The sequence below is a fragment of the Monodelphis domestica genome, chromosome 2, assembly GCF_027887165.1.
Source record: "Monodelphis domestica isolate mMonDom1 chromosome 2, mMonDom1.pri, whole genome shotgun sequence".
Taxonomy (NCBI): Eukaryota; Metazoa; Chordata; class Mammalia; order Didelphimorphia; family Didelphidae; genus Monodelphis; species Monodelphis domestica.
Window position 1 is genome coordinate 262,186,539 of NC_077228.1, and position 72,089 is coordinate 262,258,627.

At 36.8% G+C, this 72,089-nt stretch overlaps 1 protein-coding gene across 1 annotated transcript; it reads left to right on the top strand.

The window, feature by feature from the left end:
- Positions 1-966: 966 nt before the first annotated feature.
- Positions 967-34,268, top strand: BTNL9 (butyrophilin like 9). The gene is made up of 11 exons (XM_007483342.3): positions 967-1,185; positions 7,802-7,919; positions 19,923-20,270; positions 21,079-21,360; positions 23,227-23,355; positions 23,992-24,024; positions 24,538-24,558; positions 29,421-29,441; positions 29,615-29,641; positions 31,237-31,263; positions 33,013-34,268. The coding sequence occupies exons 2-11, from the start codon at positions 7,826-7,828 to the stop codon at positions 33,654-33,656; spliced, it is 1,626 nt and encodes a 541-aa protein (XP_007483404.1). The 5' UTR covers positions 967-1,185; positions 7,802-7,825; the 3' UTR covers positions 33,657-34,268.
- Positions 34,269-72,089: the final 37,821 nt, after the last annotated feature.

Sequence of the window (72,089 nt, forward strand, 5' to 3'; positions counted from 1 at the left end):
AACTTGCCTAACCCTTTTAGGTACCTAGCATCCCATTGTATCAATTCTAAAAACAGGCCTGGCTCAAAGAACTCCTTGCTTTATTATAAGCATGGGTCCAAGTACTTTCATTGTTTAGCAAGGAGTTTTCTCTCCTAAAGCAGTCTTAAGTACAGTTGGAGTAGAGGTCCTCCCATTTCTGATCCTGGTGAGTTCTCACTCATCAAATCTCATCAAAATGGGGAATGTTTCTCAGTAGAGAATTTGTTCCAATTAAGAATTCCCCGATGGGGAAATTTTTAACATTCACAAGTCTGAGAGATTTCAAGATTTACACTTATTTATGTACTGCCATAAGGATATTTTATCTCAAGACCTCAGGTTTCAGTGGCCTGACCTAGGTCACTAGCCAGACCATATATTAAAAGGAAACATCTGGGTATCAGGGACTAAGATTGATGTGTCTTACGACCCCCACCCCTAGCCCCTCTATATAAGCCAGACCTAGGTAATGCTTGGCATCTTCCACTTCTTGTGGAGGCCCAAGCTATAGCTTGCATAAAGTACCTCTTCTGTATTCCCTTACTGTGTGTGTCCCCTCCTTGGAATCTGAACCAGAACCGGACTGAACATTCTCACTTTCTCTAAGAACAGGAGATAATCTACTCTATCCCTTTCTCCAGTTCTGCCTTTATCCTACCAGGATCAGGTTTGGGTAAGAAATTGGGCGTTGAAATTTATATATTCAACTTTGCCCATTTTTATGTTCTTTTTTTATTTTAAAGGCAAGACTAGCCCTGGGCAAGGCAGACCAATCAAAAAATCTTGAACTTTTGCCATAACCATCTTCCTTGTGTCCTGTGACTCCAGGAAGCTTCTAGATACCTTTTTCCTCTAAGGCCCCTGATGGAATAATTTATATGGTAATTCAATGTATTTTTTTTTCCATGGGGACAGGATATGATGGGGACATTTCCTTTTTTTTTGTTCCTTATGATCTGAGGTTTTGTTGGACATAGGGAGAACAGTTTATTTTTTAGGATTAGGACCTCTAGTCTTTTGCACTATCTATTTATTTCAGACGAGTCCATCATTCTAAAGTCTCGGACTGAGAAAATTCCTCAAAATTAGCTTCCTTGTTGAGCAAGTAGAGGAAGGGGAGACCTAAGAGTCCACTATCATTTTGGATATCTCTCTGCCTGCCAGGTAAGATATTTGTTTTCAAATCCTTTCAGAAATGACAACAGGAGAGTAAATAAGCCCAATTTCTGACAGTTGGGCTCAGTGAGGGAGAACTAACAGCACTGGGTAGAAGTTCCTGAGAGGCAGATTTAAATTTAATATAAGAACAATATTAGTTGTCCCCAAATGCATGGTGCTACTTTAGGAAATTATTGGAAATCTTCAAGAAGAGACTAGATAACCACTTGTTAGATATGTCTTATATGATTTCTCTCAGCCTCAGTTTCCTTTTCTGCAAGATGAAGATAACAAAACCTTTCTCATGGGATGGTGTTGAGAGCAAACAAGAGTATATTGAATGAGCTTTGCAAAACTTAAAGTTATATGCAAATGTTAGCTGTTATTTCTCAGCCCAAATGGGAGTTTTTGCAATGCTGGGTAACTTTGGTAGCTCCTAAAAACAAGTATACACAGGAATGTCCAGACTTGTAAGAGCAGATTGTTATATTTTCAGTGTGAGCATTCATACCGAAAAAATCGACAATAACTGCAAATCAAGGCTTGGTTGTCTTGGTTTAAGAAAGTGCTAATATACACAGATTAAACTTGAAAGTATGTGCATCTATTCCCATTCCCTTCCTCCACCAGAACCCTGTTGTTAAACATTTACCTGGATACCCCTGTATTTATTCAATAAACATTGCTTGAGCTCAACAGAAGTAGAGTAGAAGGCTCAGGGTAAGAAGTTATCTCCAGACAGGAGGCCTGGTTACTGCAGGGTAACAACAACAACAACAGCAATAATAACCAGCATTTATATATTGCTTTAAGGTTTACAAAGTGTTTTGCATATATTATCTCATTTGAACCTCACTATACCACTAGAGATTCCAACAACAAAATATTTGGATGTGAGATAGGATCTAGGGAGGAAAGGGAAGACTAGCATGAGAAAGGGTCTAAAGAATGAGGCTTCTGTTCCTACTTTTTTTCTCTGACTCACATCCCAGAAAATTACCATATGTCTGCTGTTTGTCAGAGGGAGGGATATATTCTAGTTAATCACTCTGGGTCAGTCAATTAATTAATAAACTTTTTTTTTAAGCTCCAACTATGTGTCAGATATTGTGCTAGAGGCAGCTGTGTACCACTTTGTATTTCTTGTATTGAGATCCAGTCTTAGACACTTAGTAGCTATGTGATCCTGGGCAAGTCACTTAATCTCTGTATACCTCAGTTTCCTCAACTATAAAATGGGAATATAATCTCCCTTAACCACCTAGATAAATGTCTTCTCTCTTCTTTATAAACAAGATGGAGATGCTGATGCTGGTGAATATGTTGCATTAGAAAGATCTGGGTTTTGACTTGTGCTTACAGTCATGGGCACGATTCAAAGAGGAAAACAAAAAACAGTATTTCCATATTGTTTTAAGGTTACAAAGTGCTTTGCTAGCAACAACTTTGCAAGATAAGTAATATTAACATTATTCCATCTTACAGATAGAAATAAATGAGACTGAGAGACTGTAAGAGAGACAGAAAGAGAGAGAGACTTATAGCAAGGAAGTGTCACACCCTGGACCAGTTAGAGTGTGACCTTAAGCAAGTCATTGGATTTTGAGCATATACACCTTTCTGACAAGAGAAGAATTGAATAACAAAAAGCAATTATAGAGCAACTTTGTTTGGATAGTCCCTCCCCAAAATCATCCTTTTCATTCTACTCCCTCTAGGGATACTATTACTTCTAGCCAATGCCAATGGGATATTCAGGGTGGAATAATAGAAACACTGTTGGACTTAGAGACAGGAAAACTTGGGTTAAATCCTATTTATGACTGCTTGCCATAGGACCATGGGCAAGTCATTTAACCAACTTAGTGTTAGTTTTCTTATCTCTAAAATCTGTAATAACAACACCCCTAGTACCTACTTCAAAGGGTTGTTTCAAGACTACAGGGAGAAAATGTATCTCTCTAAAACACTTCGAAACTTTTAAAGCACTATACAAGTTGTCCCCTAAAGTCTTAGAATAACTAAGCTACTAAAGCTTCAAACTATGCTAAGACTTGGGACAACCTGTATATTTGTGTGTGTGTGTGTGTGTGTGTGTGTGTGTGTGTGTGTGTGTGTGTGTGAGAGAGAGAGAGAGAGAGAGAGAGAGAGACAGAACAAGAGAGGGGAAAAGAGAGAAAAGGAGTGTGAGTGTATATATATAGAAACAGAGAAAAAAATGACAAAATAGGGTATGTTAGAGAGGTGTAGAGAGCTTACACTCCTTTTTTCAACAATATTTTCCTATGTTTCATGCTGCAATCTCGTATTTTTTTTTCCTTTTAAACCCTTACCTTCGGTCTTAGAATTAATATTGTTATTAAGGCAGAAGAGTAGTATTGGGGTTGAGTGACTTGTCCAGGGTTACATAGCTAGGAAGCATCTGAGGCCACATTTGAACAGAGGCTCTCCTGTCTCTAGGTGTGGCTTTCAATCCACTGAGCCACCCTAGCTGCCCCCTCTTATTTCTTAGATAGACACTAAATTGCATAATGCTGAACAATTTATTAAGGAGAGTTGACCTAGATAATTTTTTATCTTAACTTTTCTAACTTTAATACTCTACAATTCTCTATGGCCTATGGGAGTTTGAGATAGAAAAGTGAAGTAAATTGTGCAAAGTGATCCAGATGGCTTGTAACCTGGCCTAGGATTAGAAGCCCAGGTCTCCTGAAGCCATAATATCCTTTCTCTTTTGGCAGGACCTAGGTTACATCTCCAAGTTAAAAGATTTTACTTAACACTTACAGGATTCTCCAAATATCTTATTTCTTCTCTCCCTGATGTGACCATGTTTCACTATTTTGGCAGAAAGGTATAGAAAAGAGAGGAAGGCAAGTAAAGAAAGACAATTTAAGAATAGTGGTTAATTATCAAGACTGTCTGGGACTGGCCAAAAAAAAGGAATTAGTAGAACAAGCTAGACATACCACAAACAGTTGTAAAAATTTATATTAACCTCATGTTAACAAAAATAAAATTCCAAGTTTGGAAGATAAGAATTCACTCTTTGGTAAAAAAAATTTGGGAAAACTGGAAAGGAGTCTAGCAGAAACTAGATATAAACCATTCTACCATTTTCAAGATAAGATCAAAATAAACACATGTCCTAGGCATAAAGGAAGATATCATAAGCAAGTTAAGACAGGAAATATATTACCTATCAAGTTTATGGATAGGAGAAAAATTTGTAAATAAATAAGATACAAGAAGAAGGCATTGTGAGATGTAATATAATTTTGAATACATTAAATTAAAAAGGTTTTATATAAATAAAACTAATGTAGTCAAGATTAGAAGGAAAGGAGTAAGTTGGGAATATTTATAGACAGTTTCTTGGATAGAAGTCTCATATCTAAAATATATAGAGGGGGCAGCTGGGTAGCTCAGTGGATTGAGAGCCAAGCCTAGAGACGGGAGGTCCTAGGTTCAAATTTGGCCTCAGACACTTCCCAGCTGTGTGACCCTGGGCAAGTCACTTGACCCCCATTGCCAAGCCCTTACCACTCTTCTGCCTTGGAGCCAATACACACAGTATTGACTCCAAGAAGGAAGGTGAGGGTTGTAAAAAAATAAAAAATATAATATAATATAATATAATATAATATAATATAATATAATATAATATAATATAATATAATATAATATGATATATAGAGAATGGTATTAAATTTATAAGGCTCTGAGCTGCCATTCTCCAATTGATAAATGGTTAAAAGATATGAATAGTTTTTGGATAAAGAAATCAAAGCTATATATAACTATATGAAAAGATGCTCTAAGTCATTCTGGATTAGAGAAATGTAAATCAAAACTACTTTAAGGTATCGATCTTGCACCTATTAGGCTGGTTAAAATGACAAAAGCAGAAAATGACAAATGTTGGAGGGTATGTAGAAAAATGGGAACACTGATACACTGTTGGTGGAACAGTGAACTGATGCAGTCATTTTGGAAAGCAATCTGGAGTTATGCCCAAACAGTTATAAAACTAAAGGTAATCAGGGGAAATGGAAAAGAATCCATATTTTCTAAAATATTTATAGAAGCTCACTTTGTGGTGGCAAAGACCTGGAAATTGAAGAGCTGTCCGTCAATAGGAGAATGGTTAAAAAGTTGTGGCATACAATTGTGATGGCATACTACTGTACTATATGAAATGATGAACAGGTTAATTTTAAAAAATGTGGAAAGACCTACAGGAAGTTATGAAGAGTGAAACAAGAAGAATCAAGAGAACATTATATACAACAAAAGAAATATTGTTTATCTCCAGAGAAAGAACTGATAAATAGAAATCAGCAAGACGTAGTGTTATATATACATATATCTTATTGACAAATAATGCCTTCTCTAATGAGGGAAGGGGATATTTTAATGTAATAAACAAATACATTTAAGTTAAAATAGAAATAATGGTAAAATAGGGACTTAGAATACCCTGAGCCCCAACAATGTCATTTATGATTTATGATATGTCATTTATGATAAAGATTGTAGCCTTACGATTTTTAGCAAGTTACTTGCTACCTATCTGAGTCCTGGTGTCTTCATCTGTTAAATGAAAGCAATAATATTTATATTACCTTTATCCCAGAAAATGTTATAATGAAAGTACTCTGTGAACCACAAAGTGTCAATATGAATTGTTGTTGTCATTGTTGCTCTGGAGTTCTTTCCAGGTCTTCTTCCTGAGGCAGACGCTGAGAGGACCATAATTAATATATAAGCAGGAAAAGAGGTCAACATATCAAGTTCTTTATTGCTAAAAGGTCCCATCTACCTCTAAATTTTATGATCCTTTTAATCATCCTGTGAAGTCTTGACCTTCTTTTAGTCATTAATCTCCCAGCTAGGAATTCTGCAAGTTACAATGTTAGAAAGCTTTGTGTTTAGGCAGCCTGTCAAGATGGCAGGATACAAATGGAAGAAACCCAGAGGTACACAGGGAACTCTCAGTTATCCATGTTCATAACATCCAGTTTCTGGATCATCCAAGCCATCCATTCATTTCCTCTGCTTTTCTTCACTACAGGGACATTGTGCTTCTTAACTAAGAGTGGGGCAGAGCTGGATAGCAAACTTAAATCCTGCCATTTGCCTATTGGGAACTACTAACTTATGTCTTACTGAATAAAAAAAAGGATTTATTAAATGCTCCTTTTCTGCATTGAGCTGTGCTTAGTACTAGAGATACAAAGAGAAAAGTATGGCAGCCCCTACTTTCAAGGAGACTCTATTTTACTAGGGAAACATTACAAATATGGAAGGTTTCAAAAGAAAAGAGCATTGGAAAGGCCCTTGGGATACAGTTGGCAAGGTAGAAGGTAATGCTTCTTTTTTTAGTCTCTTTTCTATAAATAAAAACATATATTTCTGATACTGTGCCATTTGATGATGCCAAGGATTCTGATTGTGAGTACTTTATTTTCCAAGTTTTCAATAATTGTGACTGCTGAAGGGGTGGGGCTATAGTACCTGCAGAGGCAGTAGCCAAGGCTGCATGCCAATATGGTTGCTTGGGGGGAGGGGTAGGGCGCAAATAATCTCAAACTTCACTGTTCTTCCCAGGGTTACTTGCCTGTGGGCATGTCAAGCACTTAGTAAAAAGGAGATATAAATTGATGTTTGGCAAAAGGCTTATTGATTATTTATGAATTTGCTATTCCATTCAGTAATAAATACTAAATTATTAAGGCTACCAATGTCCCTCTTGGATTATAACATTTAGATTAATTTAAATAAAACATTAACAGCTCTTTATTACACAAAATCCAGTTTATAAAATTCTCCGTATTCCAGAGTATATATGCAAATAATATTAAATAAATAGTTTTTCTTTATCAGTGGATAATATATAATACTAGAAAGAACCTCAAAGTCCAGTCCAGTTTTATAAATGAGGAAATTGAGACTCAGGGTCACATATTATCTGGGCAGCAGAATTGAGTCTATTATTCTTTCTGCTATATCACATTGCCTCCCCTGTCAGTAGCTGTTTTTATTAAGAAATTTTCCCACAATTCTCCAGATATAAGCTCTTTAGGAGAAAGTCAGTTCAAGAGATCAGCACTGTTGCATAGTTTTGTTTTGTTGATTTTATGTTCCAGGCTAAAGGGAAGTAGGCAAGAAGTTGGCTTGAGGCAGGGATGGGGGGTGGGGGTGGGGAGACATTAAATTTCAGCAGTTTCCCCTTAATCTGAAGAAATTTACTAAACCTTGAAATCTGGACACTCTGGCTCACTCACATTGTATTCTATTCTTGGCTGGAACAATGAGAGCTTCCTGTGGGAGTTTTCAATTCACCTTAATCCCAGGGCTGTTTCTGATATTCGCAATGATAATAATAACTCACATTTTGATAATAGTGTTGTAAAGTTTGTAAAGTTTCCTGAAGGTACCCTTGAACAAACAAAGGCTAGGGAAATGAGGAACTATGATCAACCTTCAGGGCCATAGGTGTTTATAAGGAACTTCAGAACAAGAGAAATTCAAGTAGTGAGTTTAAAGAAATTCAGATAGCAGGTCTAAAATGAAATATATACACACAGCATACGTTCTTATTCTTTATTATATGTTCCAGGTATCCTATCACTTTTGATCTGAGATGGTGGATATCCCAGATTTTCCTCATTGGTCCCAGAGTTCATCTTTATCCAGTTGTCTCCTCCTCCTTCTCTATTTTATGGAGCTGAATGCAGGTAAAATGAGTTTGGGGCACAAAAACAACCTAAATACACCTTCCTTCACCATCTTGTCATAGTTTCACAATTCAGTCTTCTTCCATTCCCTTGTCCAACAACCCAAAGTTAGGAGAAGGATAGTGGGAAGTTATTTGATGGTCTTCAGAACTGAAGTTTAAAGACTGTTTCATTCCTTGAATGAGTGAGAACAATTCATGACCATCCTCAATTAGCCATTATCAGGCAAAGGGTCTGACCTTGATTAAATCATAAATTTATTCTAGCCCTTTTCATTGCCCCCAATCAGTGCCTGAACACATACACATGTATACATATACAAAGTTAGAAAGACAAAAGGTCATTGAATCCAAACCTGGTACAGACCTCAGATATCATCTAGTCCAGGGTATAACAAATACTGATCCCCTCCCTGATTTTATCCCACTCAATGACCTAAAAATAATTTTTACATTAATGAAAAAAAATTTACATGAATATAAGCATAGAGTTGGCCCTTGGGCCAGAGTTTATTTGTTCCCAATATAATTCAATGTCTCTCCTGAGGAATCTGAGACCCAGAGAGATAAATTGATTTTTCCAAGGATAGGAAAGAAGTAATAGAGTTGGGATTTGAACTGAGGTCTTTGGACTCCTGAAACTACTTGCTCTTTTGCTATGCCACATTGCCTTAATGTTGCCCAACCTTCCCCTACTGTTAGATTAACAAATTCACACTAAAATAACATGTCATGAAACAATAGATTATAGATGATTTTGATCCCAACAACTCATGCTACATCAATGAGAAAGTGTCCACATGGATGAAATTATGAAACTTTTTCAAATTATTGAATTATGCTACTTGTAACAAGAGGAATGGCATTATAAAAGAGGTCAAAGTTTAAGGATAGTACCCTTAAAATAATACCATGAAAATAACTTTTTTTTCCTTTTACTTTAATTAACCTAACTATATATCATTTTTACTTGGAATTTTGCAAAATAAATTGCCTTCTGAAGACTTCCTAGGTGCTAAGTGAAGGAACACAATAACACAGAGAGATATATGGGATACCTACCAATGGTTAAATAGGTACCACCTGGGGACTTGCCAGATAAGCTACTCCAAGTTCAAAGTACTCTGAGTGTCCACATCCTCTCAAAATCCATGTTCACAACCTTCCAGTTATGTGTTCACTTTAACTAGTTAGCCAAAAGGCGCAATTAGTTTTTTTTTAAATAGCATAGTAAGAAACTAGGAAAAAAACACATCCCACCCTCTGAAATATCCCCCACTGAATCCCTTTCAGAATCTCCTGTTTTAAGGATTTTCCATTCAATAATCCACTAAGGTTATCTGAGTTTTTAAAATTCTCCCATTTTTTAAAAAAATCCAAAGATATTTTATTTTCCCAATTACATATAATAATAATTTCCAGCATATATTTTCCAAAATGACAAAATTCAAATCATCTCCCTCACTCTCTTCCCTCCTCCCACTCAGAGATGGTAAGCAATTTGATCTGGGCAAAAAAACCTAAAAACTAAAACCCCCAAATAAACTGTAAAAAAAAAACTGATGTGAAAGATAGTTTGCTTTGATTTGCATCCATCCAACTCCAACTGTTCTTTCTGTGGATGTGGATAGCATTCCCCATCATGTTCTTCAAAATTGTCCCAGATCATTGCAGTGCTGAGAGTAGGCAAGTTTTTACAGTTGATCATCATACAATATTGCTCTTACCATGTACAATGTTCTGGTTCTTCTCATTTTGCTCTATATCACTTCATGTAGATCTTTCCAGCTTTTTCTGAAATCATCTTGCTTATCATTCCTTATAGCACAATAGTATTCCATCACCAACATATACCACAATTTGCTCAGCCATTCCTCAATTGAAGGGCATCCCCTCATTTTCCAATTTTTTTTGCAACCACAAAAAGAACTGCTATAAATATTTTTGTACAAGTAGATCCTTTCCCCCTTTTTAATTATCTCTTTGGGAGAAACTTCTATTTTCCTCAATCATGAGAAATTATTTTTGGTCAGACAAGCAAATGAAGAGGAGAAAAGCAAAAGAAGACACTAAGTTAAGAAGTTCATGGCATGACTATCCATCTCAAATCTATGTTATAAAATGTTGCTTTTATTATGTATACAGCATGACATGAGAAGGGCCAAGTACTGTGCTAAATGCTCTATAAATATCTCATTTGATCCTCACAACTACCCTGTGAATAAGATGCTATTATTATCCCCCTTTTACAATTGAGAAATGAGAAAACTGAGGTAGAGTTTAAGTATCATATATATATCAGCTGTTAAGTATCTGAGGCCAAATTTGAACTCAAATCCTCTTGACTCCAGGTCCATCATTCTAACCATCATACCACCTACCTAGTCATAGATCATAGTCATAAAAGAGACCTCAGAGACTACCTAACCCTCCCTCCTCATTTTACAGATAAAATAATTAAGGCTTAGGAATTTGCCCAATATCACAGAGTTAGTGTCAGAAGGGGATTTGAACCTAAACTCTGAACCCAGAGCCAATACTTTTTCAGTGATATTGGGAATCTAGGTATTAGTTTGCTAGGTACTAGCAACAAATTTTGAGCCATGTAATAATAACTAGTATGAAAACAATATTTGTATGATTATGAGATTCTGTTGGTTTTGGACAAAGAAGAATGAAGGGAAATCATCAAGTCTCTTCTAGTAGTTCTGGGAAGGTTTCTTGAAGGAATAGAATATCATGAAATATAACATCTACTGAACATTTCTGGCATGTTGAATGATGACCTAAGCACAATTGGAGAATAGGAGAGAAATAGAAGACATGATCCTTGTGTTCATGGGACCTATGCACTCCAAAATTCACACTGTGGTTCTCTACACCTGATATGAAAAAAAAGTATATTAATTGTGCAGCAGATTAGGATCGGGTCTAATTTAGGCCAGTCCTCTGGTCATTTTTGCTTGATATTAAAGAGAACTGAGATTCTTGTAATTCATTCAACAGTGAACAAAAAGAGATTTACTTAGTCTTAATTGGAGAAGAGAAAGGGAATGGAAGAAACAGATACATAGCACCTTCTTTGCACCAGGCTCTGTGCTAAGCATTTTTATTTTTTTATTTTAAAATTTTACTTAATTAGTCAATTTAGAACATTTTCCCTTGGTTACAAGAATCATATTCTTTCCCTCCCCTTCCCTTCCCCCTTCCCCTAGCTGATGTGCAATTCCATTGGGTTTTACATGTGTCCTTGATCAAAACCTATTTTCATGTTGTTGATCTTTGCACTAGGGTGATCAATTAGAGTCTACATCCCCAATCATATCCCACTCGACCCATGTAATCAAGCAGTTTTTTCCCTCTGTGTTTCTTTCGATTCCCACAGTTTTTCATTTGAATGTGGGTAGTGTTCTTTCTTGTAAATCCCTCTGAGTTGTTCTGGATCAGTGCATTGCCACTAATGGAGAAGAGCATTACATTCAATTGTACCACAGTGTATCAGTCTCTGTATATAATGTTCTCCTGGTTCTGCTTCTCTCATTCTGCATCAATTTCTGGAGGTCATTCCAGTTCACATAGAATTCCTCCAATTCATTACTCCTTTGAGCACAATAGTATTCCATCACCAACATATACTACAATTTGTTCAGCCATTCCCCAATTGGAGGGCATCCTCTCATTTTCCAATTTTTTGCCACCACAAAGAGTGTAGCTATGAATATTCTTGTACAAGTCTTTTTCCTCATAATCTCTTTGGGGTACAAACCCAGCATGCTATAGCTGGATCAAAGGGCAGACAGTCTTTTATCACCCTTTGGGCATAGTTCCAAATTGCCCTCCAGAATGGTTGGATCAATTCACAACTCCACCAGCAATGCATTAATGTCCCGACTTTGCCACATCCCCTCCAGTATTCATTACTTTCTGATGCTGCCATGTTAGCCAATCTGCTAGGTGTGAGGTGAGTTGCTTTTATTTGCATCTCTCTGATTATAAGAGACTTAGAACACTTTTTCATGTGCTTATTAAATCAAGTTTTTATTTCTTTATCTGAAAATTGCCTATTGATGTCCCTTATCCATATATCAATTGGGGAATGGCTTGATTTTTTTGTATAACCTATTTAGCTCCTTTTATTTTTGAGTAATTAGATTCTTATCAAAGGATTTTGTTTTAAAGATTTTTTCCCCAATTTGTTGCTTCCCTTCTGGTTTTGGTTGCATTGGTTTTGTTTGTACAAAGCCTTTTTAATTTAATGTAATCAAAATTATTTCTTTTACATTTTGTAATTTTTTTCTAACTCTTGCTTGGTCTTAAATTCTTTCCTTTCTCAAAGATCTGACATGTATACTATTCTGTGTTCACCTAATTTACTTAGTTTCCTTCTTTATATTCAAGTCATTCACCCATTCTGAGTTTATCTTGGTATATGGTGTGAGATGTTGATCCAAACCCAATCTCTCCCATACTTTTCTTCCAATTTTCCCAGCAGCTTTCATCAAATAGTGGATCTTTGTCCCCAAAGCTGGCATCTTTGGGCTTATCATAGACTGTCTTGCTGAGGTTACTTACCCCAAGTGTATTCCAGTGATCCTTTCTGTCTTTGAGCCAGTACCATATTGTTTTGATGACCACTGCTTTATAGTATAGTATAGTTTGAGATCTGATACTGCAAGGCCACCTTCCTTCACATTTTTTTTCATTATCTCCCTGGATATCCTTGATATTTTGTTCTTCCAAATGAACTTTGCTATGGTTTTTTCTAATTCATTAAAAAAGTTTTTTTGGTACTTTGATGGGTATGGCACTAAATAAGTAAATTATTTTGGGTAGGATTGTCATTTTTATTATGTTAGCTCATCCTATCCATGAGGAATTAATGTTTTTCCAATTATTTAGATCTAGTTTTAATTGTGTGGAGAGTGTGTATAGTTGTGTTCATATAGTTCCTGTGTTTGTATTTTATACTGTCTAGGGTGATTTTAAATGGAATTTCTCTTTCTAATTCTTGCTGCTGAGATGTGCTGGAAATATATAGAAATGCTGATGGCCTATGTGGGTTTATTTTGTATCCTGCAACCTTGATAAAGTTGTTGATTATTTCAAATAGCTTTTTAGTTGAGTCTCTAGGATTCTTTAAGTAGACCATTATATCATCTGCAAAGAGTGATAGCTTGGTCTCCTCATTGCCTATTTTAATACCTTCAATTTCTTTTTCTTCTCTAATTGCTACTGCTAGTGTTTATAGCACAACATTAAATAATAGAGGTGATAATGGGCATCCTTGTTTCACTCCTGATCTTATTGGGAAGGCTTCTAGTTTATTCTCATTACAGATGATGTTTGCTGATGGTTTTAGATATACACTGTTTATTATTTTTAGGAAAAAGCCCTTCTATTCCTATACTTTCTAGTGTTTTCAATAGAAATGAGTTGTATTTTGTCAAAGGCTTTTTCTGCATTTATTGAGATAATCATGTGCTTTTTGTTGGTTTGCTTATTGATATGGTCAATTATGTGGATGGTTTTCCTCATATTGAACCATTCTTGCATTCCTGGTATAAATCCCACCTGATCATAATGAATAACCCTCCTGATGACTTGCCAGGAGTCTTTTTGCTAATATTCTATTTAAAATTTTTGCATCTATGTTCATTAAGGCGATTGGTCTATAGTTTTCTTTCTCTGTTTTTGACCTGCCTAGTTTTGGAATCAGTACAATATTTGCGCCATAAAAGGAATTTGGTAGAACTCCTTCTTTGCTTATTCTGTCAAATAGTTTGTATAATATTGGGATTGGTTGTTCTTTGAATGTTTGATAGGATTCATTTGTGAATCTATTAGTTTCTGGGAATTTTTTTCATAGGGAGTTCTTTGATGGCTTGTTCAATTTCTTTTTCTGATATGGGGTTAAGTATTCTATTTCTTCTTCTGTTAACCTAGGCAATTTATATTTTTGTAAATAGTCATCCATTCCACCTAGATTGCCATATTTGTTGCCATATAATTGGGCCTAATAGTTATTTTTTTAAGCCCTTACCTTCCTTCTTGGAGTCAATACTGTGTATTGGCTCCAAGGGAGAGGAGTGGTAAGGGCTAGTGTGACAAGGAAATCACTTTAAAAGACTGATATATATTAATTTAAGGTCGCCAAGGAATTCAGCTATGTAATTCCTAAATGAAAACTCAAGTCAGCCGTCAACCTTTTATAGAGTTTAATTTCAAACGGGAGGAAGAAAGGAATTAGAGATAGAGATAGAGAGAGAGAGAGAAAGGGGAGAGAAGGGAATAGGGCTTAAATACCCCTTCTTTTTAGGCTGGGCCAAAAGGCCCAAGCCCTTAGATAGCTGGGGCAAAGAAAGGAGATCAGTCCCTATTACTCACGTGACCAAAATGGAGAAACAGTCTCAGAGGCCCCCACCTCCAGCTTCCTTCAGAGCAAGCTTCTCAGAGAACCTCTCCAACCACTCAGAGCCAAAACTCTCCAACCCCCCACCAGTCCTCAGACCCCTCTATCTTTAAGGAAACCATCCAAGTTCCCTCCCCTCAGTTCTCACATCTACCAATCACTGTCCATCATTTTCCCTGTGCCAATGGTGGCTCTAGCTTAACCTAGGACCGCCCAGAGGTCTGTGGCTTTGCACATGTCTGTTGGAGGTCATATTCTCAAATAATTAAATCTTGATCTTTTGCTACAGCCCTTCCTAAATCCTGTTACCCTGAGTAGGGTAGAGATTGGAATAATTAAATTTTTATCTATGCTGCAGTCCTTCCTAAATCCTGTTAGGACTGAGTAGGGTGGAAATTTTATTTTCCAAGACTTGGTTCTGTCATTCCAAGTATCTCCATTGTATCAATTCTAAAATCAATCATGACTCAAAGAAATTCCTGTTCTATGCTTAAGCATAGGTCAAAGCCCTTTCCATTGTTCAGCAAAAGGTTTCTGTCCTAAAGTAATCTTAAGAAGGGAGGAGGAGGAACCTCCCATGCCAATGGGGTTCACATTCCAATAGACTATCACTAAGAAATTTTCCAAGTATGAAATTTCCCAATGGTGAAATTTCCAACATTTATAAGTCTAAGAAATTTTAAGGTTTACAATCCCCCCTGATGATCATTGGGAGACTAGTCTCCCCATTGATCATTTAACATAATCATTTTGTAGTTCTAAATTCACTTCTAACTAAAGATATACACAATATTCAATTTTCTAAGAGAAATTAGAATAGTGAGAGAGGAAATAGAAAAGAAAAGAAAGCAAAACCAATGTTTTGCTAGGCGCATTGACAGAAAGCCAAATTAGGGACAGTCCCTTTTGGCATAAATGTGTACAGTTACAATAAATGTTCAATCAAAAGTTCAGTCCAATCAATCACATCCAAAGTTCATTCTTGATCTTCTTGATTAAGTGTAGGTTTTCGGCATCTTTCTGCAATAGTTCATTCTCTGGATATAAAAGTTTCAAGCTTCTTTCTTGAAGATCTTTTCTCAAACAGAATCAAAATCTTTGAATTTTTTTATAAAAGTAAAATCTTAAATAAAATTCTTGGATTTTTATAAAAATACAATCTCAAACAAAAAAAAATTCAAAAATTCTTAGATTTTAAATTAAAATACAATCCCCCCTGAAGTAAGTATTTAAAAAAATATCAAGTTTAGCTCAGAATGCAATGTTCAGTTATGGGGGTGTATGTGTCAATTATCAAAAGAATAGAAAAATAAGAAAAAACATAAGAAAAATTCAAAATAGGCCTTGTATAGGTCCAGCTTAAAGTAATTTCTATCCCACAAGTATGTAGGACAGGATGCAGTAATATTTCACTTAGCCATTTGTAGCCAAGACTACAGGAAGTTGCCATAATATAAGAAGAAAAGAATTAGAATTCTATTTTGATGGGGAAATGTCATTCCCTTGTCTGATTTTTTTTTCTTTCAGAGATATAGGGAGCCAGCATGATAGTCAAGCTTTGTACTTGTTTGAGTACTTCGAAAAGAGTGTAGATACAAGGAAGTCCTACGACTTAAACATAAGTTAAGTGTTGCAACCTCGAGTCTCACTTTAATATTTCTTGTGTGCTCTATTGGCACTATTCAGGTTTAGTCTGTGCTCCTTGTTTTTATCCCTTTTCCTGGAATCAGACACAAACATTAATCACAGTCTTATAATATTTTATCAATAAATGGCAGGTTCCCATAGTTTAAAGCTTTTAGGCATATATTGATATTATAGCAAGAGTATATATATTAACTTGTATTACTGCAGGGAAAAATAATATTAATATTAATTATGTGTATCTTCAGTACAAAAAATGAGAAAAAAATCAAATATTCTGATCAAAAAAGAAATAAGAAAAATAAGAAAAAAAATCAGTAATTCAATATATTCTCGAAAAAAAAACCAGCATCCATTTGTCTATGGATTATTATCTCCAATTCATATGATAAGATAGAGTCACAATTCATATGATAGGATAGAGTCAATCAGTCTCAGCAGAAGATGCTTTCTTCACATGTGAGCAGTGAATCCAAGAGTCTCTTTCTCCAATCTTTATAGATGTTGGAGTAGTTAATAATATTTGGAATGGTCCTTCCCATGAAGGTTGAGTTGCTCCAGTTCGCTTGAAATTCTTGATATAAACTTTATCTCCTGGGTTCAGGTCATGCAGAGAAAAGTCTAATGGTCCAGCTTGTACTGCAGCTCCAGATTCATGAAGTTCACGTAGTTTGTGCTGTAACTCCTGTATATAGGAAGCAATAGTAATATCTCCCCCTAATAGCAATGTATAAGCCGGGGAGAAAGGCTTAGCCTGTATAGGCGGATGTCCAAAAAGCATCTCAAATGGTGAAATATGTAAGTCTCCTCTAGGCCTGCTTCTAAGATAAAATAGGGCCAGAGGGAGAATTTCAGGCCATTTTAAATGGGTCTCAGTGCATAATTTGCCAATCATAGTCTTAAATTCTTTATTCATCCTCTCCACTTGGCCTGAGCTCTGGGGGTGATATGGAACATGGAATTTTGGAGTTATCCCCAAGCAAGAATATATTTGGTTTAAGACAGAATCGGTAAAATGACTCCCTCTATTGGAGTCAATACGTGCTGGCAGGCCAAAACGAGGAATAATTTCCTTTAAAAGTATCTTTGCAACAAAATCTGCTGTGGCTCGGGTCGTAGGAAATGCTTCCGGCCATCTGGTTAGTTGATCTACAATTACTAGACAAAATTTATAACGTCCAGCCTTTGGCATCGTTATGAAATCTATCTGTAGATGTTCAAAAGGTGTGTAAGCCAGAGGACATCCCCCAAAGGCTTTTCCACGATATGCATGTTGGTTATATGCCTGGCAGATAGGGCAGGCTGAACATACTTTAGAGGCTATAGTAGTTATACCAGGGGCTATCCATACTCTCTTGACAGAGTCCACGATGCCCTGGGTGCCAAAATGACCATTTTTATGAATAGATTGGCAAATTTGGTTATAGAAACTTCTAGGGAGCAGGGGTTTTCCTTCAGATGACACCCATACTCCATTAATTTGTTTTGCTTTAAATTTTTGTTTCCATTTTTCCACTTCCTTTTCATTATAGGAAAGTGATAAATTTAAATTATCAGTAGTTGTTAATGTTAAAATTAATCCAGGTCCTTCTATGGCTGCTAGTTTTGCAGCTGCATCTGCTCGGTCATTTCCTCTAGAGACAGGGTCAGAGCCATCTGTATGGGCAGAGCAGTGAACTACAGCTAGGGCTTTAGGCAGTTTGAGAGCAGAAAGAACTTCATTAATAATTTCTGCATTAGCTATGGATTTTCCAGCTGAGGTTAAAAATCCTCTTTGGAGCCATAGCATCCAGTAACTTGCCCAGGGTCACACAGCTGGGAAGTGTCTGAGATCAGATTTGAACCTAGGACCTACCATTTCTAGACCTGGCTCTCAATCCACTGAGCTACCCAGCTGTCCCCCCAATTAATGTTTTATTTGCCTCCCTATGTACCCTTACTAATTATTATTTTTATTGCATTGTGATCTGAAAAGGTTGCATTTATTATTTCTGCCCTTTTGCACTTGTTTGCAATTCTTTTATGCCCTAGTACATGGTTAATTTTTGTGAATGTACCATGTGCTGCTGAAAAGATGGTGTATTCCTTTTTGTTCATATTTATTTTTCTCCACATATCTACTAACTCTAATTTTTCTAAGATTTTTATTCACTTCTCTTACCTCTTTCTTATTTATTTTTTGGTTTGATTTATCTAGTTCTTATAGAGGAAGGTTCAGGTCTCTAGTATAATTTTTCTCTCTATTTCATCCTTGAGCTCCACTAGTTTCTCCTTTAGAAATTTGGATGCTATGCTGTTTGATGCATACATATTGAGTACTGCTATTTCCTCATCATCTATATTGCCTTTTTTCAGGATGTAATTACCTTCCCTATCTCTTTTAACTAGATCTGTTTTTACTTTGGCTTTGTCAGATATCATGATTGAGACTCCTGCCTTCTTTTTCTCAGTTGATGCCCAGTAGATTTTGCTCCATTTGCTTCCCTTTACCCTATGTGTGTCTACCTTCCTCATGTGTGTTTCTTGTAGACAACATATAGTAGGATTTTGGTTTCTAATCCACTCTGCTATTTGCTTGCATTCTATGGGCGAGTTCATTCCATTCACATTCAGAGTTATAATTACCAGCTGTGTATTTCCCAACATTTTGATTTCCACTCCCAGTCCTGCCCTTTCTTCTTTCACTGTTTCCTTCTACACCAGTGTTTTGCTTTTAATCTGTCCCCCTAATTCCCACCCTTATATTACTTCCCTTTCTAACCCCTACCTTCTTATTCCCCTCTTATTTTCTTTACAGTCTTTTTAAACTACTCCCCCACCCTCTCCCTCCCTTGTATTGATCCCCCCGCACCAGTCTATTTGTTACCCTTCTACTTCTCTATAGGGCATGAATCAATTCTCTGCCCCAATGGATGTGATTGTTCTTCCCTCCTTGAGTCAATTTCAATGCACATAAGAATTAAGTATTTCCTGTCTCCAACTTCTGTACTTTTCTGGTGTATTGTTGTTCTCCCCCACTCCCTCCATGTGCTTCTTTATGACATATAAATCTACCCCATTTTGCTTCTTTTCCTATTTTTTTAGTATTAACCTCTTTTTTTACCTCTAGTTTATATATATATGTGTGTGTCTGTACACATACACACACATATGTATATAAAGCAGTTTTTAAAGTCATTATCTCATTTGGGGGGCAACCCTGAGGGGAGGTCCCATTATTATCCTAATTTTTTTACAGGTGGGGAAACTGAAGCAAAATTTAAGTGACTAGGATATTCAACAAGGAATACATTGAGAACATCATAAATTGGTTCAGATTAGTAAAGCAAATATGTATAGAGTTCCTTGTGGCTGTTTTCTACTTAGTAACAAAGAGGTGATGTCAATGATCTGAGGCATTAGTCCTTCAAACCAATTAAGTCTCAAAAATGGTTTCAATACCTTTTAATGAAAAACTAGTCCAACTTGTAGGAGGGAGGGAGGTTGAATATTGCTTCCACTAGAAGATTCCAAATGAACACAAATTCAATAAATGATATTTACAATTCATAGAGATACCTTCTTAGAGGTGGGATTCTAGTTGAGGTTTTTAAAAAAAAACTAAAAGAAACAAATTGGTGGAGAGATGAAGAGGCACATATTCTAGGCAACAAGATGACCTGTGGAAAAACATGGAGGCAAGAATAGGCATTTTATGTTCCAGGGACTTGAAAAGCAAGTTAGTCTGACTGGGGGTTATCTGTGGGCCTCTTACCCAATAAATCAAGGAAGAAAACTTTGTAGAGAGTTTGAGAAGGCCAGACTAAAGTATTTGGATTAGATATGATAAGAAACAGGGACAGCTTGTAGGTTCTTGGGCAGAGGAGAGACATAAGGAAACAATATTTGACAATTTGTTATTTCAAGCACTTGTATTAGGGCTCTTATTTTGTGATGGCTTCTTTATTTCAGAAGAACTCATGGTGTTTGGTTATAGAGAACCTATTCTGGCCATGGTTGGGGAGGAGGTGGAGTTTCCCTGCTATCTAATATCCAAACTGGATGCAGAAGACATGCAGATACGTTTTTTCCGGAACAAAATCTCTGAAATCGTCCATGACTACCAGGATAGGCAGGAGCTATTCAACAGACAGATGGTACAGTACCAGGGCCGGACACAATTATTGAAGGATTACATACAGGAAGGAAGTGTGGCCCTACGTCTCCTCCACATTATTCCTGCTGATGAAGGTCAATATGGATGTCTCTTTCAATCCAAGGACTTCTCCAACAATGCTACCTGGGAGCTGGAAGTTGCCGGTAAGTTGATTAATCTTCCTTGAAGAAGGGAACAGAATAAAGGTAGTTTCATTGAAAATCTTTTGAAAGGAACTAGGTTGATCAAGAAGACATTTAGTACTACTAAATAGAATTCTAAAGAAACAGAAAACATCCCAAGTTTTAGGAAGGTTATAGTCTACTTATGAGAGAACCCCACTTCCCAACAAAGCTCATATGTACATGCATGCACACATATACACATGATGAGGTGAAATGATTGCAAAGTAAATTGGATGGGAAAAGTGAACAAATGAATGAAAAATCATGATTAAGTGCTTACACTGTGCCAAATGTTGTACTATAGTCATCCTCAAGGAACTTACATTCTATCAGAGAAAGAAAACATATATTGGGGAATGATGGCTAAGAGGAATGTTTTGGACAGAGAAGTCAGAAGGATAGTGTTTGGAGTCATAAGGCATGTCCTTTCTAGGAATGGAGTGTTGTTTTGATTGTGGTTCTCAGAACTAAAGGTGGAAAAGGGAAGGAAGGAGGAAGGCATGCATATACAATATAGAATGGCATAAGGGTGACTGGGAAGTAGTTTAGTGAGTCTAGTCCTGGACAAAATAAAGTGTCGAATGCTTGCCACCCAGACATCCCAGAATGTAAGTTTAAGTTCCTAGTTAGAGGTAAAGACTGGAAGGCAAGAGTATGACAACTTGAAAATGACCAGGGAATAATGTAGTAGATCTGGGAAAATGCATTTGTTAAATTATAGAGCAAATTGAATATGTGATTTTTGAGAAAGAAGTCAACATTACTTGGATTTCCCTTGTTCTTCTAGGGCTGGGCTCTGATCCAAATATATACTTTGAGGGTTTTGAAGAAGGAGGCATCCGACTAACGTGTAGTTCCAAAGGCTGGTACCCCAAACCAAAGGCTATATGGAAAGATTATCAAGGACAACAACTACCTTTCCTGTCAAAAACTATAACCCAGGATGCTCAAGGACTGTTCCACTTGGAAATGTCTGTGGTGGTCAAAGAGGGAGCCCATAGCCATGTGGCTTGTTCTATCCAGAACACCCTCCTTGTGCAAAAGAAAGAATTTACACTTCATATAGCAGGTCAGTAGAAGAAATCACCATTTTCTTTTTAATTGTCCTCATTTAATAGATAATTTTCTTCTTAAGTATCATCATACTAAAGCCTTTACAGAATTAAGTGTGCCTGAAACAGGGGAGAAAGTGTTTGGGCAGATCCTGGGAGAACATTTCCATTTGACCGTTCCCCCTCAGGCACATTCATCTAACCACTTGTGGGGAAGAGTTGGGGCAAGTTTAGACACTGGCATAGTTCCAGAATTGCTATGTCAGATAGATACATATGAAGCACTCCAGCAAGCCATTGTGAAAATTCCCACTCCTTCCTTCCCCTGAGAGGTTAGATTTTTAAACGCATTAGGAAATGCCCTAACCTTCTCATTGAAGTCGTATGAAATGGTATTTTTTGGTCCCACATCGTATTTCTTTCTGTAATCACTGTCTCCTTTACTTAATGAGAGCTTTTTTTTTTTTGAGGAGGTAGAACAAAGTTTGTGAAAGTTAATCCTCTTCTGTTCTCTTTTTCTTTGATGCCCTCTAGTTCTAGTCCCAGGACCAGCCTTGTCTGACCAAACTTGTCTCTCATTTCTGATAGTCCTACACTCAGTACTCCTCTATCCAACTCAATCTATACCTACCTATCAATATAGAATGGCACAAGGGTGCCTGGGAAGCAGCTAGTTCTGGACAAGATTAGGCATTGAATGCTCGCCAACCAGGCATCCCAGAATGTAAGCTTAAGTTCCTAGTCAGAGGAGGGCAAGAACATGGCAATTTGAAAATGACCAGGGAGTAATGTGATAGATCTGGGCAAATGCATTTGATAAACTGAAGAACAAAATGAATATGTGATTGTTGAGAAAGAAGTCAATGTATGCACATTAAATACCCTGGGTCTCTAAGGGAACACAGCAAATTTTTATCACATTTATTGGCTTAAGAAAGAAAGTATACATTTGAGAGAAAGGATAAAGTTCCCAAACACCAAGCTATTTTTTCAACAGCATATCAGGGTTAAATAATAGCAGGGGAATACAAGAGTGAGAGTGAATCAGGAAGTAAACAAAAAGTAGTTTTTTGGGGGGCTGCTGGATGGCTCAGTGGATTGAGAGTCAGGCCTAAAGACGGGAGGTCCTAGGTTCAAATCTGACCTCAGATACTTCCCAGCTGTGTGACCCTGGGCAAGTCACTTGACCCCCATTGCCTAGCCCTTACCACTCTTCTGCCTTGGAGCCAATACACAGTATTGACTCCAAGACAGAAGGTAAGGGTTAAAAAAAAAAAGTAGTTTTTTCCTGCCCCTCTTTCCCCATAGGAGGGAGGGATAGGAGAGGGCAGCAGAAGAAAGATAAGGGGTTTGTAGACAATGCTTAGTTATGATAGTCTCTCCCACACTGTCTACTATGGTTTCTCAGTTTGTAATTCTTGATAAATAGTCCTAGAAGTAATTTGATCTGATCCCCCTTCTAGTCCAGCAATGGCTTCTTCTTCAGCTATTTGTGATGATTTCCTCACTTCCTCCTTCCTACCACAAACCTTTTAAGTTTTGGTTGAGATCAGACACCTAAATTTGATTATGTTGGTAATCTACTTTATAGCTGGTTGATTCCCTCTCCATGTCTCTTGAGTGGACAAAGCCAAAGGCTGGTTATATTCCTTTCGAGGGAAAGAAATTTTACAGTCCCTTGAAAAATCTGCTGAAGTATACTTTAAATTTGCAAACACACACACATACATACATAACTATACATATATGATACCTAAATATATGTATAATATATGAAAATCTTCAAAATACACAAAATCAACACTTAAAGGAATAAAGATGACAGTGATGTCAGTTTTATCTTAGCTTAGCAATAATGGCAAACCCTTTGCTATATATTGCAGATGTCTTTTTACCAAAAAATTCTGTGTGGAGAGGATCATTCATCGGAACCTTAATGGGGCTGGTTAGCCTTCTGGTGCTCTGCATGATTCTAGCATTATATTTCTTCCAGAAGCAACGAAGATCCAAAGGTAAAAAGGCAATTCTAGGTTTGGTGTCACTCAGAAAAAAAAAAAGGATGGTGTGCATCTAGAGTACATATAATGTGATATATTGCTCTCCCAATACAAAAATATATGAGGAAAAAGTATGACAGTACTACAAGAGTAATGGCTGTTAGGCAGAAAAGAACTCTTAGATTTGATGGCTAAGGGAGAAAGTATCTCTTTTTCCAATAATAATTAATCAATAAACCTTTATTAAATGCCTATTATGTTCCAGGCACTATATTCTCTTGGGAGAAGATTTGCCCAGTGAGTTTTAGAAAAGTCTCCTTCTGTCTGTCTGGGCTACAGGAAACCTGCTACTTGAAATAAAAAAAGAGATGAAGATTTCCTTCAGATATTTCAGTGCAAAAATATGTTACTAATAAATAGATTCTTAAACTGAGGTCTGTGAACTTTAAAAAACCCTATATTTTAATATAATTGGCTTCTTTCATAATTATATGAATTTTACATAATCAAAAACATTATTCTGAGAAGAGATCCATGACACACAGAAAAAAGTTAAGAACCCCTACTGTAAAAGAAGTACCTTTCTTTAAAGAAGATGTTTATGAAGATCCAGAGTAACTCCTTTTTAAATCCTCTCTTTTTTCTTCCTAGAAAAACTGAGAAAAAAGTCAGAGAAAGAAAAAGGCAAGTAAAGGCATTAAGATTTTGGATAACAACCTCTTAAATAAAGAAAAGTGGGAAAGAGAGGTCTTAATTATTGTCTAATCCAAACCTCTCAATTCTGGGTAGAAAAACTGGGGCCTAGAGCAAATTCATGTTCATATAGATAATTAGTAACATTTGGGACTAGAAAGAGATGACACCTTAAGACTGGGGGAAAAGGCAAGGATCAAAAATTAATTTAGTAGGCAAAGGATATTGGGAACAAATTTGTTATCTTCCCTTTCCATTTGTTATTATGCTCCCTGGAAGAACTTTTTTCTTCCTAATATAGGCTGACTTTCCAAGAAAGTAATGGGCACATGGGAGCTAAAATCTAGGGTTTCATGATTTCAGAGTAAGACAGTCAGCCTCAATGGTTTTAGATCCTAAAATAACCAGATGTTGGCTTGATAGTATTGAAATGTGCTTGGGCTACTTACTATCAGGAGGTTGTTCTATTTTGCTAATATATTTTTCTTTCTATTTGACTTTCAGGAAAATTCACAGCTGAGCTGGGTAAGTTCTTTAGTTGTCAGATGACGTTAGAGAGAAAAGAATAAATTGCTTTTAGATGCATTACTAGAAAGAAACAGAATGGCATTCTACTTTATTCTCCTCTAATTGATAAACCAATTGAATAGTAAGGTCCATCTTGGCAATAGGCTATATTAAATATAACATCATTTGAGGGGTTGTGAGCTCCAGGTAAGCTGGTTCTTTCACAAAATACCTATCCATTTAGATACTACTAACAATTAAAATTCCATTATTAGAAATTAATTACCTTGTGTTGCTATGCCCTTTTAAAATTCAAATACTTGATGAGTTTTGACAAAATATATGAGTAAACATGATTGAGATAAATTTTCTCCTATCATCTCAAAAAAGGGAAAAAATGTGTCAAATAAATAAAGGAACAATAATCCAAAAGAGAGAAATTTTAAAAAAAGAGGAAAGAAAGACTCACAGAAAAAGCCTTTTGGGAAAATTAAAAGAGAAATGAGTAAGAAAAAAAAAGAGATCTCCATGCAATGAATAAATATTGTGGGGGTAAAAGAAATCAAGATGGAACCTACAGAAGGAAAGAATCAAACTACAACAATGAAGACTAAATTCTCACAAGAGAGGTGAGACCTACCACATGAACTTCTGGTATGGTTCAGAACCTTATATAAATAAAGGAAGACCTGGTACCTATATGATTAAAACCAAGATCTTTGAACTAAAAATACAAGAGGACAAATGAGAATTGACACCTTAGGAAAAAAAAAAACAGTGCACATTTATAATAAAACAGTGGACACTGAGAAGTAAAATTAATCATGTGGAATATAAAAACACAAGGATGGCAGAATAAGTAAGAGAGTAAAGTTTTCTTAAATGACAAAATTAGAAGAGTAGAGGTCAAAGTCTAGTGATACAATCTAACAAATATTGATAAAAAGTAACAGAAAGATAAATGAGAAATTTATAGAAATATAGGAAAAAATAGATTGATATTTTTTAATCCAATGAGAGTCTTAAGATGATTGTGTATGTAGTTCTCAGCTATTTGGAATTTTTACAAAATTTAGGACATAAAAACTGATAATTAGATTCAGAACTGCAGAAAAGCTAAATATATCTTTTCAATGCAGGTTTAAATGAAGATTAAAATGAGATCATAAATAATGAGCAAATGAAGAACAAATAATTCAACCTATATAAAAAAGAAGAATACAGCACCTGTGCTAACATAAAAAATTTTGAAATAAAACTATGAGATTTTGAAGAAGATACTCCATATATCTGACTATGGAGGTATATGGAATATTTTATATATATATACATATATATATTTATAAACAAATAAGAAAAAGAGAAGCCTAACAAGCTTAGCATACAATTAGTGAAACTAGAAAAATAACAAATTACCTATATTTGTAAACAAGTATAAAAATGATTTTGAAAATCAAAGGGAAAATAAACAGAATTGTAAATATGAGCAAATGAGCAAAACAAAGGAACTGTTAAAGGGTACCAAATTATCAAAGCCCAAAAATTAGAAGGGAAATTTTGCAGCAAATGGAAAAGAACAAAGAAAATTATCAGAAACTATTGTGATCAATTATTGCCAACAAAACAAAACAAAACAAAATAAATTTATTTAAATAATGATAGTTTAAAAAATTTAATTAAGAAAGTAAATAGATAAACTAAGTAACCTATGAGCAAGTTCATAATAAAAAGTGAATAATTCCCATAGAACAAATACCAAGGTAGTCAGATTTACAAATAAATGCATCAAATATTTAAAGAAACATAATCCCTTTTTTCCATATATGATGAAAGCACCCAATCAACTTTTTCTATGAAAGACATAAATAGGTGGTTAAAACACTAGACCTGTGGTTAAGAATATCTGAGTTCAAATTTTACCTCCAACCATGGGCAAGTCATTTAACCCATCCTATACTTACTGTTCTTTGCAAACCTTGAGCTAAATAAATGCTAGGTATTAATATTGTTGTTGTTATATATACAATCTTGATTTCTATGTCAGAGAAAGTAAACAAAAAAAGAAAATTGTAAATTAACACTGCAATGTAAATCTATACAAAAAGACTAAATAAAATACAATATAGAGTATGATACTACATACAAAAATTTTTTTTTGTTATAACCAAGCGTGGTTTTTACCTAGAATGCAAGAAATGCCAAAATTCCACAATGCAAAAGCAGTTAATATAATAAATTATACTGATAACAAAATATATAATAATGTAAGTATATGCAGAAAAAGTCAGACAAAATAAAGCATTCATTTATATTAATCACTAAATAGCAGAGGAATGGAAGAATCTTTCATTTAATTGAATATTTAATATATTCAAAAGGGTTTCTGTGAAACCAAAATTTAGCATTCTTTATAAAAAAATATTGGGGGTTCAGCTGGGTGGCTCAGTGAATTGAGAACAAGGCCTAGAGACAGGAAGTCCTAGATTCAAATTTGGCCTCAGACACTTCCCAGCTGTTTGACCTTGGGCAAGTCACCTAACCCCCATTGTCTACCAAAAAAAAAAAGAAATATTGGAAAATTTCCCAATAAAATCATGAGTGAATTAAGCATTGTTCTAAAAAAGGTGGACATAGGAATAAAACAAGCAAAAAAAGAAACAGACTAAATATGAACCAAAAAAGTGGCAAAAGTCTATCCTTCTTTGGAGCTGCTGCTGATCTATTTGTAAGAGAACAGAAATATGGAGGAAGGTACCTCAGAGACCATCAAATCCCAACTCCTTATTCCTGTGTGACCCTGGGCAGCTGAGGAAAATGAGGCCAAAGGAGGTTAAGAAATTATCCCAAAATAACACAGTAGAATATGTCAGAGGTGGAATTTGAGTTCTGGCCTTCTGACTCTAGAGCTAATGTTTCCACTGTACTATATTAAATACATTTATATTATTTAACTAAACCTTTATTAACTAAGAGACAAGCGAATTATAAGACACAGTAAGGCACTTGAGAGCACTGTATTTGTGGGGAGGAGGAAAGAAAAAAAGGCAGGGGAGAGTGTAGAAATAAGAAAGTGACACTGAAAACTAATTTTTGCATGTTTAGAACAATAACATTTTAGAGCTAGAGGGTGCCTGGGTGCAATCTAATGTCTTAATTTTATAGATAAGGAAGCAAGTAGAGTGACTTAAAAAAGGTAAGACATCTGGTTAGTGGCAGAGCTGGGACTACAGTTTCTATCTCCTATGTGCCAGGGTGTTCTTAAAACTATGCCTCATTTCCTGTTGTTGAGGAAATAGTGAGTTGAAAGAAACCATTATGGGAGTGTGCTGGAGTCAGCTCTAACGACTCTAGGTGATTTAAAATTTTTGGTGTGAATATTAGCATCTCAGAAATTGGCAACTACTACAAATCAGGAGTTGATTTATTGCGTTATTAATTGTCTAGACTTAAAGTGATGGAGAAAATATTAATAATGTAGATTAAGCTTAAAAAGTGTGTTATGTGCAATTTTTTCTGCATTTTTGAAAGAATGGGTGTTAAACATTGACTAGCACACCTCTGCCTGCAAGTACCAAACTGTGAAGTTTGTCTTCATGACCTTTGGTGCCCTGTTCCTTTTTTCTCTTTCTGAACATTTTTCCCCTTCTCTTTAAGATCTCTCTTGCCTTCTCTTGAGGGCAGCTAAGTGGATCAGTGGATTCAGAGCTAGATACAGAAGGTCTTGGTTTCAAATGTGGCCTTGGATACTTTCTAGCTGTGTGACCCTGGGCAAGTCATTTAACCCCTATTGCCTTGTCCTTATCACTCTTCTGCCTTGGAACCAATATATAATATTGATTCTAATATGGAAGGTAAAGGTTTTTGTTTTTTTTAAAAACTCTTTCTCTCTATAGGTTTTTACTCTGACTACCAACATTTCTGGGAAGTATAAGTGTGAAGTGTGTGTGTGTGTGTGTGTGTGTGCGTGTGCGTGTACTCACAGACCCACATATAAAATCCTTACTTTCTGTCTTAGTATTAATTCTAAGACAGAAAAGCAGCAAGGGCTAGGAAATTGGATTAAATAAGTTGCCCAGGGTCACTCAACTTGAAAGTGTCTGAGGCCAGATATGAACCCAGTTCCTCCTGACCCCAGGCATGGCTCTCTATCAACTATGCTATCTAGCTACTCTCAGGAAGTATATTTGATGTCATTAAAACCACAATGTGAATTCCTTTTAATGGGATACTCTCCTCTATCTAAAGAGTTGTAAGAATGAATATCTAATAAAGCAACTAAGAACTCTTCAGCACCTAGGTCAGAGAACACCTTTTGGCAAGCTCCTTCCATTCCATTCCATTCCATTGGTGATCACTCTGTTTCCCAAGACTTGTTTGGTTCTAAGTTTGCACAGGGGTATTTCTGTCCAGAAAACAAAACAAAACAAAAAACAAATCACTAGTAACTCCTTTAAAATGAGTCTGATCATCGGGGAATTAAGATGATATAAATACACACACACACGTAAATTAAAATAGAAAAACTAAAGTAAAAACAAAAAGAAACCTGATCTCTTGGGAAAGGCATAACAGTCCTTCACCAGTGCTTGGTTCCTTTTAGACCAGTGCACTCCACACCCTTTCCAGGGTGGATTTCTAGAGAGCAATCTGGAATTTTTCCTCTTTTGAGGGAAGGAAAGGAGAAAGAAAAGAGGGGAGGAATAGCTAAAGGTGGCAGAAGAAGGAGGAGAAAAGAAGGGAAAGGAGAGTGGGTAAGGAATAAAAGTGCTTTAAGACCTTGGAAACTCTTGCCACCTAAGGATATTCCCTTCTGATTTTGGAATGGTCCTCTTGTTCTAAGCAGCTTAGTGAATTGATATATTTCTTGGTTTATTTTATAGGTAAGCTTCAGACAGAAATAGGTGAGTATTCTCTCTCAGAACTCTCTTATACCTTTGAATCGATTTCATTGTGTTTGGGGGTCTGCTACTCTGTATGCCTGTTCATCATCTCCCAACTAGTTCAGTGAACCAAAAGAGACTGTTACGGAGCAGGCGGTTGTACTTTTATTCTTACCTCTTTCCTTTGGTTTCAGATTGGAGAAGGGCAGAAGGACAGGCTGGTGAGTGATTCAGTGTGTGTGTGTATATGTGTGTGTGTGTGTGTGTGTCTTTCTAAGTTGGTTCAAAACACTTCACCCATCCCAAGTTATTCCCTCCTATTCTGACAATGTTTTTGTCCTCTTTGTGAATTGATAGGGTTGAAGGCTTAGAATTTGATGAAAATTTAAAGATCATTTATATTAACTGGCTCATTTCACAAGGGCAGCTAGGCAATGCTACAGTAGACAGACTGCCAGACCTAGAGTCAGGAAGATCTGAGTTCAGATCTGGCCTCAGATACTTAGTAGCTATGTGACACTAGACAGGTCACTTAACCTGTTTGCTTCAGTTTCCTTATCTATAAATGAGTTGGGAGATGGACACACCACTCCATTCCAGTATCTTTGCCAAGAAATCTCAAATGGGACACAAAGAAGCAGACATGTCTGAAACCATTCAACAACAACTTATTTCACAACTGAGGCAATTGAGAGATGAGGGAAAGATACTAATTTGAACTAATTTGAATATATTGCTTTGTAAACATAGGTATTTTCATTTTGTGTGTGTGTGTGTGTGTGTGTAACTAAACCATAAGCTTAGGGAAAGCAAATTTGTCTTCTTTTTCTTTTGCATTGCCTTACATCAAGGTTCCATACATAGTCACTGGCCATTCTAGTGTTGCTCACTTATTCAGCAGGTGGAAAAATTTTCTTAAGTGCCTGCTATGTAACATGACTTATATCTTCAAGGTATTTACAGTGTAGTAGGAGAAAAGATAAGCCCTAACATGAAATATTGCATGATAACTGATATAAGGCAGCACTTGAAGGATTCATGATTTTGTTGGTGTGGACACTCCCTATACTAACACAGATGGAAAATTCTATTTGTAGTTTTTGTAAATTGCTGTCCTTCCCCCTGCCCCCTCCAAATACTGATCACTGAAAGACCAACTTTCTCTTCCAACTGGATACAAACTCCAAGAATTTTGTGTTGTTAATTAGCACAGTCTTTATTTTTTTAAAAACTGTTACCTTTGCCTTAAAACTGATACTGAATATAGGTCCCATGTTGGGAGGCAAGAGTTAGGCAGGATCCTGACTTGCCCAGAATCACACAGAGAGGAAGTGTCTGAGACCAGATTTGAACACAGAACTTATTCTCTATTTATTAAGCCACCTAGCTAGCATAGTCTTCAAAAACCTAGGTCATTTTGAAAATATTATGAGACTTGGGGACGAGAACTTTAATAAAGGGTAAGTGCCAATCTAGCTTTGAGGAGAGTACAGAGAAGGAAGGACTAACATTACGGTGTTGTATAAATGCAGGTTGTGGTGGTGGTAGTGATGGAGGAGACAGTATTAGAGCTGGGTCTTGAAGGATGGAATGGTGGTGACTGGAGATGAAGGGAGGGGTTGGGAATAGAGCATGCTATATAGGCAGATTACCTAGCTACTCATTAACTTCCTAGGGGTGGCCCTAAAGTCCACTCTCTTTCCCCACTCATGCCTCACATAACAATTTATTTTGTTTGGATCTCAAGCAGTTAATTCTTTCTATTCCTATTCTCTTTGGAGTTATTAGCTAATATTTCTCTCTCTCTTTTTTTCAGAATGGAGAGCAGCCAAAAGATATGCAGGTAACCAGAGCAGATGAACCATGCTTTTATTTTGTATACTCTAAAGATGCCTATTTGCAAACCTTAAAGCACGGTATGTTGTGTTATGCACACATGTATATACAAGCAATGACGATTATGCTTATTATAGTACTCTATCATAAGAAGGTACTCAATGAATTCTGCTTGCTGACTGGCTGACTAGAGTGCCCGGCACTATACTTTTCTATCTCATTTGATCCTCACAACAACCCTAAGAAGTAGGTATTATTATTTATCCCCACTTTACAGAAAAATAAACTGAGGCAGGCAGCAGTAAAATAATTTCCCCAATATCTCACAGCTAGTGTCTGAGACCAGATTTGATCTTAGATTTGCCTAACTCCAGGCCCTATTCTCTGTTCAATGTGCCACCTAGCTACAGTTAACATGATCTTAATCTCAACTGGACAATGAGAAAAAGACGGTAGCAAGTATAGGTGTGCATGTGTGCATATACACAGACTTTCAAAATTGGAATGTACCTGAGAAATAAATAATCTAGTTCAACTTATCCCTGAATTTTGCAATGTTCTTTATAATTTCCCTAATATCAATATTAAGTGCCTAATATGTGGTCCTTCTGCTTCCACTTGAAGATATTAATTGACAGGGAGCCTACCATCTGGGTTAGTTAGACCCTTCTACTTTTGCACTTATTTTTAAAAAGTTTTATTTTCATACTCAAAATCAAGTTCTCTACAACTCTCATCTATTGTTTCTCACCCTGTCTTCTGGATTTAAGTATAACAAGTGAATTCCCTAGTTTGCATGACAGCTTTTTTTTTTAAGATATATATTTGAAAGTGGATTTCATGAACCTTAGTCTTCTCTTCTTCAGGTTGCTCTTGCCTGTATAGATATATGTAAAAATATGTGCCTATGTGTATGTGTTTATATAATCCACATTCATTCTTATTCCACAGATTACTTACGATTTTTTGCTATAGTCTCTCATTTCAGATCATTTCTTTAGTTCAGCCCTATTTTGAAAAGCTCGCTTTAGCTCTGTGATATTGTCAGGGGCAAAGCAGTGTAACTCAGACCCAAGTCCACAAAAGATTTTAGGGTATGTCATCTTAGTCCAACACCATCTCTTGGTTCTTGTGTGTTTACACAAGTTTTCAAAGTAAGGTGAGAGTAGAAGTTCCTTTACCACCTTCAAAGAATCAAAATCCAGCTAGAAATGTACTTCCAACTTTAGGAGTTAGGGAAGGGACAGGGACTATTTTCACACACAAAGAAACACCTAAGAATTTTTACCTCTGGGGCAAGGGGAGTTGGGCAGGTTAAGGCAGGGAGGAATTTATCTGTCAGCTAGAGGAAGTGAATCTCCTGACATCATGAGATCTCAGTCTAAACAGCTGAATCAGTGGTTGTTCCTGGGGTGAAGATGAAGGGGTGAGAAGCTCACATGGGATATGGTTTCAGGAAAGAAGCAGCATACTTTAGGATTAGGCTGCTTCTGAGGCTGGATAAGTGAGGTGCTGAGAAGGGAGAGCAAATACACCCCCAGATAAGGCTGTTGGTACTTTCTAAATTGCCTGCCCTGGGTAATGCTGTCATGGCCCCACTCTAGTTTTAATTTTGTTTATATGTTATATTCAAGACAATAAGTCCCAAGTGAGGATAAGCTTACCCAGGGTTGTACAATGATGTGAGGGAAGAACCAGGGAAATCACAGACTCTCTGCATCCCTTTCACAGATTAACCCTCTTCCTTTCTACACAGTGAATGTAACTCTGGATCCAGATACTGCTCATCCTGGCCTTAATGTCTCTGAAGATGGCAAGAGTGTTTTCTATTGGAATATTAAGCAGGACCTGCCAGATAACCCTAAGAGATTTGAAAACCAACTTTGTGTCCTAGGTCAGGAGGGTTTCATTTCAGGGAAGCACTACTGGGAGGTAGAGGTGGGGGAGAAAAGCAGGTGGCTCTTAGGTGTGTGTTCTGACTCAGTGGACCGCAAAGTAGAGGGAAAACTATGCCCTGGGATGGGTTACTGGGTGATAGGACTGTGGAATGGCTGTGAGTATTTTATCTTCAATCCTCATCGAGTATCTCTAACATTGAGAGTGCCTCCCAGGCGAGTAGGGGTCTTCTTGGACTATGAGGCTGGAAAGGTCTCTTTCTTCAACGTGACTGACAATTCCCACATATTCACCTTCACTGACAAATTCTCTGGGACTCTTCGCCCCTATTTTCGACCCCGATCCCAAGATGGAGGAGAACAGGTCATTCCTTTGACCATCTGCCCATTGCCCAAAAAGGGTGATAGAGTAGCTGCTGAAGATGATGATTGTGACACCTGGTTACAACCTTATGATTTATCAGAGAGTGCTGAAATTAGGATCCTCAATACCTTTGTAGAGTAACTTTCTCAAAATGTGCAATCTGTGCTTTGGGGAAATCTCCACCATTCAAGTCTCCCAGGAAGCAACAAAGCTTATATCAGCACACAAATACTATGTAGTCAGTTCAGAATTATCTATAATCATGGAAGAGGAGAAGTCATACTGAGTGGAGGGCATTATTCATGCGATTTGGCTAATACTTTAAGTTCCACCTGCTTCTAGCCCCCTCCTCCCCAATCTTTTTACTAGAGTTGTTCATGGACTAATTAGAACTTTACCTATATCCCTGCTCCCCACTCTGGCTTACTGACATTCCCACTCGCTGGTCATAATAAGTCATCACTATGTCAAAAGAGCAGGCAGCAAAAGGGAAAGAAAAGAGAGGGGTATGGATATTCATAAAATAAACATTCTCTATTCTAGATGAAAAATAAATAAATGATATATTTATTAGATATTCTTAATGAACCAAAAAGGAAACATACTGATTAGTCATAAGCAGTTAACTATCCTACAGGAACAATGCGACTGTTACTTAAACAATATGTTGTGGATTCATTTTTAAAAGAACATCTATTGCTAAAGGTTTGGTAATAAGAAAGGTTTTTAAAATTAAAAGCATTTTTTTTTAAAGCTTGCCTCTGGGATTTATTCGCTTAGCCTATTCTCTTGTTCTCAGTGATCTCATAAAGGATGTTTAATCATGTTTTGCTGTTTACAGTATAATCAGATGAAATAAAATCCTTTAAAAAGTTAGTGTGTGGGTTAGACTGGTGTTGTAAAATTATTAAATAAAAGATTGCCATGGAAATCATAAAATAAAATTTTGTTCTCTAGAATTATTTGTCTTAGTATCATTTTGGGAATCTCCCATCATTGAGCTTCCATATTACCACTGGCAAAATAAATGTAGAATTGTTTCTTCAAAGAATAGAAAATAATCTAGAGCTGGTAAGCTGATGAGTTTGCTCAACCGTTAGAGGATTTATCCTGGCTTTGGGATCTACCTTTGTGTCTTAACCATAAACAACAACAAAAAAGATAATATAGAAGTCAAAATGTAAATTAAAATGATCTTTTAGAAATCATTTATGTTTCCTTCTTTCCTATTTTAAAGCACATAGGAATTATCTTTAATACTACAATATAAAGGCTATATATTTCCCCTAATTCTACCCAGCCTTTATACCTTTTCCCATGCAATCAGACAAATTGAGCTTATTCCCATTCAGTTCAAAAATGTAAAATATTTATTACCAATGTAGATTGGGAACAACTTTGCAGTTTAAGATTTTAGTAAAGTAATTTGCCCAAGGTCACAGAGAGTCTAAGTCAGAGGCAAGACTAGAACCAAGATCTTCCTGCCTCTGGTGCCCCTGACTCTAGTCACTATATTATACTGACTTTGTGTATGATAATCTAGTCTAGTCTTCTCATTTCAGAGCTGAGGGACCTGAGATGTTTAATGACTAGTTCAAGTCACTCAGGAATACCAAGGGAGATTTCATTAAAGAAGCAGTGGCTAAGCAGGGCCTTGAAGGAAGAAAATATTTCAATGGTTGGGGATAAAGAGGTTCCAGACATAGAACTCTTTCTTGGGAGATGACTCCCTAAAAGAACATGGCATACAATCAGATAGAAAAAACTTGAGGTAAAAATGCTGTTACTTCTGTCAGTTCCAGTGAATCATACCAGAAGGATAGGCTGATCATGGAAATTAAAAAAATAAATAAGTAAACAAAAAATTCAATCGTGAAAAACCTAAAACTAGGAGAAAAATAAAAATCCCTTTTAGAAAGAGTTCCCACATTCTCCATTGCCAAATCTTTAAAGGAAGCCAAGGGACTTCCAGGTAAGCATGGCAGCAGATTAGACCCAGCTTGCTTTCCCTCCTCAGACCCAACGATACAGACGACTTCAAAACACCCCCCCAAAAAAAAAAACATCCTCATAAGAACGGAGGGCCCTTACAGTAGAGCACAGCACTGAAGGTATGTGGGACATGGGCATTTCCACACTATAAGGGAATGAAAAAGCTCCCACCCAAACCTGAGCTGACCCACCCTCCCCCACCACACCTATGGAGCCAGAGTTAAAGTCAGCACATGCCAGAACCAATGAGTGAGTGAGGGGTACACCAGGAGTAAGCAACGGGAAGCTCCAGGTCTTGGGAGCTACTAAGACCACCAAGGACTTACCCCTGAGAGCAGTAAAACCTGAAACCCTAGCAGGTAGGCAAGGGGAGCTCAGATCTCGAGCGCTCAGAACCAGTGTGCCATAATCAATGAGTGTTTGAAGGGCACCCCTGAAGTGAGCAAGGGGCACCTATAGGTCTTGGGAGTTGATTAAGACCACCAAGGACCCACCCCTGTGAGCAGTAACACCTGAAATGCTGGCAGGCAGGGGAGGGCAGACCTTGGGCTCCCCCAGGAAGATAGCCCAGCTGCAGAGAATTGAGAGCTGGCCCGGGGCAAAAAGCCTTGAACATTAGATGCATATACTGGAAAGGGAAGGGAAAACCATAGAGATGGCAAACAGTGCCCAGGAACAACTTCCCAACACCAAGAAAAGCATGAAAAAGGGGTTGACTTTGGATAGTTTTTAAGGAGGAAAAATATAGACTGCAGAGGAAATAGCAGAAGAGGAAACCCAAATGAATGCTCCAAAACCTTCCAAAAGAAATGGAAATTGTCCACAAGCTCTTGAAGAATTTAAATTGGAGGTTATAAAAAAAAGATTGAAGCCTTCTGGCATGAAAAATGGGATATAATGCAAAGAGAATTTAACAATCTGAGGGACAAGAACTCCCAATTGGAGAAACAGCTGGAAGACTCAAAAAGCAGGATAGATCAAACTGAAAAGGAAAACCAGTCTTTAAAGACCAGAATTAGGCAAGTGGAAGACAATGATCTTGCAAAACGGCAAGAATTAATAAAGCAAAGTAAAAAAATTTACAAATTAGAAGAAAACAAAATATCTCATTGATAAGGTGATAGATCAGGAAAATAGAGGAAGGAGAGACAATTTGAGAATCATTGGTCTACCTGAAAAGCCAGAAATAAACAGGAATCTTGACATCATAATACAAGATATCATCCAAGAAAACTGCCCTGAGATTCTGGAACAAGGGGACAAAATAGACATTGAAAGAGTTCATAGAACATCCACTACACTAAATCCCCAAAAGACAACTCCCAGGAATGTAATTGCCAAATTCTAAAGCTTTCAAGCTAAGGAGAAAATCCTACAAGAAGCCAGAAAGAAACAATTCAGATACCAAGGAGCTCCAATCAGAATCACACAAGACCTGGCAGATTCCACACTGAACAACCGCAAGGCCTGGAACACGATATTCAGAAAGGCAAGAGAACTAAGTCTTCAACCAAGAATCACTTATCCATCAAAACTGAATATATACTTCCAGGGGAAAGTATGGGCATTCAACAAAATAGAAGATTTCCAAGTATTTGTAAAGAAAAGACCAGAACTCAATGGAAAGTTTGATATCCAAACACAAAGAGCAAGAGAAACATGAAAAGGTAAATATGAAAGAAAGGGAAAAGGAGAAAAATGTTTTTTTTCTTTTATTCAAACTCTCTTCAATAAAGTCTACATTTAGATCAAATTATATATATTAATATGTGGGGAAAATGTTATGTGTAATTCTCAAAAATTGTATGCATTATTAGAGTAATTAGAAGAATCATACATAGGGAAAGATTGGGTCATTAAGATGATATGGAGAAAGGGGTGGGAAGAGAGAAAAAGGGAGGGAGGGAATCGATGATGGAATCAAGATATACTTGAAGAAATAGAAATAAATTAAATAGAATAGTCCTTGTCACACAAAGATACACATGGGAAGGGGAGGGGAAGAATTCTCCTATAAGAAGGAGAGGAAGAGAGTGCTAATTGGTACTATTTAAACCTTACTCTCAGTGAAATCAAATCCGAGAGGGAAGAGCATCTAGATCCATTGGGATCTTGAATTCTATCTTATCCAACAGGGTAAGGGAGAAGGTAAAATTAAGGGGGGGTGGGGGAGGGAATACAAAAAGGGAGGGATGGAGAGGGAGGAGAGAAATTAACAGACCCTAAAAAAATAAGGGAACAAAAAAGGAGGGGCTAGAAAGGGAAGAATATCAAGGGAGGCGACTAGGGGGACTGATTTAAAGTAAATCACCGGTTTAAAAGGTTATAGCAAAAGAAGAAAGGTCAGAATTAGGGGAGGAGATAAAAATGCCAGGGAAGTCACAAGTGATAATCATAACTTTGAACATGAATGGGATGAACTCACCCATAAAAAGTAGACAAATAGCAGAGTGGATTAGAATCCAAAACCCTACCATATGTTGTCTTCAAGAAACATACATGAGGCGGGTAGATACTCACAAGGTCAGAATTAAAGATTGGAGTAAGACCTATTGGGCCTCAACTGATAGAAAGAAGGCAGGAGTTGCAATCATGATATCTGACAAAGACAAAGCACAAATAGACCTGATCAAAAGGGATAGGGAAGGTAAATACATCCTGATAAAAGGGAGTATAGACAATGAGGAAATATCACGAATCAACATGTATGCACCAAATGGCATAGCACGCAAATTTCTAATGGAGAAACTAGGAAAACTGAAGAAGGAAATAGATAGTAAAACTATATTAGTGGGAGACCTAAACCAACCACTATCAAATTTAGATAAATCAAATAAAAAATAAATAAGAAAGAGGTAAAAGAGGTGAATGAAATCTTAGAAAAATTAGAGTTAATAGATATGTGGAGAAAAATACATAGGGACAAAAAGGAATACACCTTCTTCTCAGCACCACATGGCACATTCACAAAAATAGATCATACACTAGGTTACAGAAACATGGCACTCAAATGCAGAAAAGCAGAAATAATAAATGCAACCTTTTCAGATCACAAAGCAATAAAAATATTGATCGGAAAGGGTACATGGAGAACCAAATCAAAAATTAATTGAAAATTAAATAATATGATACTCCAAAATCAGTTAGTTAGAGAAGAAATCATAGAAACAATTAATAATTTCATTGAGGAAAATGACAATGGTGAGACATCCTTTCAAACCTTATGGGATGCAGCCAAAGCAGTACTTAGAGGAAAATTCATATCCATGAGTGCATATATTAACAAATTAGGGAGGGCAGAGATCAATGAATTGGACATGCAAATGAAAAAACTTGAAAGCAAACAAATTAAAACCCCCCCGAAGAAAACCAAATTATAGATCCTAAAAATTAAGGGAGAAATTAATAAAATCAAAAGTGATAGAACTATTGAACTAATAAATAAGACTAGAAGCTGGTACTTTGAAAAAACAAACAAAATAGACAAAGTACTGGTCAATCTAATTTAAAAAATGAAAGAAGAAAAACAAATTAACAGTATCATAGATGAAAAGGGGGACCTTATCTCCAATGAAGAGGAAATTAAGGCAATCATTAAAAACTTCTTTGTCCAATTATATGGCAATAAATATGCCAATCTAGGTGATACGGATGACCATTTACAAAAATAAATTGCCTAGACTAACAGAAGAAGAAATAGAATTCTTAAATAATCCCATATCAGAAAAGAAATCCAACAGGCCATCAAAGAACTCCCTAAGAAAAAATCCCCAGGGCCTGATGGATTCACCAGTGAATTCTATCAAACATTCAAAGAACAGCTAATCCCAATACTATACAAACTATTTGACATAATAAGCAAAGAGGGAGTGCTACCAAATTCCTTTTTATGACACAACTATGGTACTGATTCCAAAGCCAGGCAGGTCAAAAACAGAGAAAGAAAACTACAGACCAATCTGTATGAACATAGATGCAAAAATCTTAAACAGGATACTAACAAAAAGACTCCAACAAGTGATCAGGAGGGTCATTCACTATGATGAAGTAGGATTTATACCAGGAATGCAAGAATGGTTCAATATTAGGAAAACCATCCACATAATTGACCATATCATCAAGCAAACCAACAAAAACCACATGATTATCTCAATAGATGCAGAAAAAGCCTTTGATAAAATACAACACCCATTCCTTTTAAAAACACTAGAAAGCATGGGAATAAAAGGGTTTTCCTAAAAATAATAAACAATATGTATCTAAAACCATCAGCAAACATCATCTGCAATTGGGATAAACTAGATGCATTTCCAATAAGATCAGGAGTGAAACAAGGATGCCCATTATCAACTCTATTATTCAACATTGTACTAGAAAAACTAGCAGTAGCAATTAGAGAAGAAAAAGAAATTGAAAGCATTAAAATTGGCAACGAGGAGACCAAGTTATCACTCTGCAGATGATATGATGGTATACTTAAAGAATCCTAGAGAATCGACCAAAAACCTAATCGAAATAATCAACAACTTTAGCAAAGTAGCAGGATACAAAACAAACCCACATAAGTCATCAGCATTTCTATATATCTCCAACACATCTCAGCAGCAAGAATTAGAAAGAGAAATTCCATTCAAAATCACCTTAGACAATATAAAATACTTAGGAATCTATCTGCCAAGACAAACACAGGAACTATATGAACACAACTACAAAACACTTTCCACGCAACTAAAACTAGACCTGAACAATTGGAAAAACATTAACTGCTCATGGGTAGGACGAACCAATATAATAAAAATGACCATCCTACCCAAACGTATCTATCTATTTAGTGCCATACCCATGGAACTTCCAAAAAACGTTTCTACTGAATTAAAAAAAGAATATAACAAAGTTCATTTGGAAGAACAAAGGATCAAGGATATCCAGGGAAATAATGAAAAAAAAATACAAAGGAAGGTGGCCTTGCAGTCCCAGATCTCAAACTATATTATAAAGCAGTGGTAATCAAAACAATTTGGTACTGGCTAAGAGACAGAAAGGAGGATCAGTGGAATAGACTTGGGGTAAGTGACCTCAGTAAGACAGTCTATGACAATCCCAAAGACCCCAGATTTTGGTACAAAAATCCACTATTTGATAAAAACTGCTGGGAAAATTGGAAGACAGTGTGAGAAAGATTAGGTTTGGATCAACCCCACACCAAAATAAACTCAGAATGGGTGAATGACTTGAACATTAAGAAGGAAACTATAAGTAAATTAGGTGAACACAGAACAGTAAATATGTCAAACCTTTAGGAAGGGAAAGATTTTAAAACTAAGCAAGACTTAGAAATATTCACATAATATAATAAATAATATTTATTTATTTATTTATTATTATTTTATTTTTATTATTATATATAAATAATATAATGTTATTATATTATTTATTCTTGTATATAAAAAATAAAATATATAATTTTGACTACATCAAATTAAAAAGGTTTTGTACAAACAAAACCAATGTAACTAAAATCAGAAGGGAAGCAACAAATTGGGAAACAATCTTCATAACAAAAAAACCTCTGATAAAGGTCTAATTACTCAAATTTACAAAGAACTAAATCAATTGTACAAAAAATCAAGATATTCTCCAATTGATAAAAGGGCAAGGGGCATGAACAGGCAGTTCTCAGCCAAAGAAATCAAAACTATTAATAAGCACATGAAAAAGTGTTCTAAATCTCTTATAATCAGAGAGATACAAATCAAAACAACTCTGAGGTATCACCTCACACCTAGCAGATTGGCTAACATGACAGCAAAGGAAAGTAATGAATGCTGGAGGGGATGTGGCAAAATCGGGACATTAATGCATTGCTGCTGGAGTTGTGAATTGATCCAACCATTCTGGAGGGCAATTTGGAACTATGCCCAAAGGGCGATAAAAGACTGTCTGCCCTTTGATCCAGCTATAGCACTGCTGGGTTTGTACCCCAAAGAGATAATAAGGAAAAAGACTTGTACAAGAATATTCATAGCTACGCTCTTTGTGGCGGCCAAAAATTGGAAAATGAGGGGATGCCCTTCAATTGGGGAATGGCTGAACAAATTGTGGTATATGTTGGTGATGGAATAGTATTGTGCTAAAAGGAATAGTAAAGTAGAGGAATTCCATGGAGACTGGAGCGACCTCTAGGAAGTGATACAGAGTGAAAGGAGCAGAACCAGGAGAACATTGTACACAGAGACTGATACACTGTGGTTCAATAGAATGTAATGGATTTCTCCATTAGTGTCAATGCAATGTCCCTGAACAATCTGCAGGGATCTAGGAGAAAAAACACTACCCACAAGCAGAGGACAAATGGTGGGAGTAAAAAAAACGAGGAAAGGCAATTGCTTGACTACAAGGGTTGAGGGGATATGACTGAGGAGAGACTTTAAATGAACTCCCTAATGCAAATACCAACAATATGGAAATGGGTTCAGATCAAGGACACATGTGATACCCAGAGGAATCACGTGTCCGCTATGGGAGGGTGGCTGGGGGGGGGGGGGAGAAAATGATCTTTGTTTCCAATGAATAATGTTTGAAAATGACCAAATAAAATAATGTTTAAAAGGGAAAAAAAATAAAAAATAATAATAAAGGAAGCCCAGTTTCCTCCACTGTGAAATAAGAACTTTTCCATAGGAGATCAGTAAAGACTTTTTCCAAATCTAAAATTCAGTGATTCAATGAAAAATATATCTCTGTTCTCCTTAGGACTGAAAGAAAATGTCCTACATGTCTTGTTAAGACCACAAAGCAACCTAATGCACAGTCTTGGAGTTTTACATTGGATAAGTAGGTTTGAATTCTTCTCTTGAAAAACACCAGGCATTTGCTTTTGTTTCTGTTTTTATATTGTATTTTATTTGTATTGTGTTTAAGGGGTGTATGGGGTGTTCAGAGAGGGGTAGTATCTCTGGTATGGAGGGCTTGTCGTGCCCTCTTAGGGCAGCTCTCCAGCCTCTGACCACCACCTGACACCAAGCTCTCACTTGTGGCTCCCAGTAGCTGCTAGCATGCGGCAGAGGCCACACCCCGGGCAATGGCTTCGACAGGCAGGCTAAACCTTGTGAGGGTAGCCATCGGGTCATAGACCCCTGGTGAACCAGGGCTTTGCTCACCCAGCATGTGAAGACTGCTTCAGCTGAACAGACGGAAGAAACCAATAAGAAGGTTCTACGGCTGAGATGGTGACACAGCGAAGCACTGTGGAGTGTTTAGGGCATGTTGGAGCACAAAAGACTATACGGCCATCCAATGCAGCTGAGGAAGTCTCCAGGTGTAACGATTTTTTGTGCCCCTGGACCCAGGCTTCCAATGCCAAGAGAGTGGGACTGTCTCTGTGCATCGACTTTTCCACTTAAATCTCCTTCATGCACAAGTGTCTTTGTGCAAATGCACAAAGACAATCGTCATTCTCGGTTACTGAGAGACTACTACCACCATTGTATTTTAAACCTTCCTGGCAGTGTGAGGTTCTAGTACCTTTTTTCAAAAGACCAGAGTGCTCAAAAGAATGTATAGGAGGGCTCTGTGATAAAAGCAAAAGCAAAAGACATAGCTCCTTCTCTCACAGGACTTGCATAATGAAATAGACAGGACAGATGTGCCAACACTTATAGATACCAACTTCCAGGATTATTTACTTCGCATTGGCCCTGAGGAAGGAGGGCTGGAATTAGCAAGAGCACGGTACCTATACGAGCCACCTGGTGGCGCTCCAAGCTTAACCTGTTCTAGCTTACATTGGAGAAGAAGCGTTTGGGGATTGCACATCCTGAATCTCTTTCTAGTCTCTCTGCAACTGACTTGCGAGTCCATTTCTTTTCAGAGGTTATCCAGGATCAAACATAATCTAAGAGTATGATTTAATTCTAGAAAAATTCACGCTCCCCTTGGATACTTTCCCTTCCTCCCCCATGACCACGAAACCTCTACCCTGATTCCATTAACCTGGAAGGATCAAATATAAGAATGGAAAGACCTTGACTGAATGAAATCAAAAGCGAGTATATTATAGCCCAAGGGAGCTTGAATAAAACTGTTTACACTCCTCTCAGATTTCTAGTTTCTATGCTTCTCTTTCTGGGCTCTGCCTGTTGCTGTTTGCAGAGATGGTGAACAAAAACCAACGACTGTCATAGGAAACATCCTGGTGCATCAGCCGCAAGAAGGAAGGGGCCATTTGTTGTCTGCATTGCCAATTACCCTTTCTCACTCTGTGGTTAGGGATAATCATCCATCTTTACTCTGTAGGGACCGCATTCATTTCCTGATTTATATATTTGTGAATGATGAAACTATAGGTTTCTGAGGTTAAGGGTACAAAAGGGAAAGGATTTCAAATGACAAATGGGCTAGAAGGGAAGGACACAAGAATTTACGAAGTGGTACATATTTGCAAATATTTCATTTGATCTTCCCTGAAAAGTAGTTGCTGTTATTATTCTCATTTTACAATCAAGGAAACTGAGGTAAACAGAGGTGGAGTGACTTGCTCAGGGTCACACTGCTAGTATATATCAGAGATTGGATTTGAATTCAAGTCTTCTTGTAACCAGACCCAGAGAGCTATCCTTTTTGCCAATAGCTGCCTCTGTGACCTCAATTCTATGAAACTGAACCTGAAAGTTTTCCTGCTTCTAAATTCAAAGATAATCTTCAAACAAAAGAGAGAAATTTTCTTATTTTATTTTAATGCCTTTTTCAGTATAAATAATTAATTCAGATATTTTTTAGTGGTTAATATGTTTTTCAGTATTAATTAATATCTATAATTTCCCATACTTTCGTATCTTCTTCCCCCTTTAGAGATCTTATATATTCATCCCTTCACATATTCACAGTTGTGTCTCTCTGAATTTTTTTGAATACTCATGTAAAGAGGAACCCTTCCCTAGGTGCCCTGTGCTCTTCACATGCCCAGATAATTTAATTTGGCTTTCCTATCAAGTGAGTGAATGTATCCTCCTTTGATTGTTTGTGTAGCTGGACCAGGATATAGCTTTAAAAATTGCCAGGCTATAACAGTCTCTCTTTTTCTGGCCCATTCTTTTCTTTTGTGTCTAGAAGGTGAAATCCAAGTTCACTCACAGACTTGGTGTCATGACTTGAACTGGTGAAAAAGGAAGGACTCCCTTCCTCTGTTTTCCTTCTTTTACTCCCACTTAAAGAAATGAGCGTGGGGATATTTGTTTCTATCTAGGTCCTTCTCAGCTTTCAGGTGCCAGTGATGATGCCCAAAGGAGGTCAAGCCATGGTGATCTTAGAGCTAGGATTCTAGGTGAGATAGTGCAGTCAGGCCAGAAAAGATGCTCTGAGAAGTCATTTGGACTTGGATCCAGAATTGTGTTCTATGAGAACTAAACTGAGAGTGGTATATGGAGAAGAAAGGGGAATTATATCTTCCATGTGTTGAGAGAGTAAGTTTATATGTTTGTATATTTTGAAGTAAAATATTCCTTTGTAAAAGCTAATCTGTTAATGAGCTAAATGGAACTAGAGTGAAGGGAACCACTCTTACAAATGTGGGAATGTCATGGAGCTACTGGCAGAGGGCCTAGACACTCCTTAATCCTCCTTAAGGGCTTACTGGAGAACCCTGAGAGCAAGAGAGAAATGTAAAACACTTGGTCTTCTGGAAGTAAGGGCCAAGGTAGTCAGTATTACACTGAAAAAAAGGAAGTAAGGGCCGAGGTAGTCAGTATTACACTGAAAAAAAGGAAGTAAGGGCCGAGGTAGTCAGTATTACACTGAAAAAAAGCAATGAAGAAAATATCAATAACTATCAATGATATGTATACTTTCCCATCTATGCCTAATCTTTCCGAGAGTCATCTATGGAAGAATAAAGGCCAATTAAAGAAGGAATCCCTGTTGTGGAAGCACACTAGAAACTGTAACCGTGAAAACGTGGTTTGCCAAGACTGTGAATTGCCAAAACTGTAACTGTTTCGGCCAAACTGTAAAGATAATTTTTAGTGTCTTGATTTAAAATCTAAAATTAAGTGGTCGCCATGGGAAAATTCCCAAATATGAAAATAACCAAGTCAGCTGGGTTTTATGGAGATTTTAATTAATATAAATTAAGGAATTAAGGGAAGGAGAGAGAGAGAGAGAGAAAGAGATAATAGTAGAAAGCGCCTAGGCCAAATGGCCTAGGCCTGAGCCTAAGGGAGAACGAGTCAGTCTTTATCACTTACCACAAGATCGTCTTCAAACAAGCTTCAAACCTCAGAACTCCAACTCCAACTGACTTCCAATCCAAAAACTACTTCCAACTTAATAAGTCCCTTCCTTTTAAAGAAATTTTCTCTTATGTCACCTCCTCTAAATTTTCACATCTATCAATCACAGTAGATGCTTTTCCCCAGGACTGCCCATTCCTAGTTCTCATCTTCTTTTGTTCTCACCTTCTCTGGTTAGATTAAATATACTGAGTACTTCACACCTCTTTTGTTAAGCTTGCCTTTTGTAAGTTGCTTGACCTTTTAGTGATTAATTTAACCTTTATAGGTATTTAGCACCTTTTTGTATTAGATCTAAAAATAGACTTAGCTTAAGGTTCTAGCTTTACTATAAGTATGAGTTAGGGACTTTTCATTGTTCAAGCAGGAGTTTTCAACTTTATCTTCCCCTAAGGCACTATCTGAGTAGGGTGGAGTAATTTTAAAAGTTCTCAATACATTCCTGATCAAGTGCCTCCATTGTTAAAAATGGGGAATAGCTTAATCAAATCTTCTGAAGTAGAGTCTGAGCAGTTTTAAGATTCATAATACCTTATAAAATTTCTCTAAAAATGCTTAAAGTGCTATTTTTTTTCAGTGTAAATCCTTTTATATATTTTTTTTAATTTTATTTAATTAATTGAGAAAAATTTTCCATGGTTACATGATTCATGTTCTTTCCCGCTCTCCTTTCCCCTCCCATAGCCAATGCTCAATTCCACTGGTTTTACATGTATCATTGATTAAGATTTATCTCCATATTATTGATATTTGCACCATGGTGATCACTTAAACTCTAGCAGCATATCCCCATCTACCCATGTGATCAAGCAGTTGTTTTTCTTCTGTGTTTCTGCTCTCATAGTTCTTCCTCTGGATGTAGATAGCATTCTTTCTCATAAGTCCCTCAGAATTGTCCTGGATCATTGTATTGCTGCTAGTAGAGAAGTCCATCACATTTGATTGTGCCACAGTGTATCAGTCTCTGTGTATAAGGCAGAACAGAAATTCTTTTTTTTCCACTTTAAACATTATTTTATTTGGTCATTTCCAAACATTATTCATTGGAAACAAATATCATTTTCTTTTCCTCCCCCCCACCCCCTTCCCACCACCTCTCCCGTAGCCAATGCACAATTCCACTGGATATCACATGTGTTCTTGGTTCGAACCCATTTCCATGTTGTTGGTATTTGCATTAGAGTGTTCATTTAGAGTCTCTCCTCAGTCGTATCCCCTTCCCCCTGTAGTCAAGCAGTTGCTTTTCCTCGGTGTTTTTACTCCCATAGTTTATCCTCTGCTTGTGGATAGTGTTTTTTAGATCCCTGCAGATTGTTCAGGGACATTGCATTGACACTAATGGAGAAGTCCATTACCTTCGAGTGTACCACAGTGTATCAGTCTCTGTGTATAATGTTTTCCTGGTTCTGCTCCTTTCGCTCTGCATCACTTCCTGGAGGTTGTTCCAGTCTCCATGGAATTCCTCTACTTTATTATTCCTTTTAGCACAATAGTATTCCATCACCAACATATACCATAATTTCTTCAGCCATTCCCCAATTGAAGGGCATCCCCTCATTTTCCAATTTTTGGCCACCACAAAGAGCACAGCTATGATATTCTTGAACAAGTCTTTTTACTTATTGTCTCTTTGGGGTACAAACCCAGCAGTACTATGGCTGGATCAAAGGGAAGACAGTCTTTTATCGCCCTTTGGGCATAGTTCCAAATTGCCCTCCAGAATGGTTGGATTAATTCACAACTCTACCGGCAATGAATTAATGTCCCTACTTTGCCACATCCCCTCCAGCATTCATTACTTTCCATAGCTGTCATGTTAGCCAATCTGCTAGGTGTGAGGTGATACCTCAGGGTTGTTTTGATTGGCATCTCTCTGATTATAAGAGATTTAGAACACTTTTTCATGTGCTTATTAATAGTTTTGATTTCTTTGGCTGAGAACTGCTTGTTCATGTCCCTTGCCCATTTATCAATTGGAGAATGGCTTGATTTTTTGTACAATTGATGTAGCTCTTTGTAAATTTGAGTAATTAAATCTTTGTCAGAGGTTTTTATGAAGATTGTTTCCCAATTTGTTGCTTCCCTTCTGATTTTAGTTACATTGGTTTTGTTTGTACAAAACCTTTTTAATTTAATGTATTCCAGATTATTTATTTTGCATTTTGTGACTCTTTCTAAATCTTGCTTGGTTTTAAAATCTTTCCCTTCCCAAAGGTCTGACATGTATACTATTCTGTGTTCCCCTAATTTTCTTATAGTTTCCTTCTTTATGTTCAAGTCATTCACCCATTTTGAATTTATCTTGGTGTAGGGTGTGAGGTGTTGATCTAAACCTAATCTTTCCCACACTGTCCTCCAATTTTCCCAGCAGTTTTTATGAAATAGTGGATTTTTGTCCCAAAAGCTGGGATCTTTGGGTTTGTCATATACTGTCTTGTTGAGGTCACTTACCCCGAGTCTATTCCACTGATCCTCCTTTCTGTCTCTTAGCCAGTACCAAATTGTGTTGATGACTGCTGCTTTGTAATATAGTCTGAGAACTGGGACTGCAAGGCCCCCTTCCTTTGTATTTTTTTTTCATTATTTCCCTGGATATCCTTGATCCTTTGTTCTTCCAAATGAATTTTGTTATGGTTTTTTCTAGATCAGTAAAAAAAATTTTTGGAAGTTCCATGGGTATGGCACTAAATAGATAGATACGTTTGGGTAGGATGGTCATTTTTATTATATTGGTTCGTCCTACCCATGAGCAGTTAATGTTTTTTCCAATTGCTCAAGTCTAGTTTTAGTTGCGTGAAAAGTGTTTTGTAGTTGTGTTCATATAGTTCCTGTGTTTGTCTTGGCAGATAGATTCCTAAGTATTTTATATTGTCTAAGGTGATTTTGAATGGAATTTCTCTTTCTAATTCTTGCTGCTGAGATGTGTTGGAGATATATAGAAATGCTGATGACTTATGTGGGTTTGTTTTGTATCCTGCTACTTTGCTAAAGTTGTTGATTATTTCGATTAGGTTTTTGGTTGATTCTCTAGGATTCTTTAAGTATACCATCATATCATCTGCAAAGAGTGATAACTTGGTCTCCTCATTGCCAATTTTAATGCTTTCAATTTCTTTTTCTTCTCTAATTGCTACTGCTAGTGTTTCTAGTACAATGTTAAATAATAGAGGTGATAATGGGCATCCTTGTTTCACTCCTGATCTTAATGGGAATGCATCTAGTTTATCCCCATTGCAGATGATATTAGTTGATGGTTTTAGATATATACTGTTTATTATTTTTAGGAAAGACCCTTCTATTCCTATGCTTTCTAGTGTTTTTAATAGGATTGGGTGTTGTATTTTATCAAAGGCTTTTTCTGCGTCTTTTGATATAATCATGTGATTTTTTTGTTGGTTTGCTTGTTGATGTGGTCAATTATGTGCATGGTTTTCCTAATATTGAACCAGCCCTGCATCCCTGGTATAAATCCTACTTGATCATGGTGAATGACTCTTCTGATCACTTGCTGGAGTCTTTTTGCTAGTATCCTATTTAAGATTTTTGCATCTATATTCATTAGGGAGATTGGTCTATAATTTTCTTTCTCTGTTTTTGGCCTGCCTGGTTTTGGAATTAGTACCATGTTTGTGTCATAAAAGGAATTTGGTAGAACTCCCTCTTTGCTTATTAGTCAAATAGTTTGTATAGTATTGGGATTAGCTGTTCTTTGAATGTTTGATAGAATTCACTGGTGAATCCATCAGGCCCTGGGGATTTTTTCTTAGGGAGTTCTTTGATGGCCTGTTGGATTTCTTTTCTGATATGGGATTATTTAAGAATTCTATTTCTTCTTCTGTTAGTCTAGGCAATTTATTTTTGTAAATGGTCATCTGTATCACCTAGATTGGCATATTTATTGCCATATAATTGGGCAAAGAAGTTTTTAATGATTGCCTTAATTTCCTCTTCATTGGAGATAAGGTCCCCCTTTTCATCTATGATACTGTTAATTTGTTTTTCTTCTTTCATTTTTTAAATTAGATTGACCAGTACTTTGTCTATTTTGTTTGTTTTTTCAAAGTACCAGCTTCTAGTCTTATTTATTAGTTCAATAGTTCTATCACTTTTGATTTTATTAATTGCTCCCTTAATTTTTAGGATCTATAATTTGGTTTTCTTCTGGGGGGTTTTAATTTGTTCGCTTTCAAGTTTTTTCATTTGCATGTCCAATTCATTGATCTCTGCCCTCCCTAATTTGTTAATATATGCATTCATGGATATGAATTTTCCTCTAAGTACTGCTTTGGCTGCATCCCATAAGGTTTGAAAGGATGTCTCACCATTGTCATTTTCCTCAATGAAATTATTAATTGTTTCTATGATTTCTTCTCTAACTAACCGATTTTGGAGTATCATATTATTTAATTTCCAATTAATTTTTGATTTGGTTCTCCATGTACCCTTTCCGATCAATATTTTTATTGCTTTATGATCTGAAAAGGTTGCATTTATTATTTCTGCTTTTCTGCATTTGAGTGCCATGTTTCTGTAACCTAGTGTATGATCTATTTTTGTGAATGTGCCATGTGGTGCTGAGAAGAAGGTGTATTCCTTTTTGTCCCTATGTATTTTTCTCCACATATCTATTAACTCTAATTTTTCTAAGATTTCATTCACCTCTTTTACCTCTTTCTTATTTATTTTTTATTTGATTTATCTAAATTTGATAGTGGTTGGTTTAGGTCTCCCACTAATATAGTTTTACTATCTATTTCCTTCTTCAGTTTTCCTAGTTTCTCCATTAGAAATTTGTGTGCTATGCCATTTGGTGCATACATGTTGATTCGTGATATTTCCTCATTGTCTATACTCCCTTTTATCAGGATGTATTTACCTTCACTATCCCTTTTGATCAGGTCTATTTGTGCTTTGTCTTTGTCAGATATCATGATTGCAACTCCTGCCTTCTTTCTATCAGTTGAGGCCCAAAAAGTCTTATTCCAAGTGTAAATCCTTTTTTTATATCTTTTACTAACCAAGGCTAGGGTTTTCCTTTGAAACGGGCAAGGGGTACCTAAACTAATTTTCACTAGAAGAAAATAAGTGATTTCCCTACACCCTGAAATGAGCTGTGCTATGACTTATAGACAGTGTCTTTTCTTTTGAAATCCAAGGTTAAGATGCTGATCAAAGAAGGAACTGAGTGGTGACCATTCAGAAATGTTGTCACAAAGCTGTATTTCAACATATCTTAATATGTTGACTAATATAATCTTTTCCTTCTTCAAGATTCCTATAGAAATTATCTCACATTATCTCTAGGCAGAGAGTCATGTCAGAAGGCATGAGGGATTCTGCCAGTTTGGACATTTCTCTCTAAGTTTTAAGTATTTTGGATATAGATTAATGTTAAATTTAATAAAACCATTTCTGGCAAACTTGAGCCTAAATTGTAGAATACTTTGTTAGTATTATCTTTTTCTTTGTCACTATGGATAGGGTGAAGTCTTTCATAGTTCCCATTTATGAATGATATTGTGCCAATTGCATCAAATCTCATAATACTAAAAGAGACCTATAATCACTTGAAACAGTCTGACCTGAAAGGGCAAAGTAGATGAAGAAGGCCTATTACCCGGTTTACGGTACATATTTGGATGGAGAGACTATAAAGACTATCAGAATGTATATCTGGGATAGACATTACAAGACAGACAATGCACAGAATTGAATTGAAGGAGGAAATCAGGCTGGATTGACTTCAGAAAATTGCAAAGCTGCTGTAACAACTCCAAGCTTGCCCTGAGAGCAAAGGTCCATCTTTTTAATATTAGTATTCAACTGGTGTTATATATAGTAGCAAAGGATGGAATACAACATGTCTCTAAAGAATTTAAAATGAATATCTTACAGAGGGCAATAGAGAAATGAAGGGTGAATGTGAGCAGGCTACTATCAGCAACAATAAGGAACTCTTTTTTTTTTTTTTGCATTTGATTGTAATTGTGTATCAGTCTCTGTGTACAATGTTCTCCTGGTTCTGCTCCTTTTGCTCTGCATCACTTCCTGGAGGTTGTTCCAGTTCTCATGGAATTCCTCCACTTTATTATTCCTTTGAGCACAATAGTATTCCTTCACCAACATATACCACAATTTGTTCAGCCATTCCCCAATTGAAGGGCATCCTTTCATTTTCCAATTTTTGGCCACCACAAAGAGCGTAGCTGTGAATATTCTTGTACAAGTCTTTTTCTTTATTATCTCTTTGGGGTACAAACCCAGCAGTACTATGGCTGAGTCAAAAAGCAGACAGTCTTTTATTGTCCTTTGGGCATAGTTCCAAATTGCCCTCCAGAATGGTTGGATCAACTCACAACTCCAGCAGCAATGCATTAATGTCCCGATTTTGCCACATCCCCTCCAACATTCATTACTTTCCTTTGCTGTCATGTTAGCCAATCTGCTAGGTGTGAGGTGATACCTCAGAGTTGTTTTGATTTGTATCTCTCTGATTATAAGAGATTTAGAACACTTTTTCATGTGCTTATTAATAGTTTTGATTTCTTTGACTGAAAATTACCTATTCATGTCCCTTGCCCATTTGTTAATTGGAGAACGGCTTGATTTTTTGTACAATTGGTTTAGTTCTTTATAAATTTGAGTAATTAGACCTTTGTCAGAGGTTTTTGTTATGAAGATTGTTTCTCAATTTGATTTGTTGCTTCCCTTCTAATTTTGGTTGCATTGGTTTTGTTTGTACAAAAACTTTTTAATTTGATGTAATCAAAATTATTTATTTTACATTTTGAGATTTTTTTCTAGCTCTTGCTTGGTTTTAAAGTCTTTTCCCAAAGATCTGACACATATACTCTTTTGTGTTCGCCTAATTTTCTTATAGTTTCCTTTTTTATATTCAAGTCATTCACCCATTCTGAGTTTATCTTGGTGTAGGGTGTGAGATGTGGATCCAAATCTAATCTCTCCCATACTGTCTTCCAATTTTCCCAGCAGTTTTTATCAAATAGTGGGTTTTGGTCCCAAAAGCTGGGATCTTTGGGCTTATTATAGACTGTCTTGCTGAGGTCACTTACCCCGAGTCTATTCCACTGATCCTCCCTTCTGTCTCTTAACTAGTACCAAATTGTTTTAATGACCACCACTTTATTGTATAGTTTGAGATCGGCAAGGCCTCCTTCCTTCGCATTTTTTTTTCATGATTTCCCTGGATATCCTTGATCTTTTGTTCTCCCCAATGAACTTTGTTATAGTTTTTTCTAACTCAGTAAAAAAGTTATTTGGTAGTTCAATGGGTATGGCACTAAATAATTAATTTGGGTAGGATGGTCATTTTTATTATGTTTGCTCGTTCTACCCATGAGCAATCAATGTTTTTCCAATTGTTTAGATCTAGTTTTAATTGTGTGGAGAGTGTTCTGTAGTTGTGTTCATATAGTTCCTGTGTTTGTCTTGGCATATTCCTAAGTATTTTATATTGTCTAAGGTGATTTTAAATGGAATTTCTCTTTCTAATTCTTGCTGCTGAGATGTGTTGGAGATATATAGAAATGCTGATGACTTATGTGGGTTTATTTTGAATACTGCAACTTTGCTAAAGTTGTTGATTATTTTGACTAGCTTTTTGGTTGATTCTTTGGGATTCTTTAAGTAGACCATCATGTCATCTGCAAATAGTGATAGCTTGGTCTCCACAATGAGGAACTCTTAAGAAAGAAAAGAAACTGTATGATATAAAGAGAAATTAGGCAAGTCATATGTGAAGGGTGAGGAATAAGAAGCAGATTGCCAGAGTGCCTCACTGACACCCTTGGGAAATCAGGAGAAATCAAGGACTGCTTCCAGCAACTTTAGTGAACCTTTTGTGGTTGAAGTTATAGGAGTCTATGTTAAAAAAAACAATCACATAACCACACATGGATTGGTTCTAAGCTGCATATTTAGGAAGGCCTTCCAAACTAGTTAAATCATACATTTACTTGACAATTATAAAGCTATTACTTTAATCAATGTATTTGGCTAGCATAGTAAAGAATGTAGCTTCAGACTCATAATTTTTTTTTGTTTTCCAGTGTTTTATTTTATTTTCCATTCCAAATTCCTTCCCTCCCTCCATTCCCTCCCCCACCCATTGAAAAGGCAAAAAATATGATACCAATTATACATATGAAGTCATGCAAAGTGTATTTCCACATTAGTCATCTTCTCCCCACACACCAAAAGCAAGACAAATAAATAAAGAAAAAATATGCTTTGATCTTCATTTTGAGTCTATCAGTTCTCTAACTGAAAGTTAACTCTTCTTTGAGACTCATTCCTGATGAGGTAATTTGAGATTCCATATTTTCATAACAAATGTGGAATATCTTTTCATGATTTCCTCAATAAGCAATGTCAGTGGCCTGAATTTGGCACTCCCTTAATAGCACCTTACTCCAAGGCCCCTTTAGCCCAGAGAACAATGGCCTTCATGAGACCTAAAATCATGGAACTTAAATATTAAAACAACATTATGACCAAAGAGCTTTAAAAGAATACATGCCCTTTGATCCAGCAATGCCACTACTAGGTTTGTATCCCAAAGAGATAATAAAAAAGGGTTGTACAAAAATATTCATAGCTGCACTCTTTGTGGTGGCAAAAAATTGGAAAATGAGGGGGTGTCCCTTGATTGGGGAGTGGCTGAACAAATTGTGGTGTATGATGGTGATGGAATTCTATTGTGCTTTAAAGGAATGATGAATTGGGGGATTTCTGTATGAACTGGAAGAACCTTCATGAACTGATACAGAATGAGATGAGCAGAACCAAGAGAACATTGTACACAGAAAGTGAAACATTGTGAAATGATCCAATGTAATGGACTTTGCTATTAGAAGCAATGCAATGATCCAAGACACTCCTGAAGGACTTATGAGAAAGAATGCTATTCATATTGAAAGAAAGAACTATGGGAGTAGAAACACAGAAGGAAAACATATGACTTATCACTTGTTTATATGGGTATATGGGTTTGAGTTTTGAAAGATTGCTCTATTGCAAAAATGGATAATATGGAAATAGGTATCAAGTGATAACATTTGTATAACTCAGTAGAATTGATTGTTGGCTCCGGGAGGGAGGAGAAAAAGAAAATAAATCATGTAAACATGGAAAAATATCTTAAAAATTAAAATTTAAAAAATATTAAATCTACAACTTTATATTCTCAGAAGAGGTTGCAGAGGTAGAATTAAGAGGAGATAGCAAAACTATATAAGTTGTCAAATAATATGAATGCAAGGGGTTTTTTAATGGCAAAAAAAATTTAAATTAACATGTTAAAACTTAATTTTTTAAAAAATATGTAAAATACAACCAAATGAAAGGAGAGGAACTGGGAAAGAACAGTGTTCTAAAGTCAAAGGACCTGGATTTAGATACCACTTTTAATACTTACTGGTTTAGTGCTATTAGGCAATTCACTTAACCTTCTGAGACCTCAGTTTCCTCACCTATAAAAAGGTGTTGAATTAGATGGACTTTGAAGTACCTTTCAGTTCCAGATTTGTGATCCTTTAACACAGTGGTTCTCAACCTTTCTAATGCCGTGACCCCGCAATACAGTTCCTCATGTTGCAGTGACCCCAAATCAAAAAATTATTTTGGTGGCTACCTCAAAACTGTAATTTTGCTATAGTTATGATTTGGAATGTAAATACCTGATATGCATTATGTATTCTCATTGCTACAAATTGAGAGGTTGAGAACCAATGCTTTAACACCATGAATAACATGGATTCTAAGTTGACAATTCTGAAGTTTTATTCATACTCATTAGATTGGCAAAGACAATAAAGGAGGAAAAATAATAAATGATCAGGGGTTTAGGAAGACAGAGACACTAATACACTGTTGATGGATCTATGAAGTGGTTCAACTGAGTTCTAAAAATAGCTTGGAACTATATTAGAAAAGGAATTCAACTGTGAATCTTTATACAGGGATACTAGCAAAGAGATCAAAGACAAAGAGGAAGGTCCTATCTGCACAAAAGTATTTATAGTGTGTAATGATAATTTATGGACCAGAAACAGATCTACTTCAAGGGATGGGTCTTGATGATAATAAGGAGCTAGTTGAGAAGGAGGAAGGTGATGAATGGTAGGAGCCTTGATGAGGTTACTTCTACTCTCTCTTACACTCCTGAGCTGTGCCAACAATGGGTGTTACTCAAGAAATTGGGAATCAGTAATAAGATGGTTATGGGGATATGAAGGAAAGCCTCCCCTATCTGGTGATGTAAGGGGTACCCCCAAATTCCCTTGCACAAAGTGGCCCAAAAGACAAGCCTCCCCCAAGTCTTCTGACACAGTAGGAGAAGGATCTTGATTTGCAATCTGTTAAGGCTGATCTGTAGCCTCAATGAGTTGCCTTCCTCTAGCTCCTTGAATAAGCCACTTGGACATATCTTACTGCAAGTTATATTATTTAATAGACAATGAATATAAGGAAAGATGGGGAGTTGGGTAGTGGAAGTTGGAGTCCCTGATTTCTAATCTCAGAGGTTTTTGGTTCTGGCAGCTGTCAAGCAAACCAGAGTTTCACCTCCCCTTCCCACTAAGTCTCACTCTTAATATAATACTGGAAAGGTCAGGGAATAAACAGAGCAGGTGCAGTAGGCTTGGTGAGAGAGGGCCTCGCTCTCTTGCCGAGAGTCCAAGACTCTCACAGGATGGAAGAGACTTGATACTCTTGACAGATGTTGTTCACGATACCCAGACATTGAAATACTCTTCAGGAGAAACCCTTGGAGCTGAACACTTGTCTTTGATAAGTCTTTGATAAGGCTCTTGGCAGATCCCACCTTAAGATCTCAACACCAAAAGGCCCAGAGTTCCTCCTGGAGCTCCCCCAGGTTCCGTTCCTCATTCCCATGACTCTTTGTTACCAGCCATCATTTGCTGTCCATCATCCTTTTTCCCAGTGTTCCATCTTTTCCTTTGCAACCTGCCATTACAAGTGGCACTTTTTGTAGTAGGAAAAAAAAAAAAACCAGAAACATAATTAAATAATAGAAATCAAGTGAGTGACCACTGCTTAGAAAGCAGTTGAACAAATTATGTTAAATAAAAGTTATTGTTCCCAAAGAAATAACAAATATAAAGAATTCAGAGAAACTTTGGAAGACTTGAATGAACTGATGCAGAGAACAAAAAGCAGAATCAAAAGAATAATTTATACAATGATCACAATAATATAAAGGAAAACATCATTGAAAGCTATCAGAATGGTGATTAATGCAGTAACCTTGACTTCAGGAATGATGAAGAAAACATCTCCCTCAACTCAGCCAGAGAGGTGATGGAACAAAATAGGAGATAGGAGTGAAATGAGGTGCATAAGTTATCTTGAAGCATTCTATAGGATGGGGTTGGGATAGTCATTTAGAAATAAACAAAAACAGAAGTAAAGTGAATAGGAAACAAAATAGAAACAAAAGAAAAACAACTATGCTAGAGGAGTGCATATTTTGAGAAAGATGAAGAATTCCACTTTTATTTTTTTCTGGGTTATAGATGTATTATCATGCAAAACATTTCCACATTATTTATTTTTATAAATCAATAATCTTATAAAATCACAACCCCCAAGTCCTAAATAAACAAGTGAAAAATCATATGCTTTCATATGCATTCTGAATGGTTCCATTTTAGTTGTGTTGAATGTGACATATTGACTAGACATCAAATTGATAATATTCACTGGGCAGTTGAAAATTTATGTCTGGCATCCATTCGAAAGGTTACAGCTACAGATGTAGATTTGAGAGGTATCTTCATAAAGGTAAAAAGTTGAAGCAATGAAAGTAGATTTGTAGAGAATATAGAGATAGAAGATAATAAAACTGAAGGCAGAATCTTACTACAAGAACTAGGAGGAGGAAAAAGGGACAGAAGGAGAAGTGAGACAGCCAAAGAGTACAGCAGCATATGATCCAAGACATGAAAAAATATCGAGAAATCAGGGATATTACAAGCCTGATGGCAGTACCTGAGATATTTGTAAGTCACTGAACAGTGTAGAAAAGGAGTTTACTTTACTGTACCATAGAAAGATTATCCATGAGGCATTTAGCTTCAACTTTGGTAGATGTGACTTTCCTCACTTGTTAGAATATAACTGGTCAATTAGGCAGTTATGGTGACTTGAATTTTGTCACCAAGTATGAGAGGCCCAAACTCCATGTGGGAACTTTTATGCCTTTAGGTGACCAGGAAGCCATATCAATATGGCCAGAGGCTACCAAGAAGCCTAGTCAAGGGAGGCAGAAGTCAATAAGTTCCTCAAAATAGCTTTGTCTCTTTTTTGGTAGAAAACTGTCCCATATTGGGGACACCTAGTTGGTATAGTGGATAGAGTGCCAGGCTTGAAGTCAGGAAGATTCATCTTCTTGAGTTCGAATCTGGCCTCAGACATTTACTATCTGTGTGAACCTAGACAAGTCACTTAACCTTATTTGCATCTTCTTGAATTTGAATCTGGTCTCAAATTTTGCTAGCTGTGTGAACCTAGACAAGTCACTTAACCTTGTTTGCCTCGGTTCCTCATTTGTAAAATGAGCTGGAAAAGGAAATATTATATCATTTCAGTAAATCTGCCAAGAAAACCCTAAATGGGGTCTCAAAATCAGACATGTGCCATGAACTAGAGGGGAAAGACTCCCTTTTCCTCCCTACTTTCCCCTTTTAGGCCCTGCAGCCCTGAGAAACAGATTGGCTGTTTTATTGTTTCTCCCTTTCAGTTCTAGGCACAGACTTGGCACCCAAGCCATGACCTTGTTATCCTTGAAAGCAAGATTAGAGGCCAAAAGTTGCTTCCATTTCAGAAGGGAAGCCTTGAGAAGCTGAAGTCTGAGACTTAAATTCAAGTGAGGAGGCTTTGAACTTTGGTGGGATAATGTTATATAGAAATTGAGTTAAAGGGGGCAGCTGGGTAGCTCAGTGGATTGAGAGGCAGTCCTAGAGACGGGAGGTCCTAGGTTCAAATCTGGCCTCAGCCACTTCCCAGCTGTGTGACCCTGGGGAAGTCACTTGACCCCCATTGCCTAGCCCTTACCACTCTTCTGCCTTGGAGCCAATACACAGTATTGATTCCAAGACAGAAGGTAAGGGTTTAAAAAAAAAAAAGAAATTGAGTTAAACTGTGAAACTGTTCTATCTCCCCTCTTGAGAGACTAAGGTGTTAGAGGGGAAGGATTATGCTTCCATGTGTTGGGAGCAGAGGAATGTTGTATATTTGTTTTTGCTATCACTTTCAAGTAAATAATTCCATTGTAAAAGTTAATAAGACTGTTAAATGATTAAATGGAGCCAGCTATAGAGAACCCCTAAAACAGATGCAGACTAGAGCCAACAGAGGCTAAACACCATCTAGGCCAGCCTTAAGGTTATCAGAGAATCCAAGGGGAGAGGTAAAATGTAACACACTTGGTCTTCAAGAACCTGGGGCAGGCTAAATTCAGTATGTTAGTACCAAACCCTGGCCGGCTTGTCTTTGTTTTATTTTGAACTTCCTTTCCTCTTCTAGAAGTTTTAAATTTCACATTGACCTTATTTTTAACTCAACCTTTTTTGGCTAAGGGGGAGGAGATATTGTTATCATAACATCCCTCTCTCCCTAATTCTCTTCACCTCCCTCTCCCAAATCCCCCCAAAACTAAAGACTCCCTTGTAACAAGTTAATATAGTCAAATAAAGCAAATCCATATATTAGCCATGACCAAAAATTTTTGTCTTTTATATACATTTTTTTTCAGGAAGTAAAAAGCATATATTACCATAAATTTTTTAAAGTAAGGGTATTTAGGGGGCAGCCGGGTAGTTCAGTGGATTGAGAGCCAGCCTAAAAATGGGGACATCCTGGGTTCAAAACTGACCTCAGACACTTCCTAGTTGTGGGATCCCGGGCAAGTCATTTAATGCCCATTGCCCAGCCCTTACATCTTTTCTGCCTTGGAACCAATACACTGTCTTGATTCTAAGATTGAAGGTAAGATTTTAAAAAATAAAGTAAGAGTATCAAAATTGAATAGAAATGGGGACAACTAAAACATACATTAGGAATTCCTACAACCTGCATGTTGTTCTTACTTCTTCATACATGTTTACATATTTCTTTTTTGATAATTATATCAAAATATTAAAATCGGATAGGAACTACACTTAATTTGGTTTGGCTCACTGGCTGCATGTTTGACACCTTTACTCTTTTGTGGGTCATTGCATTAATCAGAGTTCTTAAGCCTTTCAAAATAAAATTACTTCTTTCATAATTTCTAATACATTTATATACCATGAATTGTTCAGCTATCCCTCAATTGATGGTTATTCTCTTTTCCTAGTTCTTTATTTTAGCAAAAAGAACTACTATGCATATTTTGTACTTTTAGGTTTTTTTTCATATTTTGTACTTTTAGGTCTTTTTCCTTTTTCTTTGATATCTTTGAGATATATACTTAGTAGTAGCATCACTGAGTCAAAGGTTAAACAAAATTTAGTGATTTTTTGGATATAATTACAAATCATTTTCTAGGATGGCTGTACCAATCCAGAGTTTCACCAACAGTACCTGGGTATGCTGTCCTCTCACATCCCTTTATACTCACAGTCCCTTCCCACTTAATATAATAAGTTTTCAGCTCAAAACAGGAGAGGGAGAACAATCTTACTAGGAGAGGTCTATTGGTTACAGTCTAGATTTTAACCAATAAAAAATATGCCATTTCCTTGAGGATAACATTGTTTATTAATAAGTGCATGTTTCTGCTAACAATGAATGGATCTTTTGTCAATTTGTTAAGTGAAAGACCCCAAGTGAGCTTTGATTCTCTCCTTTAAAGGGAGGTGTGTCCTCTTTCTGACTGGCCTGACAATGCACCTCTTGAACCTCCTCTGACAATCCCCATCAGTAAATATTTTGAAAGAGGAGTTGCACATAGAGACCTCAGTTCCTCTCAGATCAGCCCTGGCTTTAATCCTTTCAAGGTCTTATCAAAAGACAAAAGGTCCCAGTGGAGTTTGGTAGCTTGAGGTGGGAGATGGGAATGGCTAGGAAGTAGGCTGTTGTAGCCTAACCTTGGGAGGCTAGGGAGAACATGGTTTCACATAGAAATATTATTAATAAAAAATGCAATTCAATATTAATTTTTCTCAAGTCTCTAAAATTTGGTTCTAAAGGCCAAAGAACATGGAGGCTAGCTCCAACAGACATCTGCATATCTGAATGCTGTAGTCCAACATTCAAAATATTCTGTTTCTTTTGATGTATCTCAACTGTCTTCCTAGAGCTCTTCTTTCCATGTGTCTCTAAAATCTTGGCAATACGTACTTCTCTTATACAGGCATTCAATGTCACTTCAGCATTCTCCCAGTTAGTGAGGAGTCATGTTTCCCTCCACATATGGAGTATGAGCTTTGTGTAAAACCACCCCAGGTTTAGTTGTTTTTAGCTTGATTTTCTTCTTGTGAAAACTGCCTGTTTGTATCTTTTTACCATTTATTTATTGGGAAATGGTTCTTGTTATATATTTGAATGGTAGTGAAAAATTATGAGCAGTATTGCCTCACAAAACAGGGAGAAGCAGTGAGAGAAAAGGAACTTGTACAAAAGTTTGACATTAGGCTTAATAAGGTGAAGTCATCACATGTGCATTTAAAGAGGAAACTAGGACAATAGCAAATAGATGAAAAATGGAAAAGATATGCAAAGAATTTATGCCAGATTCTTTTTACCATCAAGGACAGTTAAGTTGCATATTTGGATTCTAACATCATCATCGCAGATGTGTTACTGGAGGAAGTAGAAATAGTGCTGAAGCAAAGGAAAGATGGAAAAAGCAGTTGGATTAGGGCAAATAAGCAAAGAAGAAGTCTGGATACAACACAATTCTGAGAGCATTAAAGTATTGGTTATCAAAGTAAATGGAGAGAAAAATACAAAAAGTTTGAAACTTCCATCTATATCCAAGATGCATCAGGGCATTCTTGATGAGATTATTATAAGGGGACAGGTTACAGGAACCAAAGAGAAAAAAAAAATTCTGAGTGTTTAATAAACTCCCTTGAATTTCTTGAAAATTCTTGTTGTATATTTTCTGGTTCAATTATGTTGTTACTGTCTTTATATTTTGATTGTAACTTATTTATTATGACTAATAAAAAGCAGCTTGACAAAGTGGATAGAGGGCAGGCATTACAGATAGTGTAAAAATGGAGATTTGAACCCCAGACTTCAATTCTCAGAAGTCCTTGGTAGTTCCCAGAATTCCCTAAAATCTCACCTGAGTGCTCACCTGGGCAGAGAACACAATTTGCATTTAAACTGACTCTCCACCTACTTCTGGGCTCTCAGCTTCCACTTCTAAGCACACACGGCTCTCAAGATGTAGTAAGTGAATTGTGAATGGGCTAGTGATCTAGGCATGTGCCTTCTTATTTTGTATTTCTTTATCCTTGATTTCTAATGATCTTTAATAAACTTCTAAAAATATAAATACTTTTAGTAGAGAAACTAAATTTTAATTTTTTACAGTTTGACTAACCATGTCGGTTGTGACGAAATACCCTCAATGTTCTTAACTTTCCTAAATCTTTTCTCTACTGTGTAAGTTCAGCTTTTAATAGCTACTGCCTAGATTTTTTTTTAAGCCAAGTTTCTCCAAGGCTTTTCAGAAAAGCATCTTCATCAGCTTGCTCGAACCCGCTTGCCTGCGCTCCTGCCTGCTTGCTGCTCACCTGGTCCCAGCCCCACTCGCCTGGCTGCTATCTGCAATCTGGACCCAGATGAACCACCAGCCCAGCAATTCTGGCCTCTGAGCAGATTGTTCATCGCCCCAGGCCCAGGACTCACTTCCACCAGCTGGTAAAAACAGGGATGTTTTTGTCTTTAGGCTACAATTAGCTTCCATGTGGACTGGGGGCAGGAGATCACAGTGAGGGAGAAAGAGGGATAGAAGGAAGAGACTTTTCCAAACAGGAAGTTACAAGTATGACTGTTTTAAAAGGATATCTTTTGACTGCATTGATCCTTTTATTTATTTCACCTGAGAGTCAGGGGGAATATTCAGCTCCCTGCGACTCTTTGGCAAAATTTGAGATTCCAAAAACCCACCCTCACTATGGGGAGGCAGATCAGTGGCTCAGTGAATTGAGAGCCAGGCCTAGAGACGGGAGGTCCTCAGTTGAAATCTGCCCTCAGACTTTTCCTGGTGGTGTGGCCCTGGGCAGGTCATTTAACCCCCATTGCCTACCCCTTACCAATCTTCTGCCTTCTGACAATAGGCATCTAAATGGATAAAAAAACAAGGAACTTTAAAGAGACTGGAGGTTATATTTTTAAGACATTTCAGACTCCAATGTTTTATAAAAATTCTCTGTATTCTATTGCAATTTGCTGATTGTTTTGTTTAAGATTTAATTCTCTTGATTTTAAGTTCATATATTACTGCATTCAATACTATTCTGTTACACTGAATCATTTTAATGTACTGGGTTTTAACTACTGTTAAATTCTGTTGCTTTTCTCCTATAACTGTGCTGAACAAATATTATTGAGTAAGCCCATATAAAAATAGCTTTTCTATTTTTGACTTTGTAAATTGTCACATAGAGGACAAATGGACTCCATCAGAACTGGTTACAATTGTATAACAACTTTTGGAAGATTTAATGAGGCAAATATCTCAAATTGATTTTAAGGGGTCTTTAGACATGATTTTTAGAATTTTTTTTAACAAATCTCTGGTCATTTTGCCTGTCCCTAACAGGAGGAAAGGCCCATTTTAGTAGCTGAAGTGAAATACAATTATTATCCCCAACTCCTGCATTTATAAAAATGTGAACGGAAGCTGGGAAGTTAATCCCAGGGCAAATAGTACCCCTGCATGCATCTCTCATTTAAAACTCTTCAGCTCACTTTACCATTTCACCAGAATGATATCTAGACTTCTTGATGATGTTCAAAACCCAAAATAAGTTTTACTTTGTTTAAAAATGTATTTGCCAAGGTTGAAAGATTCGCTGTTTGTAAAAATTGTGACAAATGTCCATCAGTTCATAGGCTTTTAAAAATGCCATACAGCAACTTATGTGAAATATGATAGTGGGTTTGTTTGTTATTGTAATTAACTGAACTATTGAGAATTTTGGGGATATTGATACCTACATATTTGTACTACTGTTCTTTATTAAAAAAAATGTTACCTTGTGAAATTCATTTGCTTGTACTCACAGTGGATCATGACCAGATATGAAGAGGAAATGGATCTCATTTTTGGTGAGAAAGCCTTGTATTCTATATTTCCTTAGCTAACACAGTGTGTCAATGATTATAAACTATATTTTTTAATTTTAAAACTATTTTATTATATTTTTCTTGCATGTGCAATAATATACTATTTCAGTTTTTAATTTTTTTTCTCCTTTTTATATTTGAAAAACATGTCACCAGTATTAAGATTTTCTTTAATTTTTTTGATTTTGCAGTAATATAAGTTTAAAATACATTTGTTATAATGTCAATGCATGCCCCCAAAGCTTGAGACTATAAAAATGGTACCACTAATTGTTTAAAAAAATTATGGGACTTTGCTTAATGATTCTGTCTGATTCCAGGACAAGATATACAAAAGAGTCATTTCACAGGGCCAAAGAAGCACAAAGCTAAACCTAAATTTTGCCAAAAGAGCACACAGGTCAACAAATAAACCAATCCAGGAGGGATTGATGCATTTCTAAGTCAATACAAAGGACTTGAACCTGATGTGAAGACTCAAGGTTGCAACGCTTAACATACATTAAGATGTAGGCCTTCCTTGTATCCATACTCACTTTTTGTGAAAATACTTACAGATGAGTATCCCTAACTTGGCTCCTAACCTGGCTCCTATAATCTAGTCGCTTTTCTGTCTTTCATAGTATGGCAAACTTTCTGTAGTCCTAGCTACTGACTGGGTAAATGCTTACTTGCTTATATCATTTTAATTGGGCCCTGATTCAAGGACCTGTTATAGATTTATTTTTCCTTTACTTAGAATTTTTATACATAAAACTTTGATAGTCTATATTTTCATCCAGAAATCTTTTTTAATTGGGTTTTTTTGGGATGTATTTTTAATTTCTCTTGCCAATTAATTCATATACCTCATAACTCAGCCATGCATCCCTAAATGACCCTCTTCACAGGGGGAATGTAAAATTATTTTAAATTACAAAGTTTAAATTCCTTTTAAGAAGAATTTTAGGTTAAGAAACATGCTACCTCTCCGAATCCAGAAACTGAAGTGTTTGGAGAAGACACCATGAACATGCCTCCAGACCACAAGCTGCATGAGAAGATCAAGAATGAACTTTGGGTGTGGTTGATTGAACATTTATTTGAATGTATACTTTCATGCCAAAGGGGACTGCCCCCTAACTGGTTTTTTGTCAATGTGTCTAACAATTATTGGTTTTGTTCTTTTTTCCTCTTATCCTCAAATTATTGTAATCTTTAAGTTGATTATGTTTTCATGATCCTTTTTTGAGGAAACCTTTACCAATCAGAATCAAACAGGGTAATGTAGAAATGGAGATTTGAACCCCAGACTTCAATTCCCAGAAGTCCTTGGTAGTTTCCAGAATTCCCTAAAATCTCACCTGAGTGCTCACCTGGGCAGAGAACACAATTTGCATTTAAACTAACTCTCTGCCTACTTCTGGGCTCTCTGCTTCTGCTTCTAAGCACACACTGCTCTCAAGATGTAGTAAGTGAATTGTGAATGGGCTAGTGCTCTAGGCACGTGCCTTCTTATTTTGTATTATCTTTGATTTCTAATGATCTTTAATAAACCTCTAAAAATATAATACTTTTATTACTAGAAACTAATTTTAATTTTTACAATAGGGAGAAAGGGGTTCAGATCTTTCCTCATACATATTGGCAAGTCATTTTACTAAACTAATAGTGCCCTCTGAAATAATAAGATGCCAGCCCACACTGGTGAGGGGGGATGCCTCTAGCAATATAGTCACGAATTCAGATTCTATCCATTTTCTGAATATCATGATGAGAATCAATATTTTTTAATTATCTGGAAAAAAGCTATCCACTAAATATTCTGGCAACATTCTATACACTAATATTTTAACATTTAGCAAATATTTTGTAAGATTTAAAATTAGATTTGACTAAATATTAGAGTTATAAAAGTAAGATTGTGGTTGCCGTTTATAAAATATTAACCCTTAAGTCAGAAAAACTGTTAGAAGCTTTTATTTACAACAAGGTAGAGATATTAAAGTTGGAAATATAGGAAGGAGGGAGAGAATTGTCTGGCCTACCAACCTAAGTGCTGATCTGGTGAAGTCCAGCTCAGCCCCTGGCAAGGGCTCCCACAAGTACCTGTCTCCACATGGAAGATCTGGTGGTGTCTTCTGCCAGAAATCCACCTATGCAATCCTCTTCCTTCAGCCTGAGTCAGTCACCCAGCAAGCCTCTCCTGTGCTCCAGCACAGGACAAGTCCAGGAAAAAGTGACTGCCTCCAAGAGTCTCCCTTCAGCACTGCTCACCAACACAGAATGAATAAATGAATCCGTGGGCTGGCCTTTTAAAAGCAGTTTTCTCAATGTTCCATCCAATCACAGCCTCCTAATTTGCCTATCAGAGGGTGGGGGATTGGGGAGTGGGGGGATGGGGGATGGGCAGTGGCATTTGGAGGTGTGAGCTTTCTCTAGTAAGTGACTTGTGAACTCTCTTGCTTAATGGCTAGCTAAATGCTAAGTAGAGTTACTTTAAATTCTTAATTTGATTAAATTAAAGGTTGCTGATTGATTAAAAATAAACTGAGAGTCTAATTCTCTCTTCACAATTTATTATAACTATACCAGTGATAATGAGCAACAAGGTGGTTAGAGTTCTGGGCATGAAGTCAGGAAGAATCAACTTCAAGGTCAAAACTGGCCTCAGATACTAGCTGTGTATCTCTAGGGGAGTCACTTTAACCCTTTCCCCCTCAGTTCCTCATCTGTAAAAATAAGCTGAAGAAGGAAATGTTAATCTACTCCAATACCTTTACCAAGAAAACCCCAATCAGGGTCTTGAATAATAGGGCACTTAGGCAAAAAACACACTCCTGATTTATTAATATGTTCTAACTGGATTGCACTCTTCCCAATTCTTTCTTCATCTGTGGAGTATCCTTGCCCCATAACCATTCCTTCAATGAGTATGTTAAGCTCCTAACCCTGGGGATACAAAAAAGAGGCATAAAACAGCCCCTGACTTCAAGGAGACTTCAGTCTAACGGATTAAGGGAATACTTTTGCAAAATGGAAAACCAGGATTAGGGTCTGAATCAGACTGAGGGCTTCAATTCTCCCATTCAGACAAATCTGCAAGACTAGACTTCTCAAAGACAACCACCCCTATCGCCAGGCACCGGCTACACATGCGCGTCAAAGCAAGCAAAGCCTTGCTGAGGGAGGTGAGTAGTCCTCCGAATCTCCTAGAGAGTAACAGGAAGTGCCACAGAGAGGAAAAGTGTGTGGGAAGACCAAGCTTCCCGTCTGGCCTTCTTTAACTCTTCTGTTCAGCTGTGTTCCAAAGCGTCGGTTCCTCTTCTCTCTCCCCGGGGATCTGGACCTCAGGCGGCCAGGGATAGTGACTGGAGCTACAGCCGAAGCGCTTCAGGGAAAGACGGGCCAGTACCCGCCGGGAACCCTTCTCTCAGCTAGTCCCCAGTTTCCCTCTCCACGCGGGAGGGGCAGAGCGGGAGGGGGTGGGGCCATCCCGCCTTTGGCTCCACCCCCTCCGTTTCCTCCACTTGTTGGCGCTTAGGAGGTGAGTTTGTACGACTCCAAAGGAGGTTATCGAGTACTCCAGTCGCACCACCATCCTCCTTCCCCAGTATAAAATAAGGACTTTTGATGAATGTCACTGAGAATCTGTATATTCTATACAGCGAGAGCCCAAACATGCAGAGAAAAAAACTGTCAAAAATAAGAATATTAACTTCATTCACTAGAAGATTCGAACTGGTTAAGGGAGGAAAGGCTATTCCCTTGTCCCTTATTCTACAGAGGAGGGTACCAAATGGCAATGGCAGAGTCCGGAGATTTATTTTTTATTTATTTATTTTTTACTTAAAATTTTTTAATTTAATTTAGAATATTTTTCCTTGGTTACATGATTCCTGTTCTTTCTCTCCCCTCCCATAGTAAACGAGTAATTTCACTGGGTTTTACATGTGTCATTGACCAAGACCTATTTCCATATTATTAATATTGCATTAGGGTGATGGTTTAGAGCTTACATCCCCAGTCAAACCCCCTTCGACCCATGTGATCAAGCAGTTGTCTTTCTTCTGTGTTTCTGCTCGCACAGTTCTTTCTCTGAAATGAATAGCATTCTTTCTCATAAGTTTCTCAGACTTGTCCTGGGTCATTGCACTGCTGCTAGTAGAGAAGTCCATTACATTGGATTGTACCACAATGTATCCTTTCTCTGTGTATAAGGTTCTCCTGGTTCAAAGCCAGGAGATTTAACTGGCCCTTTCCTATGCCTCCAAAGTTTATGCTGTACCACACTATCACCCTTTACTGCGAGATGTTTATTTTTTATAACTGTTAACCAGCCTCTTAGGTTCCCCCCCCACACACACACACACACATTGGATAAGTAGTAATTCATCAGTTCCCAAATCTTGTTTTGATCTTCACATTTCTGGCATAAATCTCCAGTCACACAATCACCACTCTAGTCCTGGGCCTCCATACCTCTTATTTGTATTGTTACAGCAGCTTCCAATTAAAGCCTCCCTGTGTTTTCCCCATTCCAATACATTCTTCTTAACAGTTGTCAAAATTATTTGCCTAAAGCACAGGTTTAACCATGTGACCCCATTAACGAAAATTCCACTGGCTTACTATCCTATTACCCTCTAGAATCAAACATAAACTCCCCTCATTTAAATCTTCATAATTAGATCCTTTCTTTCCTTTCCAATCTTCATAAGGGCCTTCTTACTTCTTACATATGAAATACTTGTCAGTCATCTTCTTGCCTTTGCAAAGGCTGTTCTACTTCCTCCTCTCCCTCTTGAAATCTGGAATTTACTTAAAAACTTAGCTCAAAAAAAAAAAGGGGTGGGGGTAGCTGGGTAGCTCAGTTGATTGAGAGTCAGGCCTAGAGATGGGAGGACCTAGGTTCAAAGGTGACCCTGGGCATGTCACTTAACGCCCACACCCAGCCCTAACCACTCTTCTGCCTTGGAACCAATACACAGTATTGATTCCAAAATGGAAGGTAAGAGTTTCTAAAATAAATTAATAAATAAAAACAAACAAACAAACAAAAAAACTTAGCTCAAGAGCCACCTTCCTTCTTAATACCCCCCAAATGCTAGTGACCTTCCTCCCAAAATTATCTTGTTTTCATTTTGGAAATATTTTGTATACACACACATATAAACATATATATATATTTTTTTTTTCTCTCGAAGGTTAAGATTTAAGTTCCCTAAGGGCATGCACTTTGCGGCACATAATAGATACTTCATAGTAGTTGAATGATTTACTGATAGTTGTTCTTCATTTTTTCTTAACTTTAAAACTAATAATTTGCCTCACAAAGTTAGCTGTATTTTTTAACTTATCTCATTTGATCCTTGCAACAATCCTGCAAAGTATTATCCTTATTTTATAGATGAGGAAACAGGGTGAAAGAGATTAAGTGACTTGCCTGTGATAACACAGCTAATAAGTATCTGTGGAAAGACAAAAACTGAAATCTTGCTGATGCCAGTTGCAGGATTCAATCCCTTCCAAAACCTACCTAAATTATTATCAGCTCTATTCTTGCAAATTAGCTTCTATTTTATGTGTGTGGGGACTGAGAGTTGTTTCACAATATTTCAAAACGTTTGAAAGATTTTTTTTTTCCTGAGGAGAGACTGGTTTTTAATCCTTTAGTTTTTTTTTTAAAAGAAATTAATTCTTGCATATATCTTTTTCCTCCCTTGTTTCATTTCATAGTTTCTCCCTTTCCTTCTCCCTTTTGGCTTTTTCTTAAATCCTACCTTTCCCATTTCTTTTTCATATCCTTTCTCTTTTTCCCAGTCAATTTGGTTCATTTCCAGAAGTACTTATTAATTACCTAGTACATGTCAGGCACTGTTAGATGCTGTAGATATGAAAGCAAAACCAAAAAAAATCCCAAACTTTAAGCATTTCATTCTATTGGGAGAAACAATAGGTACAAAGCAAAATGAATATAAAACATAAGACAATGGAAAAAAGGTTCAGCTAATAACAGGGAAAACCAGAAAGGCTTCTTATAGAGGGTGATAGGACGAAATCTGGAAGGGAACTAAGTTGTTTAAAGGAACAGAGATGAGTAAAAACATTCCAGTTATGGAGTAATGATTTATGAAGGAGAATATAAAGTCTGGAAAGATAAGCTGGGGCCACACTGCTTAAACTTTGAAATGCCAAACAGAAGGGTTCAAATTTTATTCTAGAGCAAGGGTTCTAAACCTGGGGTCCATGAACTTCAATTTTTTTTTTTGTTAATAATTGATTTCCTTTGTAATTCTGTTTATTTTATTTTGTGCATTTAAAAATATTCTGGTAAGGGATCCGGAGGCTTCATCAGACTGACAGAAAAGTCCTTGACAAAAAAGATTAAGAACCTCTGGCCTACAGAAGTGTGGAAATAATCATTTTAAAGCAATAAGATAAGGAGGCAGGGGATTCGAATTGGACTGCTTAAATTAGGGTAAAATTGGACTGGTTAGCAAGCACAGCATGGGAAGAGCCTTAGAGAATATCTAGTCTATCTCATTTTTAAGGCTAAATACTTCCTATACCTTCCATTTTTTTTCTCTTTGCTTTTATCTCTGCCTCCCCCCCACCCCTCCTATTTAGATAATTTACATTACCCAAGGACCCAAGGTAGAATTTCTATGTCTGAGTCCTACAAAAGTATCCTACTCCCAGGAGAATTATGTATGATGACCAGGAAATCCAGAGCTATTATTGATCCATCTTATCAACTAACCTTGCAAGGAATAGAATGGGGCTTTTGGTTGGCACACATATAATATGAACATATTTCCATGCTTGTAAAGTGTACAGACTCCCAGAGAGCAGTTTGTGACCATTCTGCCCCAGGTAATCCAGAACTGGATCTAGGTATAGGTATAAAGCACCAGGTATAAAGCACAAAGAAATATTTGGTAGTGGGAGGCACAGAAAAAGAAAGAAAATGTTCAAGAGAAGAGGGAAAATGTGAGAGGGAGCATAGCAGATAGAGATGTACATCAAATAAAGGATTTATGATCTGGATAAAAGGGAAAAGAGTGAGAAGAAGGAAAAGGTCTATGTTTCTTCAGCTGCCCTTTTTCTTGGGGTGTGTGTTGGTGATTATTATCTAAGTCAAGCTTCAGATAAGGCTGAGACACTATCTTTAGAAATCAGCTAATTTGTCATTTTAATTTAATATAGCTTGCAGGAATCAGATGTTTTGAGGTGGGTTTTTTAAAATTATGATACTATGAAATTCTGATTCCTCTTCCCTTTACTTTATATCTTTGGGGAATGATTCCTATTGGTTTTACTTTGAAGTTTGGCTTCTGCATTCCCAGTGAGCTTTTTTTCAACCCATCTTCTACCCATAATGATATTTCTCATGTCCAGGTCCTTGACCACCTCCAAGAAGTTACCTCTCAAAAATTATGGAAGAAGCCCAAGAATCACTCAGTAGCCATCTATGGCCAGTGTCACCCCAGATCCTTCAAGAAAGTGGTGAGGAATGGGAAATCATTCTAGAAGAGGCAATTTATTTCATAGTACTTGTTGGGACCAATGACAAACTAATAGAGAAAACAAGTTGGTATAGCAGTTAGACTGACTTGGAGTCAGGCTTGAATTTCTCTTCTTACACTTATTAGTCATGATCTCCTGGTCAAGTCATATAACTTCTCTGAGCCTTAATTTCCTAATGTGTAAAATAGGGAAACTGATTACTATCTCAATCAAAAAGTAGTTATTAAGCTACTACTACATACCATGCCCTGTAGTTGGCATTGGGGATACAAAAAAAAAAAAGGAAGCAGTTTTTCCCCTCAAGGAATTTTCATTTTATTTACATTCTACTTCCTGGGGTTGTTAAGAGGCTGAAATAAGATGATTTATGTAAAGCATTTAGAAAATGTTAAGGTGCTTTATAAATGTCAGCATAATTTTAGCACTGACTCTTTTAGATCTGACAGTGCAGGGAATA

Excerpts from the sequence above, each read along its gene's own strand:
- BTNL9 (XM_007483342.3), top strand. The coding sequence starts at position 7,826 with ATGGTGGATATCCCAGATTTTCCTCATTGGTCCCAGAGTTCATCTTTA. Across the intron at positions 20,271-21,078 it reads CTGGGAGCTGGAAGTTGCCG|GGCTGGGCTCTGATCCAAAT; the intron begins GTAAGTTGATTA and ends TTGTTCTTCTAG. Across the intron at positions 24,559-29,420 it reads AAAATTCACAGCTGAGCTGG|GTAAGCTTCAGACAGAAATA; the intron begins GTAAGTTCTTTA and ends TTTATTTTATAG.